The sequence below is a fragment of the Saimiri boliviensis genome, chromosome 1, assembly GCF_048565385.1.
Source record: "Saimiri boliviensis isolate mSaiBol1 chromosome 1, mSaiBol1.pri, whole genome shotgun sequence".
Classification (NCBI taxonomy): domain Eukaryota; kingdom Metazoa; phylum Chordata; class Mammalia; order Primates; family Cebidae; genus Saimiri; species Saimiri boliviensis.
Window position 1 is genome coordinate 256,246,412 of NC_133449.1, and position 72,089 is coordinate 256,318,500.

Consider the following 72,089-nt stretch of genomic DNA (forward strand, 5'->3'; position numbering starts at 1 on the left):
CGTGCACGCGTGCGTGCGCATTTTTACAATTTTAAAATATTTTAAATATTTAAAAATATTAAATACTTTTAAGTATATACATGTATTATTTAATTAAAATCAATTTTATTAAAATGGATATATTAGTAAAATAGGTCTACGAAGGTATTCTATTTACATGGATCATCTACATATTTGTTTATGAACCACAGTTCTCAATTTTGGCTTTCATTTGTGCTATATTGTAGCTGCACATCAAACATGATTTTTTACACCTAGAGGGTACTCATTAATTATTTGTATATTGCATGAATGATTGAAAAATAAATGAATGAAGCAAAAAAGACAATTTTAAATATTCTTATCCTTTCTTTAGTGCTCTAATTCCTGCACTGATGAGAGGACAAGGCAGACATAGACTGTTTTTTTTTTTTCCCCCACTGCCTTACCAATGATTCATTTTTTAAAACGAAGTGAAACATTATCTCTAATTACAACAGCAATCTGCCGCTCTGAGGCTCTGAGGTTTTTCAAGTTCCGTTTAAACACCAAATTGGATTCTTCCAATGACTGTATTCTTCCATCCATCCCTCTAACTTTTATTTCAAGGCCATCAAATCCCTGAGCGATTGAGTCCATTTTTACATCTATTACATTCAGTCATTTTTTTTTCAGTGGTTGCCTCTCCGATTTATATAATCTATGGAATTTTCTCTGTTGCTTTAGATTCGGTTTTGAACTGCTCATTCACTGAAGTAAATCTTAGCAAAGTTTCCCAATCCTCCCTTTACATATCGCAGCTCAGCCTTATCTTCTGCTTTGCCCTTTAACAATTAAAATATAGATATAAATAATAGAGGTTTAAGTATTAGCGTAGGTATAGGTATAAGTATGCTTACATTTGGACTCTGGTCTAAAAGAGTGCTTTGCATTTTGATTCCCTATAATGCTGTTTGAATTTCTGTATGGAGGAAATGACTGTGGATAATTGTCCCCAAATACGTCTTTCTCATTGGTCATGGGAATCCCTATGCTGTGTGTTCCTATTAATAGCAGTGGGAATATGCTTCACTTTCTAGGCTGATTCACAATCTGCTTACATTTATCCGGTTGTAAGATTCTCTTTTGTCCTCCTGTAATCAGCTTACATTCTTATGAGGAGGTTGGGTCTCCGACTCTTGGGGATTTGGGGTAGTGACTCTGTTTAAAGGCAGAGTTTCAAAGATAAGTACCCGGAAGTCGTGCACTTTTTGCCGTTATCTCACTGATATATGAAGGCAAGATTTAGCAATTGCCAGTATTAAGTTTTTCCTCATAATAATCTAAACATTTTACAGCAACATAGTATTGTTTAGTGCTCAAAGTCATTTTTAGACTCATTATATGTTCCCCTTTATACTCACTATAACTCATTTAATCATCATAATGATCCTGTGATGAAGGCAAATAAGGTATGATTATTTCCTCTTTTTTTAAAAAATAAGTTACTAACTAGCTATAGTGACTAGCTAAGGTCACATGATTCTTGCATGGCACTACACATACTAAATGACAGATTATCCGACTCTTCACCGTGTGAGAATTCATTCATATTAACTAAGAATTCAAAATATTTTAAAATTGCTTGAGAAAATTAAAACGTAGCTTTATAGAAGATTGGCTTTTGGAAAGTTTATGGGTAAGCCTTATTTGCTCTAAATAACATAAATTAGCTCATATGTGATAATAGGCAGGGTAATGATGTCAGTATAAGGTAGACATATAGCCTTTAACTTTGTAAATAAGGTGCGTTAAGCTTTATTTACATTTCCTTTTAAGCTGCACTCTCCTTTTTAAGGTAAATAAATCTTACATTTACTCTTATCTTTCTTTAATAGGAAATTTAGCATGTCTGCTTAACTGTGCTAGTATTTTCATTAGAATTGTTATTCGTTTGTTAAGCTAGAGTTACAAGTTTAATAGGATCTAAATGATTGATGGTTGTTTAGCCAAAGGTGACACAAGGAGAGAAAGAGAATGAAACATATGAAGATATGTTTTTGACATAACCTATGGACTTGTGGATGGATTAAATGGGCAGAGGAATCACTGAATTATAGGAATAAGGAAGAGTGATGCCCAGGTCCACAGTAGAATGTCCAAACTCTAGATTTGTGTTATGTTGACATTTTGATGATACCATATAAATTAAGGTATGAGCAAGAGTGGGCAGCTCAAAGGGAAAAGAAGACCGGGAAATTAGAGAGGAGGAATTCAAGGAAGAATAGATACTGAAGTCAAGAAGAATGAAGATAGTAGTACAGATGGACAAGAAGGCTGTGAGCCAGTAGCTAAAATTTCTCTCACCTTTTAGAGGAGAGGCCAAAATCTCCTATACCGTTTAAATGGCCTCCTTAATTACCAATAGGACAGAAAGTTGAATTTGTTGTTTAAGGAGCATGAAGATCTTGTCGTTCCATTTTCTTGACATAGAATAATATTACATGATGCAGTCTGGATCTTTGTCTCCTCCAGATCTCATGTTGAAATGTAATCCCCAGTGTTGGAAGTGGGGCTTTGTGGGAAGTGTTTGGATCATGGGGGTGGATCCCTCATGAATATCTTGGTGCCGTTCTCATGGAAATCAACGAGTTTTCGCTCTATGAGTTCATGTAAGATCTGGTTGTTTAAAAGAGCCTACAACTACCTCCTCTTTCTTTTACTCTCTATCTCGCCATATGATACACTGGCTCCCATTCTCCTTCCACCATAGTTGTAAGCTTTCTGAGGCCTCACCAGGAACAGATTCTGGCACCATACTTCCTATACAGTCTGCAGAGCCATGAGCCAAAATAAAATTCTTTTATTTATAAATTTCCCAGCCTCTAGAATTTCTTTATAGGAACACAATGTATTAACACATTACCTAAGATTTAAAACTGCAAATGCATTAATACTGTGTGAATGTGCAAACCTGTTGGTATGATCAAAGAGTTTTGTTCTAAGCACTGTCTAATTTTTGATTCAATTGAGCACCATATTTGGGATCGAGTGCATAACTAAAATTGTCTCTAACCCTTAGATATATTTTATATTTATTTTCTCAATTGCTTCATAGACCAGGTATGAGATGGCTTTTCCCATTTTCTCCTGATAATGTATAGTATATTCTTAGACATTTAATGAAATAATATGTCAGGCTTTTAATCTCTGCACTCTTGTAATATCCATCACTTGAGTACTCATACTCATAACCTTGTATTGCTCTACAAATATTTTCATAGAAGTAACTACTCAGATTTAGACAAGGTGACGTGTTCTATCCATGAGTCTCCCACAGCACTTGTTCATGCTTTGTTGTACTATTTGTCAACATTGTGTCATATTCATCTCATCATTCTACATATAAATTTCTCTCTGGATTGTTTGCTTGTCAATGGAATGGTCTGTTTCTAGTTTGCCTTTTTCCCCAGTCTAACAGAGTGCCTGTTGTGTAATACTTTCTCAATAAATGTTTGAGGAAGGAGGAAAGGTACTACAGGGACCATGTCTTGCACTTTGATGTACCCCCAACATAGCAAACACAAGGTTGTTAGTTTAATCAAAGATAGATGCTGGGATAAAGTGCTAGCTTCCATAAAGCTTATTGTCTCATGTCAGATTTATCACAAGTGCTTAATAGATTCATTTTAGTGTTTAATAAATACAAATTAATTCACTTAGATATAATCACCTAAAGTTATTTGAAAAACATCACCATTTCTTTTTTTTATCATTTAATGTCATTAGATCTTGTTTGAATATTAGGGTCTTCAGAACTTCCAGTTAAATTGTTTGAGGTAACGCTGCTAAACCTTCACTTCTGCCTATATATGTGGCCCCATGGATCCTAGCTCAGCACCACCTCCTGATAATAACAAGGACAGTAAATAATGTACACAACTCATTGTCATTTACATGGTGCTTACAAAGTCATCGTATTTCATAATCATGAGTGTATAAAGGAAGTAGGGCAGGTGCTACTATTTCTCCAGTGTCACAAATGAGAACACCGAGGTGGTGAAAGCAATTAAATGACATGCTGTTTTTTTAAATGTTTTGTGAACTGCAAAATACTAGGCATCTGAAAAGTATTGCCTAAATTCACACAAAGCGTGAACTTGTGCCAAAGACTTTTGGTCCTGAATAATGGGTACATTTCATCCTAATATACTGACTCTCTGCAATATCCACTAATAACTAATACTTATTTTTATCAAATATGTAGAAAGCACATAATAAGTGCTAGACATTGTACAAATAACTTAACATATTTCACCAATTATTTCCACCTTTACCCTATAGGAACTAAATCCTCTTTTTAAAAAACAACACCAAAGCGCCCACTGAAGGATTGATTTACCTGCAGTTTCACAACTGCAGTGATGTACTTGCTGACCTCAACCTGTTATCCACAGTTGTAGATGTGTTGCAATGAATTCAAATGTTATAATTTTCTTCATAACATTCATTGTTCTCTAGTGCATACAGCACAGCAAATGCAAAGCATATCTCATGCCAAAATTCACAGTCATCCATGAATGCACGTGGCTCTGTGTTGAACTTGAGTCACCAGTCTACTTGTGGAGGGCACCTTGAAACCCTTGGTGCTCCTTCCTGCCAATATACCTTAGCTAGGGCCTCCCTGGCTAACCAAGTACATTGTTCTAACTGTGAATCTTGCAATGGCCAGGATCTCATTAAGCTTCTTTCCTTCCCAGAAACCAAAACTAACCCCACTGCCACCCTCCAATTCTGCAAACTAAAGTGACAAGCAGTATTGCTAAGCTACATGAAACTACAAAAATAAAATTTGTTTTCATACCCTTTCTAAAGGACAAAGAATACATAAATTCAAACTATATTTACATAATTGATGGAAGTGAATTAAGTGGCTCGGAAGAGAGCAGAAACTAACCCTAGGTAACTTTCTAGCTCAGACTGAATTACTGAATTTTGGCATAATTTAAAAATATATTACACACTCATCGCCCTAATATATGGAGGAATCATCAATGTCCTCCACAACCCTGCAGATTGCTCCAGTTATGCAGGGGTTGCTACCTGCTTATCCTTCACATCTCCCATGGCAACAGTAAAGGTCTTGGCCAAAACCGAATGTGAGAATCGAGTTTAGAAAGACTGCCATAGCTGAAATAATGTTCCAATGGTGGCAGAAAATTCTTTTTTCATAATTTGACTCTATTTTTACTAAAACAAGCCATGGATGTGTCCCTGATTTATTTGCACAATCCTTATGCAATATGTATCTATGTGTGTGTGTGTTTGTGTGTGTATGTCAGTGTGTGTATCTATCTAGAATGGTCTTTTTTAATCTATCAAAAGAATTTTCATTTTTGAAAGTCTAAGTGAAGAGCTGCCTTCAGGTGAGACACATTTGTCTTTCTGACAAGTATAAGGATTCTAATCCCCAAGGACTAACACTTTTCTTTTCAGAGCCATTGCCTATCTTTGTGACCCTCTGGGAGGAACCAGCCATACTCTGCATTTGCTATGAATAAAGTAACCCAGAAGTGTCTACTCATTTGCTTTCTAATAGAGTAGAGATGGACTGGTAATAAATGAGATATGTTTCTCTTCTTTGGAAGTACAGAATGTTGGTAAGTGATCTGAGAGGTATTCTAGATGAATCTTTATAAACTAGAGATAAAGAGTCACATCAGATATTTTAGGAAAAAAAAATACCTTTTCCACTTTTTTATATGACCTATAAAGGGTGTTTTCTTTTAATACTGTTAAAATAATTTAGTAAGTAAATATATGTGTTCATTTATAATCCCTACATGAAAACAGAAAATAATTAAAATAATGAAATAATAAATATTATATTAATTTTATGTATAAGAATTACATTCAGTTACATGATAGATATTAAGAAATATTTTATTCAGTCTGTGTATAATAGTATTGGCGGAGGAAAATCGATGAGCAAACTAAGAAATCATAAAGAACACATGTATTAAGTTAATGTCAATTTTACTGTCTTAGAATTTTAAAGAAAAATTGTTCAAATGGATTGGGAATTCAACAAGCACAATAAATTAATTGAAATTTTTAATACTAGTGTGACTGGGTCCCAGACCTGGGGGAGGCTCAGCTTGCTCCCCAGTGAGCTGTTTCCTTCCATGCTCTTGGTCCCTCACTCACCCAAGAATGGGAGAGAGGACCGTGCCAGGCGTGGTGTGCTCATAAGTAAATATCGGACCTCAAAGAGTTTTGCAGAAAGTGATTTATTTAGGCAGAAAGAGAAGAAAAAGAGAAAGAAATGGAGAGAGAGAAAAGTAGCTTCCACGAGGTCATGGAAGGGGATCCAGATATGGAGTTCGCCTAGATGTGGGGGATGGGTACTTTTAACCTAAGAGATCTTCCCTCCCCATTCAATTTTCCCAACCTATGAAAGGAGTTCCTTTAAACTTCTGCTGGAGTGACTGACCTTTGATATTATTCTGGAGCATGTGAAAGTTTAAACAAAGACCTCCAAGTCCCCAGCAGGAGACATGGGTGAAGGTATGCTGCTGGGAAGTCACTGCCTTTGAAATTATGCCCCCTGTGGACCCAGGAAAAGAACACATTCCCCCACTAGCATACTGCATGAAGAAATCATGTATTAAATATTCTTAATTGAAAGTAATAGTTTAGTGAATGTTAAGTTTTAATTTGTGAGACAGTGTTATGTTATTTCTTTTAATAAGAAAACCATATTTTAGATTAGCTAGGGGGTCAAATCAGCAAGATAGTAGAATAGGAATTTCCAGAGTGATATGGTTTGGCTGTGTCCCCACCCAAATCTCATCTTAAATTGTGGCTCCCACAATTCCCACATGTTGTGGGAGGTAATTGAATCATGGGGATGGGGCTTTCCCATGCTGTTCTTTTGAAACTGAATAAGCCTCATGAGATCTGATGGTTTCATAAAGGGGAGTTTCCCTGCACAACCTTTAGTCTTTTGTTTGTTGCCATGTGAAACGTGTCTTTCACCTTCTGTCATGATTGTGAGGCCTCCCCAGCCACATGGAACCATGAGTCCATTAAATCTCTTTCTTTTGTAAATTGCCTGGTCTTGGGTATGAATTTATTAGCAGCATGAAAATGAACTAAGATACAGAGCTTATCTTGTCACAGAAACATCAATCTGAACAACCATCTATGCACACACACACAAAAAAAAAACCTTCACAAGAGTAAAAGAATTCAGGTGGGAGATCATAGCACCAAGGTAGAGAACCAAAACAAGAAAGGATGCATTGAATTGGATAAGAAGGACAGTTTCACATTACCCATATTGCCCACCCCCCCAAGCTCAGCATGAGGAGAAATACCTTCCATGTGGAGGAAAGAGAGGGAAGTGAGCACCAGACTTTACCATGGACCCCAGAACCAGGCCCACCCTAGTGGACCCTGGGCAAGTACAACCCATGCAGCTCCAGGCTTTGAGCTTGTCCCTTGTTTTAGGCCCCAGGGCAACATCCACAGACATAGGCTCCAGGTCTGCCCTAATACAAGGTCAGCACCTGAAACGTCCAGCCCTAAACCAGCACACATGAACCAAGGCTCTGAGCTGGTCCCCATGGTTTTAAGACAGAGGCCAGCCTCCACAGACCCAGGCTTACCCATGCAGACTCAGACTTCAGCCCACTGCAGTACATGCCAGGTCCATGGACCAAGGCTCCAGGCCCACTCCATGGTTCCAGGCACCAGACTTGCTCCCATGAACCCAGATACCAGTACTACCCAGTGAAAACACATGTTAGGTCAACCATCACAGACTTAGGACCAGGCCCATCTCCATGGACTCAGGTACCAAGCCATCATCAGTGCCAGGCCAGTCCCTGAAGACTCATGCTCAAAGATCACCCAGAATCTCTAAACAGGCTTACTGCAAGAGGACTTTTCTGCCAAAACTAGCTTGTTAAGATGAGAAAAGTTAACTACTTCTTCAAATGTACATATACAACTCTAAGGCTGCAAGAATCCCAAATAATCAGGGAAACATGAACCACCAAAGAAAAAAAAGCACCAGTAACTCACCCTAAAGAAATGGAATCTGTAGAAAAAGAATCCAAATAGTCATCTTAAGGAATACAGTGAACAATCAAACAAAATCAGAAAAACAATACATTTAAAAAAATGAGAATTTAAGAAAAAAGAAAGTAAAAAGAACCAAATAGAAATTTTGGGGCTGAAGAACACAATGACTGATTTGACAAATTCTATAGAGAGCTTCAATAGCACACTTAATGTAGTAGAAGAAAGAATCAGTGAGCTCAACAACAAATCATTTGAAATTGCCTAGTCAGGGGAACAAATAGATAAAGTAATTTTTAAAATGTGAAGAAAGCCCATGCTACTTATGGGACACAATCAAGTGAACTAATTTGCACACTACTAATGGAAATTCTAGAAGTAGCAGAGGAAGAGAATTGGATAGAATGTTTATTTAAGAAATAATGACAGAAAACATCCCAAATTTTGAGAGGGAAATGAACATTCAGATCCAAGAAGCCCGAAGATGCTCAAATATATTATACATAAAAGAGATCTTCAATGAAACACAATATAATTGAATTCTCATAAGTCAAAGACAAAGAGACATTTTGAAAGCAGCCAGAAAAAGTAACTCATCATTTAAAAAGGGAAGCTCTATGACACTATCAGTGGATTTCTCAGAAGAAACTCTGTAGGCCAGGAGAAAGTGGGATAATATATTCAAAGTGCTGAGGAAACAAAGACTACCAAAAATACCATGTCCATCAGTGTGATCCCAAATAGTGATAAAGGCCTTCCCAGACAAACAAAAGTTGAGGATTTTATCACCACTAGACTTGACTTACAAGAAATGCTGAAAAGAGTTCATTAAGTTGAAACAAAAAGACTCTAAAACATAAGATTCACTGTAAAGATAAGAATATAGTCAAATTCAGCATAGGCTAAAACTGTGACTTTGGTGTACAAATTATGTTTAATATAAAAGTTAAAATTAAAATGTATTGAAAAAGGCTACAAATTTTCAGTTATAAAATAAATTTTGGAGGATATAGTGTACAATATTGTTTCTATAGTTAATAATACTGTATTGTTTACTTAACATTTAATAAGAAAGTAGATTAAACTTTCCTTATTACCCAGACACCCCCCTGCCCCCCACATACACACGGTTACTGTGGGTATAATAAATGTGTTAATTAATTTGACTGGGGTAATCAGTACACAATTATACATACATCAAATTATCACACTGCACACCTTAAATATATAAAATATTTATTGGTCAATTAATTATTTTAAAATTAAAAATACCTACAATAATTTGTTAATGAATACACAATGTAAAAAATGTTAATTGTGGCATCAATAACATAAAATGTGGGAGAAGGAGAAATTAAAGTTTACAGTTTTATATATAACTGAAGTTATGTTGTTAGCAATTTAAAATAAGCAGTTATAAGATGTTTTTTGTAAGCCACTAGTATCAACGAAGAAAAAAGTCTGTTAGATATATAAAAGATAAAGAGAAAGAAATTGAAGTGTAACATAACAAAATATCATTTCACAAAGTAGGACAGCAAGAGATAAACAAAGATACAACAAACAGTTTGAAAATAATTATTAGAATAGCAATCTAAATATTTACCTATTAATTGCTGCAAATGTAAATCAAAAGATATAAAGTGACTGTATAAACAATAGAAAACATATTCAAGAATATGCTGCTTACAAGAAACTCACGTTAGCTTTAGAGACACACATAGCTAAAAATAAATGAATGAAAAGAAATATTCTGTGCAAACGATAACCAAAGGAGAGCAGGGATGGCTATCTTTATATCAGACAAAATAAACTTTAAGTCAGAGACAAGAAAAGACAAAGAGACAAAAAGGTCATAATAATAAAAGGGTAATTCGTCAAGAAGATATCACATTTGTAAATAAACATGCAGCCATTGTTGGAAAACACCTAAATGTAAAAATCAAATATTAAGAGAAATGAAGAAAGAAATGCAAAAGAAAATTGTAGGGGGACTTTATACACTACTTTCAACAAGAAATAGATCATATGGACAGAAAGTCAATAAGGAAACAGTCCACTTGAACAGAAATATAGACCAAATAGAACCAACAGACATATGCAGGCTGTTCCTTCCAACCACAGCAGAATACACATTCTTCTGTAGCACTCATGGAGTATTCTTCAAAATACATTATATGTTAGACCATAAAACAAATCTTAATAAATTTAAGAAGACTGAAATCACACCAAGTATCTTTTCTCAGTATAAAACTAGAAATCAATGAATGGGGGAAAAAATGATAAAATTAACAAATATATGGAAATTTAACAACACGTTCCTTAACAATAGGTGAGTCAAAGAAGAAATCAAAAAGAGAGCGAAATAATGTCTTGAGGCAAATAAAAATAGACATTGCATATGAAAACTTGTGGAGTACAGCAGCTGGTTCATTCTAATGATTGTTTCTTTTACTGTGCAGAAGCTCTTAAGATAGATCCCATTTTTTCTATCTGGCTGTTGTTGCCATTGCTTTTGGTCATGAAGTCCTTACCTATGCCTATGTCCTAAATTGTACTGCCTAGGTTGTCTTCTAAGGTTTTTATCGTGTTAGGCCTTATATTTAAATCTTTTTTTTTTGGGGGGGGGAAGTTTTTTTTTATTGCATTTTAGGTTTGGGGGTACATGTGATGAACATGCAAGATTGTTGCATAGGTACACACTTGGCAGTGTGGTTTGCTGCCTTCCGTCCCCTCACCTGTATCTGTCATTTCTCCCCATGCTATCTCTTCCCACCTCCCAACCCCCCCGCCTCTCCCCCATTTCCCCCCAACGGACCCCAGTGTGTAGTGCTCCCCTCCGTGTCCATGTGTTCTCATTGTTCAACACCCACCTATGAGTGAGAATATATGGTGTTTGATTTTCTGTTCTTGTGTCAGTTTGCTGAGAATGATGGTTTCCAGGTTCATCCATGTCCCTACAAAGGACATGAACTCATCGTTTTTGATGGCTGCGTAATATTCCATGGTGTATATGTACCACATTTTCCCTATCCAGTCTATCATCGTTGGGCATTTGGGTTGGTTCCAGGTCTTTGCTATTGTAAACAGTGCTGCAATGAACCTTCGTGTGCACGTGTCCTTGTAGTAGAATGATTTATAATCCTTTGGATATATACCCAGTAATGGGATTGCTGGGTCAAATGGGATTTCTATTTTTAGGTCCTTGAGGAATCGCCACACTGTCTTCCACAATGGTTGAATTAATTTACATTCCCACCAACAGTGTAAAAGTGTTCCTATTTCTCCACATCCTCTCCAGCATCTGTTGTTTCCCAATTTTTTAATGATTGCCATTCTAATTGGTGTGAGATGGTATCTCAATGTGGTTTTGATTTGCATTTCTCTGATGACCAGTGATGATGAGCATTTTTTCATATGTTTGTTGGCCTCCTGTATGTCTTCTTTTGTAAAGTATCTGTTCATATCCTTTGCCCATTTTTGAATGGGCTTGTTTGTTTTTTTCTTGTAGATCTGCTTTAGTTCTTTGTAAATTCTGGATATCAGCCCCTTGTCAGATGGGTAGGCTGCAAAAATTTTTTCCCATTCTGTTGGTTGCCGATTCACTCTACTGACTGTTTCTTTTGCCGTGCAGAAGCTGTGGAGTTTGATTAGGTCCCATTTGTCTATTTTGGCTTTTGTTGCCATTGCTTTTGGCATTTTGGTCATGAAGTCCTTGCCTACACCTATGTCCTGAATGGTTTTGCCTAGATTTTCTTCTAAGGTTTTTATGGTATTAGGTCTGATGTTTAAGTCTTTAATCCATCTGGAGTTAATTTTGGTGTAAGGTGTCAGGAAGGGGTCCTGTTTCTGCTTTCTGCACATGGCTAGCCAGTTTTCCCAACACCATTTATTAAACAGGGAGTCCTTTCCCCATTGCTTGTTTTTGTCAGGTTTGTCGAAGATCAGATGGTTGTGGGTATGTTGTATTTCCTCTGAGGCCTCTGTTCTGTTCCATTGGTCTATATCTCTGTTTTGGTACCAGTACCATGCTGTTTTGATTACTGTAGCCTTGTAGTATAGTTTGAAGTCCGGTAGTGTGATGCCTCCTGCTTTGTTCTTTTTGCTTAGAATTGACTTGGCTATGCGGGCTCTCTTTTGGTTCCATATGAAGTTTAAGGTGTTTTTTTCCAGTTCTGTGAAGAACGTCATTGGTAGCTTGATGGGAATAGCGTTGAATCTGTAAATTACTTTGGGCAGTATGGTCATTTTCACGATGTTGATTCTTCCTAACCATGAACATGGAATGTTTCTCCATCTGTTTGTATCCTCTCTTATTTCATTGAGCAATGGCTTGTAGTTCTCCTTGAAGAGGTCCTTTACGTACCTTGTTAGTTGTATTCCTAGGTACTTTATTCTCTTTGTAGCAATTGTGAATGGCAGTTCGTTCTTGATTTGGCTCTCTTGAAGTCTATTACTGGTGTATAGGAATGCTTGTGATTTTTGCACGTTGATTTTGTATCCTGAGACTTTGCTGAAGTTGTTTATCAGTTTCAGGAGATTTTGGGCTGAGATGATGGGGTCTTCCAGATATACAATCATGTCATCTGCAAATAGAGACAATTTGATTTCCACCTTTCCAATTTGGATACCCTTTATTTCTTTTTCTTGCCTGATTGCTCTGGCTAGAACTTCCAGTACTATATTGAATAGGAGTGGTGAGAGAGGGCACCCTTGTCTAGTGCCTGATTTCAAAGGGAATGCTTCCAGTTTTTGCCCATTCAGTATGATATTGGCTGTTGGTTTGTCGTAAATAGCTTTTATTGTTTTGAGATACGTTACGTCAATACCTAGTTTATTGATGGTTTTTAGCATAAAGGGTTGTTGAATTTTGTCAAAAGCCTTCTCTGCATCAATTGATATAATCATGTGGTTTTTGTCTTTGGTTCTGTTTATGTGGTGAATTACGTTTATGGACTTGCGTATGTTGAACCAGCCTTGCATCCCCGGGATGAATCCTACTTGATCATGGTGGATGAGCTTTTTGATATGCTGTTGCAATCGGTTTGCCAGTATTTTATTGAAGATTTTTGCATCTATGTTCATCATGGATATTGGCCTGAAATTTTCTTTTCTTGTTGAGTCTCTGCCGGGTTTTGGTATCAGGATGATGTTTGTCTCGTAAAATGATTTGAGAAGAATTCCCTCTTTTTGGATTGTCTGGAATAGTTTCAGAAGGAATGGTATCAGCTCCTCTTTGTATGTCTGGTAGAATTCAGCTGTGAACCCATCTGGACCTGGGCTTTTTTTGGGTGGTAGGCTCTTTATTGCTGCCTCGACTTCAGACCATGTTATTGGTCTATTCAGCGTTTCGGCTTCTTCCAGGTTTAGGCTTGGGAGGATGCAGGTGTCCAGGAATTTATCCATTTCTTCCAGGTTTACTAGTTTATGTGCATAGAGTTGTTTGTAATAATCTCTGATGATGGTTTGAATTTCTGTGGAATCTGTGGTGATATCCCCTTTATCGTTTTTTATTGCATCAATTTGGTTATTCTCTCTTTTCTTTTTTATTAATCTGGCTAGTGGTCTGTCTATTTTGTTGATCTTTTCAAAAAACCAGCTCCTGGATTTATTGATTTTTTGAAGAGTTTTTTGTGTCTCTATTTCCTTCAGTTCTGCTCTGATCTTAGTTATTTCCTGTCTTCTGCTAGGTTTTGAGTTTTTTTGATCTTGCTCCTCTAGCTCTTTCAATTTTGATGATAGGGTGTCAATTTTCGATCTCTCCTTTCTTCTCATGTGGGCACTCATTGCTATGTATTTTCCTGTAGAGACTGCTTTAAATGTGTCCCAGAGATTCTGGTATGTTGTGTCTTCGTTCTCATTGGTTTCGAAGAACAACTTTATTTCTGCCTTCATTTTATTGTTTATACAGTCAACATTCAAGAGCAAGTTGTTCAGTTTCCATGACGCTGTGCGGTTCTGAGTTAGTTTCTGCATTCTGAGTTCTAACTCGATTGCACTGTGGTCTGAGAGACTGTTTGTTATGATTTCTGTTCTTTTGCATTTGCTGAGGAGTGATTTATTGCCAATTATGTGGTCAATTTTATAGTAGGTGTGATGTGGTGCTGAGAAGAATGTATATTCTGTGGATTTGGGGTGAAGAGTTCTGTAAATGTCTATTAGGTTTGCTTGTTCCAGGTCTGTATTCAGGTCCTGGATATCCTTGTTGATTTTCTGTCTGGATGATCTGTCTAATATTGACAATGGGGTGTTAAAGTCTCCCACTATTATTGTGTGGGAGTCTAAGTCTCTTTGTAAGTCATTAAGAACTTGCCTTATGTATCTGGGTGCTCCTGTATTGTGTGCGTATATATTTAGGATCGTTAGCTCTTCTTGTTGCAGTGATCCTTTTATCATTATGTAATGTCCTTCTTTGTCTCTTTTGATCTTTGTTGCTTTAAAGTCTATTTTATCAGAGATGAGAATTGCAACTCCTGCCTTTTTTTGCTCTCCATTTGCTTGGTAGATCTTCCTCCATCCCTTTATTTTGAGACTTTGTGTATCCTTGCATGTAAGATGGGTTTCCTGGATACAGTACACTGATGGGTTTTGGCTTTTTATCCAATTTGCCAGTCTGTGTCTTTTGATTGGGGCATTTAGTCCATTGACATTTAGGGATAGTATTGTTATGTGTGAATTTGATACTGTCATTTTGATGCTACCTGACTGTTTTGTTGGTTAGTTGATGCAGATTCTTGATTGTGTTGATGCTCTTTTACCATTTGGTGTGCTTTTGGAGTGGCTGGTACTGGTTGTTCCTTTATATGCGTAGAGCCTCTTTCAGGAGTTCTTGTAGAGCAGGTTTGGTGGTGATGAAATCTCTGAGTGCTTGCTTGTTCACAAAGGATTTTATTTTTCCTTCACTTATGAAGCTTAGTTTGGCTGGATAGGAGATTCTGGGTTGAAAGTTCTTTTCTTTAAGGATGTTGAATATTGGCCCCCAATCTCTTCTGGCTTGTAGGGTTTCTGCTGAGAGATCTGCTGTGAGTCTAATGGGCTTCCCTTTGTGGGTAACCCGACCTTTCTCTCTGGCTGCCCTTAGCATTTTCTCTTTCATTTCAACCTTGGTGAATCTGACGATTATGTGCCTTGGGGTTGCTCTTCTTGAGGAATATCTTTGTGGTGTTCTCTGTATTTCCTGGATTTGAATATTGGTCTGCCTTGCTAGGTTGGGGAAGTTTTCCTGGATAATATCCTGAAGAGTATTTTCCAGCTTGGATTCATTCTCTTCATCACATTCAGGTACACCTATCAGACGTAGATTAGGTCTTTTCACATAGTCCCACATTTCTTGAAGATTTTGTTCATTCCTTTTTGTGCTTTTTTCTCTGTTCTTGCCTTCTCTTTTTATTTCATTGAGTTGATCTTCGACCTCTGATATCCTTTCTTCTGCTTGGTCAATTCGGCTGTTGAAGCTTGTGCATGCTTCACGAAGTTCTCGTGTTGCGTTTTTCAGCTCCATCAATTCACTTATACTCCTCTCTATGCTGTCCATTCTCGTCAGCAGTTCATCCAATCTTTTTTCAAGGTTCCTATTTTCTTTGCGTTGGGTTAGAACATGTTCTTTTAGCTTATTGTAGTTTCTTACTACCCACCTTCTGAAGTCTGATTCTGTCATTTCATCACCCTCCTTCTCCATCCGGTCTGGTTCCCTTGCTGGTGAGGAGTTGTGATCCCTTTTAGGAGGAGAGGTGTTCTGGTTTCGGGAGTTTTCATCCTTTTTGCGCTGGCTTCTTCCCATTTTTGTGGGTTTATTCACCTGTTGTCTGTCTCTGTCCCAGGGAGTTGGAGCTTTATGAGTTTCCGATGCACTACTGCCTTTTTTGATTTTTCTTTCAGGTCTGACCCGCCCAGCTAGCAGCACGCCTAGCCACTGCCTGCCCGCAGGGGCTTTGCTGAGCTGCTGTGGGCTCCGCCCAGCTGCCCTGAGCTCTTCCCTGTAGTCCTTTTTATATGGGCGTAGTTAGAACTGTCTCGGCAACGGTGGCCCCGCCTCTGTTATGGCGAACTCTCTCTGTTGTGGCAGGTTGCCTCGGCAATGGCAGCCTGCCTCCGTAGCGGTGGAGAGTCTCAGTAATGGCGGAAGCCCCTCCCCCACGGAGCCGGACGTCCCGGTTCAGCTGTGCTTGGTTTGGAGGGCTCAACCCAGAGGGTTTCCAATTACTGTTTTTGTTTTCGTTGTTGTTGGGGGTGGAGGGGTGGGACCAACCGAGCCTGATCACCTGGCTCCCTGACTCAGAGTCTTTTCTTTTAAATTGAACGACCCCGCGTTTGGGTCGCCTGCTGAAAAGGCACCGGGATCTCCCGTGCTGCGACTCACGGAGTCGGCTCGAACTGCGGCGCCGGCTCCTGGCGGATTTTTTGCCTAGGAATCTCCTGGCCTGACTCGCTATTTCAGATGAATGGGCTATTCTGCCGTCTCAAGGCTCTGCTCGCCAGCTAAGAGGGCTCCCAGACCAGTGGTTTTTTTACAGAGAACCGCAGCAACAGGGAGTGGTCACGCCCCGCGGGGGCCAAAACAGCCGCACCGGCTGGGACTGCGACGCTGGCGACCCCTCTGCCTGGGTATCTCCTGGTCTGTGGGCAATAAGAGTTCATCTGGAAATGCGGCGTCCACTCACCCTCTGCACTTTCACTGGGAGCTGAAGTCCTGAGCTGTTCTTAGGCGGCCATCTTCCCAGCATTCCCCATATTTAAATCTTTAATCCATCTGGAGTTAATTTTCATATAAGATGTGAGGAAGGGATCCAGTTTCTGCTTTCTGCATATGGCTAGCCAGTTTTCCCAATATCATTTGTTAAATAGGGAATCCTTTCCCCATTGCTTGTTTTTGTTAGGTTTGTCAAAGATCAGATGGTTGTAGACGTGTGGCATTCTTTCTGAGGACTCTGTTCTAATCCTGGTCTACGTGTCTGTTTTGGTACCAGTACCATGCTGTTTTAATTAGAGTAGCCATGTAGTATAGTTTGAAGTCAGGTAGCATCATACCTTCAGCTTTGTTTTGTTTTGTTTTGTTCTTAGGATTATCTTGGCTATGTGGGTTCTTTTTTAGTTCCATATGAAATTTAAGGTTTTTTTCCTAATTCTGTAAAGAACATCAATGATGGGGATAGCATTGAATCTATGAATTACTTTGGGCAGTTATGGCCATTTTCACAATATTGATTCTTCCTAACCATGAGCATGGAATGTTTTCCATTTGTTTATGTCCTCTCTTATTTCCTTGAGCAGTGGTTTGTAGTTCTCCTTTAAGAGGTCTTTCACATCCCTTGTTAGTTGTATTCCTAGGTATTTTTTTCCCTTTGTAGCAATTGTGAATGGGAGTTCACTGATGATTTGGCTCTCCGTTTGTCTGTTATTTGTGTATGGGAATGCTTGTGATTTCTGCACATTGATTTTGTATCCTGAGACTTTGCTGAGTTGCTTATAAGCTTAAGGAGATTTTGGGCTGAGTTGATGGGTCTTATACATCATATCATCTACAAATAGAGACAATTTGACTTCCTCTTTTCCTAATTGAATACCCTTTATTTCTTTTTCTTGCCTGATTGCTCTGACCAGAAATTCCAATACTACGTTGACTAGAAATTGTGAGAGAGGCTATCCTTGTCTTGTATCAGTTTTCAAAGGGAATGCTTCCAGTTTTTGCCCATTCAGTATGATATTGGCTGTGGGTTTGTCATAAATAGCTCTTATTATTTTGAGATAGGTTCCATCGATACCTAGTTTATTGAAAGTTTTTAGCATAAAGGGCTATTGAATTTTGTTGAAGACCTCTGTCTGCATCTATTGAGATAATCATGTGATTATTGTCATTGGTTCTGTTTATGTGATGGATTATGCTTATAGATTTGCATATGTTGAACCAGCCTGCATCTCAGGAATAAAGCTAACTTGATTGTGATGGATACGCTTTTTGATGTGCTGTTGGTTTTGGTTTGCCAATGTTTTATTGAAGATTTTCAGATCTCTGTGAATATTGGCCTGGTTTAGGGCTGGACTGTTCTTCTCTACGTTGGTTATTCTGGTTAGCATTTCATCTAACCTTTTTTCAAGATTCTTAGTTTCCTTGCATTGGGTTAGAACATGATCCTTTAGCTCGGAAAAGTTTGTTATTACCCACATTCTGAAGCCTGCTTCCGTCAATTCATGAAACTTATTCTTCATCCAGTTTTGTTTCCTTGCTGGTGAGGAGTTATGATCCTTGGTGGAGAAGAGGCATTCTGGATTTTGGCGATTTCAGCCTTTTTGCACTGGATTCTTCCCATTTTCATGGATTTATCTACCTTTGGTCTTTGAAATTGGTGATTTTTAGATGGGGTTTCTGAGTGGACAGCCTTTCTGTTGATGTTGAAGCTATTTTGTTTGTCTGTTTGTTTGTTTGTTTGTTTGTTTGTTTTCCTTCTAACAGGCCCCTCTGCGGCAGGTCTGCTGGAGTTTGCTGGAGGTCCACTCCAGACCCTGTTTGCCTTGGAATCACCCACGGGGGCTGCAGAACAGCAAAGATTGCTGCCTGTTCCTTCCTTTGGTGGCTTTGCCACAGAAGGGTACCCACCAGAGGTCAGCCAGAGCTATTCTGCATGAGGTGTCTCCCAGTGAGGATACACAGGGGTCAGGGAGCCACTTGAGGAGACAGTCTGTCCCTTATCAGAGCTCAAGAACTGTGCTGGGAGATCCACTGCTTCCTTTAGAGCTACCAGGCAGGGATGTGTAAGTCTGCTGAAGCAGAATACACAACCACCCCTTTTTCCAGGTACTCTGTACCAGGAAGGTGTGGCTTTATGTATAAGTCCCTGACAGTCTACTGCCTTTTTTCAGAGATGCCCTGCCCAGCAAGAAGGGAGCCTAGTTGACAGTCTTCCTGGAGAGGCCTTACTGAGCAGCCATGGGTTTCATCTGATTGCTATGTAAACTTCCCAGTGACTTTGTTTACACAGATGAGGTTAAAAACACTTACTGGAGCCTCAGCAATGGTGGACGCCCTTCTCCCCACTTAGCTTGAATGCCCAGATCAAGCTCAAACTGCTGTGCTGGTTGCAAGAATTTCAAGCCAGTGTATCTTGCACCCACCCAGCCAGATCATTTGGCTCCCTGGCTTCAGCCCCCTTTTTCAGGTTAATGATCAATTCTGTCTCACTGTTGTCCCAGGTGCCACTGGGATATGAGAAGAAAAAACTGCTGCTGCTAAAATACCCACCCAGTTTTGTGCTGGAAACCTGGGATGCTGGTATTGTAGGCATCAGAGAGAATCTCCTGTTTTGCAGGTTGTGAAGATCGTGGGAAAAGTGCAGTATCTGAGCCAGAGTACCAAAGTGTTGGGAAATGTCCCTAATGGCTTCCTTTGGCTAGGAGAGTGAGTTCTCTGGCCCCCTGCCTTTCCTGGGTGAGGCAACACCCCACCCTGCTTTGGCTTGCCCTTCTTGGACTACACTCACTCTCTAACCAATCCCAGTGAGATAAACCTGGTACCTTGGTTGGAAATGCAGAGATCACTCACCTTCTGGATCACTCTCACTGGGAACTGCAGACCAGAGCTGTTCCTATTTGGCCATGTTGGCAGAATTCCCTGGAGTCACTGATTTTTTTGAAAGTTTTTTTTTGTGTCTCTATCTCTTTCAGTTCCACTCCAATCTTAGTGATTTCTTGTCTTCTGCTAGCTTTTGGGTTTTTTTGCTCTTGCTTCTCTGGTTCTTTTAATTGTGATGTTAGGGTGTCAATTTAAGATCTTTCTATCTTTCTGATGTGGGCATTTAGTGCTATAAATTTCCCTTTTAACACTGCTCTAGCTGCATCCCAGAGATGTTGGTACATTGTCTCTTTGTTCTCACTGGTTTCATAGAACTTCTTGATTACTGCCTTAATTTCATTATATACCCAGGAGTCAATCAGGAGTAAATTGTTCAATTTCCACTTAGTTGTGTGGTTTTGAGTGAGTTACTTAATCCTGAGTTCCAATTTGATTGCACTGTGGTCTGAGAAATTCTGCTCTGTTGCATTTACTGAGGAGTGTTTTACTTGTAATTATGCGGTCAGTTTTAGAATAAGTGCCATATGGAACTGAAGAGAATATATAATCTGTTGTTTTGGCTTGAGGGTTCCATAGATATCTATTAGATCCGCTTGATCCAGAGCTGAATTCGAGTCCTGAATATCTTGTTAATTTTCCGTCTTGTTGATCTGTCTAATATTGACAGTGGGGTGTTAAAGTCTCCCACTATGATAGTGCAGAAGTCTAAGACTCTGTAAGTCTCTAAGAACTTGTTTCATCAATCTGGTCACTCCTGTATTAATGCATATATATTTAGGATAGTTAGCTCTTCTTGTTGAATTTATCCCTTTGCTATTATATAATGTCTTTCATTGTCTTTTTAAAATCTTTGTTGGAAGTCTGTTTTGTCAGAGACTAGGATTGCAACCCCTGCTTTTTTTTCCTCTCTCTCATTTGCTTGGTAAATCTTCCTCCATTCCTTTATTTTGAGCCTATGTATGTCTTTGCATGTGAGATGGGTCTCCTGCATACAGCACACCGATGGGTCTTAACTCTTTGTCCAGTTTGCCAGTCTGTGTCTTTTGATTGGGGCATTTAGCTCACTTACATTTAAGGTTAATATTATGATGTGTGTTTCTTCCTGTTATCATGATGCTAGCTGGTTATTTTGTACACTCAATGATGTCATTTCTTCATAGTGTCATTGATCTTTAACTTGTGTATACTTCACAAAGTTCTTGCGCTGTATTTTTCAGCTCCATCAGGTCATTTGTGTTCCTCTCTAAAGTGATTATTCTAGTTAGCAGCTCCTCGAACCTTTTATCAAGGTTCTTAGCTTCTTTGCATTGAGTTACAAAATGCTCTTTTACCTCAGCTAAGTTTGTCATTACCCAGCTTCTGAAACTTACCTCCATCAATTTGTTCATGTCACCCTCTGTCCAGTTCTGCACCCTTACTGAAGACATGATGATTTGGAGGAGAAAAGGCACTCTGATCTTTAGTGTTTTCAGTGGTGTTTTTGTTGATTCTTTCTCCTCTTCATGAGTTTGTCTGGTTTTGATCTTTGAGCCTGCTGACACTTGGGTGAGGTTTTTATTGGGACTCTTTTTGTTGATGCTGTTGTTATTGCTTTCTGTCTGTTTTTCTTTCAGTAGTCAGGTCCCTTTCCTCTAGGGGTGCTGTGGTTTGCTGGGGGCTCACTTTAGGCCCTATACATCTAGTTCACTCCCGTACCTAGAGGTGTCACTTAAGGAGGCTGGAAAACAATGAAGATAGATGCCTGCTCCTTCCTTTGGGACCTCTGACCTCGAGGGGCACTGACCTGATGCTAGTAGGAACACTTCTGTTTAGGATATCTGACAACCGTGTTGGGGGATCTCATCTAGTTGAGTGGCAGAGGAAACAGGACCCATTTAATGAGGCACTGTGGCTGTCCCTTGGTGGAGGAAGTGTGATGCACTGGGGAGAAACCCCGGCACACTCATCTGGGCTGCCTGGATTCCTCAGAGCTGGCAGGAAGAAAGACTAAATCTGCTGTTTTGTGGAGACTATGACCACTCCACCCACTAGGGGCTCAGGCCCAGAGAGATCAGTATTCTGTCCCTGAGCCCCTGCCTGGAATTGGAGTTCCTGCAGGGAGGCTCTTCAGCCACAGTGTAGGCTGCCACTTCTCCCTCAAGGAGCTCGACAGTTTACAGCACAGGCAGCCACCAAAGTGGTGATGGCAGCCTCCCTACCACCACCACCACCACCGGAAACTCATCAGGCTTTGGGCAATTCTAGCAGAGTGGAATTTGAGAATCTGCAGAGCTCCATGGTTGGGGCCCAAGGGCTGGGCAGTGTGGTCTCCCAAGTGGACTCTTCTGATCCATGGGTTGCCCAGTTCTGTGGAAAAAGCATGATTTCCCAGGCTGGGTAACAAGTGGTCTCACCACCTCCCTTGGGTGGGACTGGGGGCTCCCGTGTGCCTTGTGGCTCTCAGGTGTGCCACCACATTATACTTCTCTTCTTTCTTCTCCTTAGGTAATAACAGCTGCCTAGTCAGTCCTAATGACAACACCTGGATACCTCAGTTGCCAGTGTAGGATTTACATGCTGTTTTGGATCTTTGCAATGGGAGCCTCTGACCACCACTGCTTTTAGTTGGCCATCTTGGTCCTGCCTTCTATAATCGTATTTTAACTAAATACCAAGTTAAGATGATGCTGGCAAATTAAGGGGGATCTTGAAGGGTAAAGGTTCTAAAAACCATTTCACACGGTCAATAGCTACCAGAGATTAGTGGGTGGCAAGAGTATTTGTTCACTGAGAGCTTTAAAAAGTAATTACCTGAGGCCTGAATCCCTGGCTGGACTTCCCTGACAAAATTCTTCTCATGATAAATTCTCAAAAATTTGTTATAAAATTTGTCATAAATGAAATATAGCTCAAAATCATAAAGGTCATTTATGACAAGCTCACAGGTATCAGCAGAGCCAACAATGAAATGCTGAAAAGTTTTCTTCTAAGATCAGAAACAAGACAAGGAAGCCACGTCTTACCAATTCTATTTAACGTAGTTCTGAAAGTTCTGTTCAGAGCAATTAGACAAGGGAAAAAAAAAAAAGGCCTCCAAGCCAAAATGGGAGCAGTAAAATTATCTCTGCAGATGACATAATCTTATATATAGAAAACCTGAAGACACTACCAAAAAAAAAAAAACAAAAAAACAAAAAAACAAAACAAAACAAACAAAAAAAAAAACTGTGAGAACTAATCAAATTCAGTGAAGTTACAAGATCAAAATTTAACATACAAAATTGTTGCATTTTAATACAATAGCAATGAACTATCCCCCCAAAAAATAAATAAAACAATTTGATTTACAATAACACTAAAATACCTAAGAATAAATCTAACCAAGAAAGTGACTGACCTATACACTGCAAACTATAAAATATTGATAAAAGAAATTAAAGAAGGCACAAATTAGTGAAAAGATTATATATTTATATATTAGAAGAATAAATATTTTTAAAATGTCCACAGTAACCAAAGCAATCTGCAGAATCAATGCAATTCCTATTATAATTCCAATGACACTTTTCACAATAATAGAAAAAATCCTAAACTTCACATAGAAAAGACTCTAAATAAGCAAAGCAATCTTGTGCAAAAAGAAAGCTGGAGTCATCACACCACCTGATTTCAAAACATACTACAAAGCTACAGTAATCAAAACAGTATGGTACTAGCATAAATACACACATATAGAGCAACAGAACAGAACAGAACATCCAAAATTAAGTCTTTACTATAAATAAACATTTACTATAAATTGATCTTTAATCTTATTTAAATTTAAATAAGCATTTACTATAAATTGATCTTCACCAGGGTGCCAGGAATACATAATGGGGGAAGGATAGTGTCTTCAAGAAATGGTGATAGGAAAACTTGGTATCTATAAACAGAAGAATGAAATTGGACTCATATGTCAAACCATATACAAAAATCAACTCAAAATGTATTCAAAGACTAAAATGTAAAACCTGAAACTGTGAAATTACTTGAAGAAAACACAGGAAAAGCATCTTGGTATCATTTATGTCATTTATAAGTGTAAACTAAATCTATTCAAAAAGAGAAGTAATGCTGATATAATTTAATTTAGAAGTTTCTTTTAAAAATAACTGCTATGATATGTCTCAACATAAATAGATATGCATAAATTGGCATTTTTCTCTATTTAGACATAGACATATTTAACATAACTTAAAAATTGCTTTCATTTTTACCTAATTGTATTGTCTAGTCTAGTATTTTGATAATTGGGATAAAGTTAAATAATAATAGTTATAAAAATAACATAATTTTTGTCCTCTTTCTCTGACTATAATTGTAATTGTAAGTTTGCATTTTTCCTATTCGAAGTTATTACCTATTCCTATCCAAAATCATTACTTTTAATGACAAAACCCGCAATTACTTTTGCACCAACCTAATAATATTCCCATTACTCCATTTCTTGGTTCACTCATAATATTAGACTACGTAATTTACTAGGCTCATAATTTTAATATATTTAATTTTGTTTGAAAATGAGTCACAATACTATATTTGCTATGCAACCATAGACATAGAAACTGCTTTTGAATAGGAAAAATGCAGACTATAGCAGTTGACATGGTTTGGCTCTGTTTTCCCACCCACATCTCATCTTGAATTGTAATCTGAATTGCAGTATCCAGGTGTCAAGGGAGGGACCTGGTGGGAAATGATTGGATTGTGGTGGCGTTTTCTCTCATGCCGTTCTGATGAGAATGAGGGACTTCTCAGGAGAGCTGACAGTTTTAAAAGTGTTTGGAAGTTCCCCCTTCATAGCACTTCTTTCTCTCCCGCTGCCATGTAAGAAGCTGCCTGCTTTCCCTTCATTTTCCAGCATGACTCTAAGTTTCCCGAGGTCTCCCCAGCCATGAAAAACTGTGAGTCAATCAAACTTCTTTGTTTATAAATTACCCAGTCTTAGGTAATATCTTTATAACAGTGTGAAATCAGACTAATACATCAATATATGAATTATCAATCATACAATCAGTTTTAATAATCTCTGAGTTTCAGAAAGGCAGTGAAAGTGTTAAATTTACTTTTAGTTCTCTATGTGTGTGAGAAAAAGTGAGAGGAAGAGAGAGAATAGACAGAGATCGAAAATTGGGGTAACATTAATGCACTCATAAATGTACATAGATTATTTAAAATATCTGTATCAGAAAAATGTGATGAACTCTCTTTATAAGTTATTATATCACTAAGATTTTATTATTTTGATGAAATGCACTATGTTAATTCGAATGCAATATACTCATAAGTAACACTTGAGTATATGAACCACACTTGTCAAAGTAAATGAACAAAACATTATTTTGATGTAGGGCCCTTGAACTCCTTTATGGCATTGGTTTTGTTTACATTGTAATTTTCAAAATTAAGTAATCTACATGGTTCCCTAGTGTGAATTAACAAGTAGCTCTCAATCAGTGTTTCACATTTTCTTCAGCAAGTCCATGGAGGAAAACAGCGCCTGCTTTCTTTCTTGTGGTATAAAATTATTGTAGACTATAACTATGCATGCTTCAGTATGAAAATTATATTTTTATAATTTATATTATATCACAATTGTAGAGCTTTCTCTTCGTGTATTCAACAAGAAAAAACAAAACTACATTCAAAATAATTTCATAATCATGAACCACAGGTTTATATATTTCTAACATATAAATCCTAAAGTCTTTCTGCTGAAAGTATTTCAGATTATCTTCAATCAACTACTTGCTATTATAGTCATGCGAGCAAACTGAAGCTATTTCAATGAGCTGCCTGAAGTTCCCTTCTTACCCTCACCAGAAAATGAAAAAAACAAATGCTATGTTGTCAGAAGTCTTCATCTCTCACACTTGACAAACCGAAAATACGTTCTTTTCATTTAAGGGTTTTTTTTCTTCACGATGTAAGGCTTGCCCCTTTGATTTTATAAAGGAAAGAAAGAGATTTAAGAATAACACCAATTGACAAAGGCAAACTAGTAAATAAAACATTTAAAAAAATAATTAAAAGGTAGCAGTGATTTCAAAGACAAGTGTTTCATGGTTGGTTGTCATCATTTATTGGAAAAGCCAAGTGTGTATCGATGTAGCATTTCACTGATTACTATGACTTGAGAGAATGTGAGAATAAACCAAGAGAGTAATCAGTAAAATATGTAAGACTGGGAGCAGAGGGCACCTGTTGCCATAGATTTTAAAAACCGTGTCTTCAAAGACATGAAAGAACAAACACAAAAATACTACGCTATTGCTCTGGTCTCAAAGTCACCAGAGAGAGGCTAGAACTAAAAGGAATGATGATCCTGAACTAATTGGATTTTAAATAAGATCAAAAGGCAGCGTGCATTATCCAGAAATGGAACAGTCTAATTTAGTAATTACGGGATCCACTGCCATTGATTCCATCACAGCTCTCATTGTTTCAGGCATCATCAGATCCACCCCCACTTCCCCTGGGATGGCACAGCCTTCTCGTTTTTTGCTGTTAGGAAACTTCCATCAATGCTTTGTTTCAATTTCTCATTCTCTCTTATTTCCTTTCTATGATCCCCTTTGCTGAGTACAGTTCCAATCGATAGAATAAAATGGTATCCGTAAATATAATTTGGAAATTATTACACATATCTTCATTTCTGGTAAATTCTGCTTTGGGCCTGTAAACTTTAACCCTTTTATTCTTCTCCATAAGCTAAATCACAAGAATAAATAAAATAAAAGGAAAACAATTTATCATTCATCACAACATGTACAGAGAAATAAATAGAATGGAAGCAGACTGCCACTGGACTTCCAATATTGAATAGAACACTTGAACGGACTCTAAAAATCTAGCCTGGCAGGGTGGCTCATACCTATAATTCTAGCATTTGGGAAGTGCATGAGCATCATTTGAGCTCAGGAGTTGGAAGCCAGCCTGGGCAACATTGAGACCTTGTTTCTACTAAAATTTAAAAAAAAAATAAATTAAAATTCACAGTGAGTTTTATATTTTAACATCTGGAAGGATTTTCTGTACATTTCATATTGACAGGCTCCTTTATATTTTGTCCCTGTGTACAGAGACTCGGTAAAGACCTGTAGTTAAAACTGGTGGCACTAGGGCCAGATTGTAGATTTACAACCTGTATCTGACACTAACTTGCTCCGTCACCATGCTCAAGTCACTCATTATCCTTATACCTTAGTCTCTGTAACTATAAAAATGGGACAGTAGTATCCATTTCATAGTCTGGTAATGGATCAATGAGGTAAACATTGTAAGTGCATGGAACAGCATTTGATGCATAGAAGGTACACAAGAATAATTCACTATCATTATTTGCTATCATGATTATTCATTGTTATTACTGCATCATTATTGTACCATTCCTTATTTATTATTATTATTATTGCAGTCTACGGAATTCTCATGAGAAATATATCCATCCATCTGTCTGATGCTAAAACTAATTATTCATGGCCTTAGACACTTTCTCAGAACTCACTACTTCAAGGAAGTAACGAGAAACACCTTCCTTCTAAGAAATAATTTTTACTGCATCCTAACACCTCACCTTTTCTTGTCATCTTTCTTTCATTCATCCAGTATTCACGTAATATCTATTGGGTGACTTAATATGCTCTAGGCACCAGGATATTGCAACATGACAAACTACAGATTATATTTTGGTCCTTTCATAACAAGTTTTAAGGTTATTATTTAATGTCACAATTAGTACCAGGAGATACTTGATATTCCAATGTATCAAGTTAGCTTACCAAGAAACGTGATGTATAATAAAATTATTGCTACTTTTCTAGATTAGGTTTGTGCTACTTCCTTGATAATATATTTTAGTTTCTATTTGACTTCAAGACAAATATTTCTAGAAACTGAATATTTTTACTGTGTATTGATACTTCAGGAAAAAATAATTTGGTTGCCTTAGAAATGGTCTCTTTGCTTACATATCTCGACAGTTACTTAGGTCAGCATATACTTTTCCCATTGGCTCCAGGGGTTACATTTCAGAAAACTGGAAGTATAGTATTTGGAGTTTCTCATGTTTATAGCTTTCTGTTCTCCCAGGGAAAAAACAAGAAATCCATTTTGTTGACATTCAAGACATGATGCTTTGCCATGCTGAAAAACAAAGTATTTATAAAACAAGGGCTAAATTTAGATTTAGGAAACTCAAGTTTCCAGCCATGAGGGAATAACAGGGTTTGAAATTAGCCTCCTGCCATAAACAACTAGAAAACTGAACAAAATGTAGGAAATAACTATTTTTACACTTTGAGCAGCAGACAGCACAGCACTACGATCCTAGACAGAAAAGAGCTGAAGAAATGAGACTTATTGCTGCCCAGGCTTTCTGCCTAGAGAAAATTTCTTTACTGCAATGCAGGGATGGGAAAGATCCAAGTAGAGCCTACTGGTCTCCCTGAGTGAAGAGGTGGGTAGAACTTGCAGGGCATTTACAGGAGGGAGCTATACAGAGGAAGAGTTCCAAAAACACGCATTGCAATTCCTTGAATCTTCGGCTTAATATCAACCTCTGCATGCATGGAGTGAATCCCCAGAAGTCTAGGCAACAGGAACTTCTGCAGAAACGACGATTACTGGAGAGTGGGTGCTGAATACTATTCAGAGTTTACACATGGCCAAGAATTGTTGAAATTTCCCCTAACCAGAATAGAGACACCTTGAATCATCAAAATATTCAATAGAGACCATGAAAGGAGAGTCATGCCTCAGAAACAGTGCTGAATTAGCATTAGGGAAAAAGGATACTCTAGGCCTATCCAAAATGAACTTGAAGTCTCAAAAAGACAAAGCTTATCCACAAGTAACCTATTGCCCACCAGAATAAAGTCTTACTGGAATATCACAAAAGCCAGCAGTCAGCAACATAAAATTTATAAAATCTAGAATTTATTAGATTTAATATAGCCATGAGGTTATTTCGGGAGGTAAATATGGATTCATTAGTGCTTTCACCAATAACTGCTTTTTCAAGCACAAATTAAGCATATACTTCTAAAGGCACTTCAAATTAGGTCACAGTAGCCTCTCTTTTTTATGCCAGAGTGACGAATCATGCCCTAGACTGTAGTTGCACCCTGTTGGAAAATGCAGGGAGAAAACTGTGGAACAAAGGCTAGAGCCTTACTAATGCACATGTTGCATAAGTAAGGAATAAGTTTTATTGTTTTCAGTGTTTGAGATTTTCACGTGGTTGTCAATCTCCGCATAATTAGGTAATCGTTATGGATACAGTAGAATGGAACTAACAATGAAAAAGAACACTTATCAAATTTCTTAACTGTAAGAATATTAGCATTTGATTTATTTCAGTGTTTCCTGAGTTTCTTCTAATATGTTTAGGAATTTTTGAGTTAAAAAAACCTTATTGCTAAATGGCTTCCTTTTATTCTACTTCCTGTTATTATACTACCTCCTCAGTTTCTTTAACCTGCTGAAATGCCTTTGGACTGTTTAGTTAGAGGCCATCTGATGTGTGATGCTTCCAAATTTAATTGTCCACTCTTGATTTTCAAAGTGTTTCCAGCACAAGTGGTCCGTGGAATGTTGTGCTCCTTTTGAAAATATTGAAATAGTTTCATGCCCTCATTTCACAATTGAAAAAACTGAAGTTAATAATTAATATGTAAATCATACAACTAGAACCCAAGTTTCTTAGTTCTCACTCTTATGCTGTCTGCCACACACTGCGTTGCATTACAGTAAAGGAAAAAGGTTACATTTTTTTTCTTCCGGGATAAGTGCTTTCATAGAGAAGTGTGAAGATTTAAGAAAGTTAAATTCCTCAAGATCTTAGATTTGCAGTCTTTCTTGGATAAAATAAAAGACAAGATAATTATATTTTACATTATGTATTTCATGAGAGTTAATCTATATTGATAAAAGTAAAAAAAAAAGTCAAACAAAATTTAACTAAGTTTCATTGACAGTGGGGTCATCTGAGCTTCAAGTTGTGGCTTAAATGCCACCTTCTCAGAGCACCTATCTTAGAATTTTCTAGATGACATTGCACATCTTCACTCCATCGACCAGGCTTGGAAGTCCATAGGCCCCCTTCCTGCTTTGTTTTCCACCATAAACTTCTGATATTCTTACATAGCGCATGTTTTCCATGTTTACCATCTGTCTCCTTCCCCAGTAGAATAAAATCAGCACTATGTGCAGTTGTTCTCAATGTATACTTGGCAGCCAGAATGGTACCTGGCATATTGTAGTCACTCAATAAATATGTTTAAATTGATGAATGTATTTTTTATTTATCTCATGTAGCTTATAGGAATTTGAGTACAATAGTTGACTTCCAATGAAATGCAGCTTTACTGTGTCATTTGGGAAGCATCGTATAACAGGATATGTAACTTGTTTACTAAATCTGATCAAATACCTGGTATTCAGAGAATACAGAATAAAGTCTGGTGCTTGTTTCAGCAGCACATACACCAAAATGGAACAATACAGAGAAGATTAGCATAGCACCTGCACAAGGATGACACACAAATCAGTGAAGCGTTCCATATTTTTCTGCACATGTATCCCAGCACTGAAAGTAAAATAAAATAAAATAAACCAAAATCACAAGTCTGGCTACTCAAGAGAGTTTTCAGAGCATGATCTCAAAACAGATGTGAAATAGGTAAATAGATCTCTAAGCTCCTTTTTAGGTAAAATATTCCCAGTAACTTCCTACTTTCATCTAGTTGCCCAATTCTCTTACTTCTAAAAGTGATTCCATATACCTTTTTTATAAATATCCTGAGCTTTTTTTAGTGCATTTTAAAACTTCGATCTGCTTTACATTTTGCCTAACTGGTCCTGGTCCTGGCCCTTCAGAGTCGTCTTGTCTCCTAAATAAAGCTAGAAATCCCCATCATCCTAATCACATGGTTTGCTCAGATGTGCTTGCTGAATTTCATAACCTCACTCCCCCTTGTAAACTGGTGAGGATGTATTCATGAGCATGGAGTCCATTTTTACTTTTAAAACCATATTCATGACAGAAAACACACACCAAAGCAAGACTTTTCTTAAACTCTTGCTCAATTCAATATTTTAGAAAATGTTGTAAAAATAGAGGAAGGTGATTTCATTACAAGATTGGAAAAAGCATCTCTATCTATGACCATCTTCTATCCCTACATCTTGTTTCTAGTCAAATAAAAATGTGATTATCCCAAAGTGGCTGGACAGGAAAAGGTTTCTATTTCAAGTTAATTCGGATAGATATTCTGTTTACTCTCCCTGGTTTTAATACATGTTCTGTAAACACCTATCTATATCCAGCGAACAGTGTACATACAAGTATAAACCATGGAAATTCTGAGAGTGGAAGAAACTGGAGGCAAGGTGTAGATCCCTCAGAATCTGTGGTTCTCCAGTGTATTCTCAAACGTGTGTCAGCCAACTGTTGGATATGTGGCTGCAGTGATACATCAAAATTCATGATTTCCTTTCTCTATATTTTCGGAGGATTTTCTCTTCCCAAGAGAACCTCTTGTCTTAAATTGGAGAAATTATTTATTGGATATAAATTTATGCTTCCAGTGTCAAAGTTAGCGAATTTTAACTAATTCATGTTGCTTACTGCACCGTTTTGAGAGGACTGTTTCCTTTTTTTAATGTAAGCAGTAACCAGAAAGATGACACATTTTGTCTTCTTTCTACACCCAAATGTAAATAATTATGATAACCTCTTGCTATGTGGGAGGCGGCTGTCTAGTGTGATCATTAAATTACAGCTGTTGTATTGTATTCGCCTTGGTTACTGTTCATCCTAATTCGATAGACTGAATTGTATGTGATGCAGAAAATTCCTATTTGTACTCACAAAATATAGTTTAGCAAATTGCTCTGTGACACTGCTCATTTTATTTCCTGAACATTTGTGGTGGGAAATGACTACAGTCCTTATTATTACTATTGCTATTATTACAGAGTTCTTCCTTATAAAGAGACTGAAACCTTTTATAAATGTTAGTCTTATGAAGAAACACATACAAGTGAGGAAAGTCGAGTGTTATTTCACTAGTTCACTCTGGAGAAGTTGATATATAAAGGTTGATAACCTTCTTCAACATCACTCATCCTGTTAAGGATGGAATCAAAGACAGAAATTGCTTCCCTCAATTTGTCGATGCTATTTTATCTGCTGGATTATACCTGGATCCAACTACAACTCTTCCAAATGGTAACTTTTTGAGCCAGACTGGCTCTAAGACATACAGAAATTCTTTCACGTTATTTTCCCCTTCTATAACTCAATGTCTGCTCAGTCCTAGGTTAACGCAGGCCTCCCCCCTGGAGAACACAACAATTGTTAGTGTCATACTCAGTGATATGTACATTCTGACAATGCTACTGATCCTGGGAACCATGATTCATATTTTATTGCCACCTTACTGGTTTGCTTTTATGACTGGTTTTATTGCTGCCATATATTTATTCAGAATGCATCATTTTGAAAATATAAACCTTAAAACAAGAAAGCAGTTGAGGAGAAAAATAGAATGTTTGCTTCTTTGGAATGAGTTTAACAAACTGTGTATTTCAGAACATTTCTACTCTTCCAAATTTATTTCTTTGAATGAGCTCTCCCACCCCCACCCCAAGAAATAAAGACGTTATAAATAGAAGCAGAGATCATGAGAGCTAGACAGAATCTTAGAATTAGTGTTTCAAATACTATCACTTTGCAGATGAGCAAAAGGAGGTCTAGAGCAGGTGGAAAGTGATGTGACCAAATTCATACTGCCAGTTAAGTTGTAAAGAAATGCCAGCTATCCTTCCTCAGCCCCTCCCAGTCTAGACCTATTCTCCACCTTTCTCTGCCTCGTAGAAGGGGCGCTCATTGATTGATAGCAAACCCATGGATTGTTTGCAGTTCATTGAGCAGGGTGTCATGGGGACAGAGAAGGGGTTCAGAGAAACAAAAAGATATTTTTACCTAGGGGGAGGTTTGCTGATATCGCCATTGCTGGGTTTAAATCCTGGAAAGATAGAAAAAGCACAGAAAGCTTCCAAAAAATAGGAGATGTTCATTCTGTATTCTTAGATGCTGTTGTAGGGATCTCACAGGATGAGAACCTTAATTAAGTTTTAATCAATCAATAAATAAAGCATAAAGTATACAGTAAGTGTGTAATATCCATGCAGCACTATACTCCAGAAAGTAGGTGAGTCAAGAAAAGTAGAGACTGAAATAAATGGCTTTTGTTTTAGTATTCCCATTCACCATCATGTACAGAGGATTCTTGTGTACAAAATGGGAAAATAATCTCACAACATGATTGAAAGAAACAATGAGAAAATTGAGGTTATGTGACTTAGGAAAATATCAAAGAGTAATTGTTCTATAATGTTATTAAAAATTTACATTAAAAGAAATGTATATTTATAAAAATACAATCTACGAAAGTGCCTAAGGCAAAAGGTATCTTTGATTATAATCTTACATATGCAGTTGAATTGTTTTACCTACTTAGCTGTATCTGGGCTACCTTAGAAAGTGACTTGTCCCAGACACTTTCTAGAGAAACTTTGCAATATTATAAATGACTCATATTCCACTTAGAAACTTTAGCTCTGAGATATTTTCTATACCTATCTTATCTTTCATGTCCTATAAAACCCATTAAAAATGTATGTGTACATTTTTGCCCTAGTTAAATATGACCACTTTTGTTCATTGACCCTGATTTGTTTATTCCATGATGCTTACTAAAAAAAAAAAACAAACAAAAAAGTAACATTTAAGTTTTAGTTCATTGTGAATTTCTGCCTACATTGTCTTAGGTAGAAATTGTTTCCCAATTTAACAATAGACAATAAACATCAAGAAAACCCTGAGAATTTTTAAATAAACTGCCTATTTTTGTATCATTGAGTTAAAAATTGATGGCATTAAAATGAAAACAGGCTCTGCTATTTTTGTACTAGAAAATTGTTTTTAAAATCACATGATACTGAGTTTAAAATTATTATCTTGAATGAACTTTTGTACACTGTTGATCAATGTAAGCATTTAAACTAGATAAAAATTAAATAATTTTCCTTTCAAATTTTAAAAGGTGAATTCTAACTTATTTTTTAAAACAATATAAAATATTTTGTGTTTTTAAATTATCTTAAGGCTTTTTTCCATTCTTCAGAAGGTCCCATTTAGGAGATCATAAATATATATACACATTTATAAACACAGAGAAAACCCCCAGAGGACCACCTTGAATGCTAGAAAGAGATTGCAGAACATAACATCCAATTTCACAGATAAAATGTAAATGAAGTCAGCTGTAATTGATATATAATTAGATTTTGTTATTATTTAAAAATTTCACTAAAAATTATTGTATATTCTGTATGTAAATATTTTCCATTTTTGTTGGTTTCATATTTGTCCTTTTTTTAAAAGAACTGTATTTGTTTATTCCATTTCATTTAATTTGGCAACCAGTATACTGTCTCCACTACATAGGGCAATACCCTGTATTTTATCTTACAACTAACAAACTCGCTTTACAATGTTAATAAGAAACGCATGTCTCTTTTTATCATATCTATTTTACACTCACACATACACACACACTTTGCCATAGTTTACTTCTTACTTATTTTCTTGTCACTTTGCCTCTTTAGGTCTACTGCCACTCTGCTTTGTTTGGAGATATGCCCTCTTTGGACCCTGCCCTGATGTTTCTGGATCTCACAGCCCCCAGTGCCATGCTCCTTTCTTTCAGAATAGTTCACTGAACTGTAGCTGTGTGGGAATTGATTGGGAGTGCATCTGTAGCTTGGCACTCAGCGGGGAAGTGCTGCCAACCCAGTCATCAATATGTGCTCCCACGCAGCTGGCTCCTCTTAAGTCCACTCTAAGATTCTATATCAGAAACATCAGAGTGAGAATATGCTTTCTGGAATTGAGAGATGTGCTCTCTATACCTCACTGATTTTTTTTTTCTTTTCTTTTGATGGTACTGGAACAAGACACACAAAGAATAAATTCGAGTCATAAGCAAGAAGACCAAAAAAATTAACTCATGTTCTATCATTGCCAGTTGATGTGACTATAAAAACCTGGGACAATTACTCTGTTAATGACTTCACTGAGGGTAAGCCTCTCAGAAACTTTGGTCATAGGATCACAGTGGCTGCAGCTGCCTGAGGCTGGCTGGTTTCAACTTTCAGGCAACTCTTTGAATGTGGGATTTTTATTTCAGTTTATATCTCCCAAGTTTCAATATGAATAAGCTCTAAGACTCAAAGCAAATCTCAGCATACTGAAGTTTAGTAATGGTTCCATCTGAAACCAGACATCATCCATAATGTGTGCAAGAGGTGACCCAGGTTGATGGAAAGACGTTTAGAACTCTACAAGACATTTAATGAACCTGAGTTGCATATCAAACTGTGTTTTATTTTTTAAGAAAAAGTGGTGAGTTTTGCCTGGTTTTTGGTTTTGCTGTCATGATTGTGCACAAATGAAACTATGACTACATATTTTATTAAGGGAATATGTTTGCCATTTGCCAGTTTTGATCATATCCACCTTAGTGTTCAACTTAAGGGAATAAAAAGCCATCATGTTGAAAAAAAAAAAAAAAAAAAAAAAAAAGCTTTGGGAACAAAGTCAGTGTATGCGTTAAGAAGGAAAAATGGTCTGGTGGCCTTTTCAGCAACTAAATTCTCTGAGGAAATCATGCACAAAAGTTGGAAAAGAGTCACACAGCCTGGGTTTGTATTTCTGCACATAAAATATTAGAAATTACAAGCAGAAATTAAGCCCTAAGTTCCCCTCAGTTTGAATTCCTATTTATTGAAGAACATAATAAAATCAAGATAAAAGGATCAATTTGAGCATTTTACTGGGGTTAGTCTAATGACATTATAAACGCGAAATTTTAGGGAAGAAAGAGAAAGCTTTACTACTTAAATATATTTCTTCAGGTATTGTGTTGTTGTTATCTTGTTGATGCTCATGATGCCAGTTTCCAAAGCGCCATATTGGAGTCTGGGATGTGTAACCCAAGAGTCTTGCAAAACTCAGTGTTTATCCAAACACTTTGTAAGAGCATATTTACGAATCTTATTTTGATCTGAATCTCTGGATGTTTTAAGTTACTCTAGTTCTATTAGCTAAGAGATATTTAGGGTAGCACATAAATCAGTTTTGCTGCATGCAATAAGGGAAACTGTTAAAATATGAAATAGAAATTTATCTGATTTACAATTTGAAATATTTTTAAAAGGAAATTATTGACTCCAATCCAAGTTTTTTTCAAAGCCTATTGGTTCTTGAAAGTTGAAATACACATGGTTTAGTTTCAAATATAGCAGCGAGACATTAAATGAAGAAGATGGAATCACTAAATTAAAAATGATTGCTAATGCTTAAGCATTCTAGAAAGTTGTGACTAAGGGGGGAAAATGTAGCTATTTTAGAGAATATTTACAGTTAGTCTCACAAAACCCTATATCAACTGAAAGTATTATCTAAAGCTAAGCATGTTGTTTTTGGACATAAACACACTTTGAAAATTTTACGTGTCTTCTATGGAAGACAAACAAATTGATTCGGATTTGTAAGGATTATGTTTGCAGTAAGACTAAACAGTGCACTGAAGGATAAAAGTAATTCATAAGGAAACACTTTAGAATATAAATACTATCTCCAGTTTTAAAACATGCATTATGCACTGTACTTGTGATTCCATGATAATCATATTCACTTGCAGCTCTGATTCTTTCTTCACCTTCCATTCTCCTAATCACACTGCCATAGAATGAGAGGAACATAGCTTAACCCCTTCACTTTACAGACAATAAGATGGAGCTAAAATAAAATTTTAAGTACAATAGGGCAAACCAGTGGGAAAATTCCCTAAGCAGTTAAGAATAATCTGCTTAACATGGAGAACTTGATTTCTGTCATTCTCTTTTGTGATAAAAGTAACTCTGCTCTGCTGGAGATAAATCTGAACGTACACTCAGAAAGTACAGAGACAAGGAAATAAGGAATTGTACACCCGGTGATGCAAAGATATGCAATAGTTTTGCTTTTGCTTGCATTAATTGAGACTGCCACAGAATTAAAGAGCAACAAGTTTGCTTTTGGGAAACTAAAATTCCAGCCCCAGTTCTATTACATGTGTGTACTCTCTTGGTATCTGCTTTCTCTAAAATGGGCATATTAATAGCTACCCTGCCTGTGTCACAGGGCCTATGTGAAGATCAAATAAGACAATTGATTGGAAAGGCTATGTAAACTCTAAGGCACTACATGGTGCGTGTTTATGGAGTGTGGTGTCACTTATAAATCTTTATATTGCATTGCTTTAGGACAGATTTTATGCCAAATGACACCAAATTAAGGTTCTGAAGAGCAGCCAGTTAATAAACACTAAAACTAAGATATGCTTTCAATAAGTCACACCTATAGCCATTTCTCACTGTTCAACTGACCACTGGGCTCTGCTTCATTACTTGGCAAACGTTCATCTACAAAACCCTCTCGAGAATAATGTATTGCTGCCAAAGCTACTGTGCATTCTCAGCATGAATACCCATCCTCTATTGGCCTTTCTGGTTTTTTGGAGCTCTTTACTTACTCATTTATATACTAGATTTTTAAAATTGTACTTAGCCTTACATCCTTGTGCTATACTGCACTGAAATTTTTAAAACACATCATCAACAACAAAAGAGTAAAGGCAACAATTTCAATACCAAAAAAGCTGCCACAGAATGAAGGACAAAGACTGCAAGAGAAAAAGCAGATAGCCAATGCCTGTCAGAATGACAGGGAGGAGACACTAATATAACTGGACTCCTGACTTACAAAGGAGTTAAAAATGAAACAGCACCAGCTTAAAATCAATATGAAATTCTATAGGCAGACGTTACAAAGAAATCAAGAGAGGCATAATATGATCTCAGCTGCTCACTCTGGGGAAGACAGGATCACTCCAATGTGCAGTACTAGCTAAATGCAGAAGCCAAGTCCTCCTGAAAGCCCCACTAAAATGGAATTACTGCAATCAGGCACTGTGGTCAGGAGCGCATGGATGAGATTGATGAGGTTATCAAGAGACAAACAGGGAGTGTGCCTATGCAAATTGTTAAGCAGAAAAGGAAAACATGTTCACATCGCATATTATCAACAGATTTCTTTCAAAGGACAGAATCAGATTTCTACCTAACCTATCGAGAGACTTTCAAATATGAATCCTCAATTAAATGAGCAGGAAACAGCACCAACATCCCACTCAGAATGTCTCCCAGCAGCCAGATTTTGCCTTCCAAATGATGGACAACGGCTGCCTTGCCTGTCTCACTTCATTGCACTACTATAGACTCTCACGATTCTATCTGGCAAAGACCTCAGTACATAAAAACAAGGAAAGAAAATATGCACTTCATCTAGTGACATCTGCATGTATTTTTAAAAATACCTCAAGGTAAATTAGAAACATTGAGAAGTCAAAGAATTACCAGGTTTATAATATTTTATCAGAGTTTCCTTGAATAGTTGAGGTTGCTATTTTTGACAAAACTTTCCAACATAGACTCTTAATGCTGGGAGGGACCCCAGAGAGTACTTTAGTTCTAACTCCTCATTTTACAGATGGGGAAACTGAGGTCCATTGAGACTGTGTGTCTGACTTCAAAAAGTCAGCATTGGAGTCCAGCCAAGAACTCATCTTTCCCAAATTTCTTGATTCTCAACCCAAAGTTTTCTTCGTCTCTTGCCTCTCATCCATAGTTAACATATTCTTAGGCTGATAAAAGCAACAAATGATGACCACAAGGGCTTTTAGGAATTAATACAACTCTAGACTATGTTCATAAAAGTTTCTGACCAAAACCATATTTCCGATCAGTAAAATTGGTGAAATGACATCAAATATTGCTGTTATTTGTTTTTGAGGAGAGATGAGTAGAAATTTTCACATGCTAAAATTTATCTCGAAGGAGGAGCAATTTTAAATTTATTTTAGAGGTGACCCAAGCTTTATTTCATTTCTTAAAAATGTATGTTCTTGTCAAATTTTTACTGTTTCAAAATATTTATTTGAGAACAATCCTGGGATTTCAAGGCTGGACTGCCAATACTGTGTATCTTTAGATACTCTTACCAGTATAGACATCAAAAAGACCTAGATCTTTAGCTTATGTCTGTATTAAGAATGCAGTTTCTTTTGTTACTAGTAGTTACCCTAGAGAAATGCTATCACAAAGGAAATTGTAAGAGACAAGTTACCTTAGTCTGTTACGTTTATAAATTAGTCGGGGTCAAACTCAGTATTTCTGCCACCCTTTACTCCTGAAGAAAGGGGGAAGAAATGTGGTCAATCCAATTTATTGTCTCTGTCCTTATCACAGAAGAGCAAAAAATAAAAATAAAAATAAAAATAAAAATAAATTCCTTTTCTTCTAAGTTTCTTTGTATGATCGCTGAGGTTTTTTGGAAAAGTAAGATTGAAAGACTTGTCCAAAAAAGGGATCACATATATGCTGATACCAAATGAGCCTAGAAAGATAAACAAAGGTCTTCTCAATAAACCAGCCCCCCAGTCAGACATTGGCAATTCATTTATAGGGCATTTCCCACGGCCTCTCTTACTTTCTTTCTTCTTCCTTGATTTACAATGTTATTTTCACCCATACCACAAGTTTTGGGTATGGTGCCTCCACTACTTTGGGAATCATGTATTGTAATTTATCAGTGGAGTAAAAATGAAAATCAAATTAACTTAAATTGAAAAGGAAAGAGTATTTACTTTTATACGCTTTCTAGAACTGGAGAACATGTATTTATTTTAAGTCTTTATTCAAAAGAATGTTTATATCATAGTTAACAATACTTATGATATATGACTTGGGATAGATGAGCATTTTTTTCTCTTTTTTTTTTTAATTGCAGCTTCATTTTTTTCCTGTAAAGATGATTTTGATAAGTGTTCTTCTTTGAAAGTTGGGAACCTAGGGAAAGATTAATCTAGCCTAGCAGAGGAACTAAAGTGGCGAAAATTGATTAAGGCATTAAAATACCTACAGTATGTCTAGAAAATATGAGCTGTCTCTAAATGGTCCCAGTAAATCACAAACCAAACTTCAAGGAAGCAGTTAAGAAGAGCTTCCCCAAGTAATAGAAAAGTTTTCAGGGTAAAGTATTTTGAAAGTGTCATTTTATTTTTATATATAGTGCAATCAGAGAGAAATATTTATACAGGCCAGCTCAATCTTTTCTCTCTCGGTTTTAGGAAAGAATAGCCCTAATGCATAGGCAATATTTATATATAATCATATAGATATTGCATATACATATATAAACACAAATATATTTTATATTAACTGTGGCCAGTTATATTATGTGATATGATATAAGAAATCTTTCAAAACTCACTGCCTACATAGATTGCCTTCTAAATCTCCCCATCTTGCCTGAAACTCTCCAACTTTGTCTTTTTCTTCTGGGGTATAGAATTATTTTCTAAATTACCCTATTGAAAAATATTGTCACTTGGGAGGGAATGACAAAAATTTTGTAGGAATAGGTGAAGTAATTAGGATCTATTTTTATATGATTACATTTACCACATTAGTTTGATATGGTTGGTGCAAGAAACAAACGAATTTTGTTTTTGGAAGTGGAAAAGTTTAAAACATGTTTTCTTCCTGAGTTAAGCAGGTCATGTAAGACCATGGTGGTCCAGGGACAAAGCAGAAAAGTTGTGACCGTTTGGGAAATTTCAAAGTAGGTCAAAGCAGCCTAAAGATAGAATCACAATCAGAGTTTTCTCACTTGAACTGGGCTCACAGTGGCTCTCCCAAATCTCCTTATTTAACTCTTCCTTGGTCTCATGAATCTTCTCACATATTCTCCACAAAAACAATTGTCTGATTGTCTTAGCATGCACTCCTGATCCCCAATCTACCCTCCTCTAGTTTTGAACAGAAAAACCCATCATTACTTTCCTTAGAAGAACAAAACCATCCCAGTGAACTTCTCCTCTATACTCAGGGCCTAGTCCCACTGCAGAAACCCAGTATGTCCCTTTACAATGATCCCTCTACTGCCTCTGCAAAATATGAACATGAGAACTTCTCCCTTTTTCCCATTGCCCCCAATATCACATTTTGGAAAAACAGTTTTGCTTCTATTCAATCCTGAAGTTACTCTCTTTTCTACCATCTTACTTTTCTCTCTCCTTTCACTGACAGACTTTAAAAACAGCTGTCTCCACTGCATCCACCTCCTATCAAGTTTTTTGACTCTGGCTCTGAAGTCTTTCTTTACTTGCTAGCCCAAGAAATCTAAATAATATCTTTGATATATAAGCCAATACTATTGGCTATTTAATAATTAGCTTTTATGTAAACAAATTTCTGCATAAAGTGAATATGCTAGAATTTTCTCATTAAATGTATTCTATAGCTTAACAATGGTACTCACAATTCTAAACATTTAATTGGAATGGTGAGCTCAGAGGTTCAGTTAGGCTGAGATGGAATGAGTTTTTTCTCTAATACTATAAGTAATCTTCTATTACAGTGCAAAGAATTCAAAGCACTCTGCTTCAACTGTCTTCTAGAAGGAGTTTTCCCACTAATGGCACTTCAGCGGATCTAGGCGGGCCCACACATGCCCTGATGCTCTTTTTGTAGGGTTCAGATAGCAGACTGGTCATCCCTCCTCTTGATAATAGCTGCCAAGAAGCCAGAAATGCCATGGTAAAGTAAGCAGAATACAATCAGGTAAGGCAGAAAAGGCATTACTTGGTTATATGACAATGTATTTTATTATGTAGATTGAAGTAAACTTCAGTAGAAAGTCCAGGGATTCAAAATTATTCACCACAGTAATTGAGATATGGGGCTGTAGTTTCCTAAGGAATAATTTTAAGTGTGATGCATGGAGGGTTTAGAGAGTCACAAATGTTCCTGGATGACTCAGTAACTGACTTCTCCTGAATCCATGGCCATATGACAATCTCTGTATTATATTACATTTTAAAAAATTATCCCTAATTAGAATCAGGGAGGCATGTGCTATTTAAAAAAGAAAAATGTAAAAAGACAGCTAAGAGAAAGTTCTTTTCCTCCTGAACTATTTAAATTCTCTACTGAGTGATAAACACCTATTTCAGCAATAATAATTACACTTTCTCCCTAGGAATAATTTGCAAAAATAGGAATAATACATAAACTGATCAATTAATAACAAGGGAATTTTTTCATATGTCATGCTACATACATATATACATACATAAGAGCTCCCTGGATTCAGCATCAAAGCACTTTACCCACTTTCTTCCCACTAACCAACAATTCTAGGCTCTCAGACTAATTGCCTGCAGGAGCAGCAGCCTGGCTTCAGGCACAGATAATGTACTGACCATTCAAACTCCTTACTCAGAAAATATGTAAGAACAATAAGGATGCTTATTTCTCCATCATGATTCTTCATTTCTCTTTTTAAATCTATGTGTTAGCCAAAGAAGTGATAAAGTTCCCATTGAATTGCTTTTCCTAATTTTTTTGTCGTAATGCCAACATTGTAATTAAAATAGCTAGAAATTGGCTATCAAAATTAGGTTAAATTTATCTAATAAGAATATGTGTTGAACTTTTCTGTAAATAGCTTAGTAACATATTTTTGAACAATTTGATGCAAGCTTCCCTATCATAATAAATACGAAGATCAATATTCTCCTCTGCATTGATAATAGCATAGAGGGATATATCTCATGATCTAACTCCCACAATTCAGAATCCTCTTTTAAAGTCAGTTCACTTGTGAGTTATTTACAGCAGGAAAAATTTTTCAATATTAAAGATGCCAAAATTATACTGACTTTATCTTTCTGGTCTGTACCGCTCTCATCATCATTATCATGATTGTCATCATCTTTTGTGTGTGTGTGTATGATGGTACATTTGTCAAGAACATGATGCTATTTTGGTTTTGTTTACACTTTAAGTTTGACCCATTTACCAAACTGATCTATTACTAATTTAGTTAAAATGCCCAAAGCAGATGTGTTTTGAGAACTGGAAAAGCACATATCATATTTTAGATAATGTAATCTTAAAAATTTGTTGTGTGATATTTTAATTATATTTCTTAATTATCTTAATTTTGAAGGATGAAAGCCAATCTTCTGATAGAATATTCTATAAAAATAGAAAAATATTTGTAAAAATCATTAGTTCCACATTTTCTCAAATAATTCTCATTTTTTGTAAGAGAATACACAGTGATCTTCAATTGTCATATGAGATAATTCTAGTAAGAATGTAGGAGGAAGTAGCAAGAGCTTCTTTAACGGTGGTAATCTGAATTAACCTTCTTTATAAAAATAACCTACTTATTTTATTATACTCAATGTTTTAGCCAGTGTTTCCTGATATGGATTTTAATTTCAATACCCTGACTCTTTAAGAAGTATTTTCTGTAATTCACCTCAAATACCTTTTAGATCAAGAGATATAAGTAAATCAACATAAAAATGATCTCTGTATTATCTGAAATATGTTCCAAACCAGTTCTAGGAAGCTTAGAGTTTCTTGACAATAAATAAATATCTGATTTGGTATTTATTTATTGTCAAGAAACTCTAAACTTCCATACTCTAAATATTTCAATAATAAATGTGAAGAAAAAATATGCTTTTCTAGCTGAAGCACTTATCTGTAGAATACATACATGCTGCTCATTAGTAAATACTAAAAATTTCAATAGTAAGCTCTGATTTGTTTGATTAAAACACAATTCATTATTCCCTTGAACATTCATAGTCTAATAACATAGATATCAAGTAGTTGATGCTGTCATTATCGTATTTTAGCATTGCCACATACTTTCAGAATTTTTTCTTGTTAAGGATGATAAATTGAAGGAATGCACACTCCAAAACTGGAGCATCATAGAAGTCTGTGATGCACATTGGGTGAGCTTGCCAATGGGAGTTTTCCTTTATATATCCAGGATGTGTGTGTGTTTTTTTTATTAGAACACGTGTTTTATTACCAATGAGGGTCTTGATAAACCTCATCATGGACAAACAAATCAGCACTGTCACACTGTGAATTCCTAGAGAAAGGTGATTATCCCCCGCCTCTCTCAAAAAGACTATCTAGTACACTAAGAGAAAATGCTGTACCAAAGGCTTTATGCTTCCTATCAAGTAGGTACCCTTCATGGGGGCTTGCGGAGGGCGTGAGCTCACAGGGTACTGCTGTTATATTTGGTTGTGTCTCCATCTTCATCTCTGGGATGGTTCCAGAAGGGCCCTGCACAGGTCACCATATGCAGAACATATCATATGTCATCAAAACAACAATTAGTAATGGTTAACCAGACAAAGAGACTTATTTAGACTGCTGAAGCTTTTCCATCTTTTTGTTTTTGGGTTTAGACTGGCCAGCATTTTATTATATAAGCAGAGTAATAAATAAGCAAGATCTGCTCCTCCACCTTCCCACAACCCACACCCCGACTCTATCTCTCCACCCATCCCCACCCCCTCTCCCAGTGACATGAATGACTTTCACTATTTTTCTGTAACAAATCATTTGCTTTTGGTCCCTCTCACAGCCAAAGGCTTTCACTTCTTAGATGTCTCTGCAAATAGCTAGTTTTATTAAAACACATTAGAACAAGATAGCTGAAAAATTAAGAATGTCACTGATGAGTGTTTTTATAGTGTTCACTTCGTAAGTTTGACTTAGATGGCAAATGTGTCTGCAGTCTTACTTTTCCCAATGACTAAATCCCCAAAGTGAACCAAAGAGGTCTTCTGGTTCAGTATAGTCCTTTATTTTCGTCACTAATGAAGAAGACATACGGAGATACTGAGATTTAAGATACTCTTTGGGTTTTGCTATTGTTGTTGTTATTTTTGGTTTTGGGTTTTTTAGGTTTTTTTGTTTGCTTGTTTTTTGTTTTTTGTCATCTGTTTTTGGCTTTAGTTTGGCCTTTTTGTTGTTGTTTTCATTTTTGTTTCTGCCACCGAGTTGCCTGTACTATAAACTACTGTAGCGCAGAGGGAAAAAACAACACAGTAAAGCTTTGAGAGTGAAAATTACCCAATGCTTCACTAGAGGTTCAGGCTGGTAATGACAAGAAGACACAAACCAATTGTTTATTTTTTCCTGCCTCCAGCAATATTTTTAGCTTACCACATATCTTTTTCATATAGATGTGATTTTTCCCCAATGAAAAATATATGCTAAAAAGAAGAATGTCTGCAATTAACTAAAATAAAAGAGCAAACTACAGCCTGTGCTCCATGGTGTAATAAAGGCAAAAGGGCTCTTTGTGAAGAGACATTGCTCCAGGAAAATTCCTTTCTCTAACTGTGATGCATTTGCTTCTATTCTGCATTGTGAACCTCCCGAAAATAGAAACTTTATGTTTAATTGATTTATTTGTAATGAATCTGGCTCGGGGTAAAGAGTCTTTGAAGCTGATTGATTACTGCAACAAGCTTAAGATTTCATACCACAACAAACCTTTTTGTACTAATAAACAGTGGGACAATAAAGCTCTGGGGCATGGTGTTTCCCTTCACATTAAAGTGAGGATTTGCAACTTAAGTATGTGAGGGACATAGTTTATGTGCTCCCAAGAAGCAGACATAATGAACTATTTCTTTTAATGGCAGATTATCCCTGTTTCTATTTCCTGGAGTGAAGACCTCGCAAATTGATGTATCTGTCCTCTGAGGTTTTCAGAGAGGCATTATGGCATTTTAAAATATTAATATGAGAGTACATTTAGCTGAAAGTAGCTAGTCTAGGAGTCTCTTGTGGCTGCAATGCGGGTCACCAGAGACCTCCTGTCTCTCAAGGCAAATGATTTACTCTAAGTGTATCATTAAGATACACTTTTTGGGAATTTATGATGGTGCTTTTTCACCAAGTTATACCTTTTCCATAAAAATTTAAGTATTTTATGCTATTTTCCCTCACTCTTATTCCTTAAAAACCTGGTCAGTGTCACGGGCAAATTGTAAGTACCACCTCCTTCACTGCCACTGTGGGTTTGGGCTGAACACTGATTAAGTAGGACTGGATGTCACATCTTGTTACAACTTTGCAGAACGAAGACTATCCTAGGAGATTTGGAAAGAACAGCAATTATTCCTCCAATGGGGAAAGTGGGGAGGGGGTGGAAAGAAGTCCACATTCAATGCATGAGTTAGATAATAGTCACGGAAAAATACTTAATCAAATGGACGCCAAATAAACTATGCAGGGAACTTCTTGGGACTATTAATTTCAGAAATAACCTCCATATACTTTTAAAGTGTGCTTTTACATAACAGATGACTTGGGGCAGCATCTGGCTTTTCAGATTTTTAAGAAATTAGGAGATGATTAAGCATATTTGAGATGGAAAAAGTGACTCAAGCTAGGCTCTCCTGCATTGTTTAATATTCTAAATGATCACTAGCTATCAAGGCCTTGAAATTTGACTTGATATCAAAGAGTAACCTCTTCTCTACTACGGTGAGACAGATTGGGACTGTAGTCCTTCTGTAATTTAGTCACTCCTTAAATAACTGTTTTAAGTTGTCTAAATGGCTCAAGCAAATATGATGGCTTTTATTGTTTGTGTGTTGATAAAGGCTGTTCATGAATACTTCTCAATTTCCTCCTTCAGTCTGACTCTGAAGTTACCACTTTAGTGTAAAGACACCTCAGTTCTAGCACACTGTTTTCCCAGGCATTCCAATGTTGTAATGACAGGCTAGAATAGAAGCATCCATGGTGCATTTGTCTTTGTGTGATCACGGAGTTTATTTTAAAACTTCTATGTATGAAGACATAAGTTGATGTGTAAAAACTAGAACCGAAAGAAGAAATCTTGAAAACGGTAATGAAGACTCCAACTTGCAATCAAAGTTTTGATTTTTTTTTCTTTCTGGCAGACGACCAATTATTTAATTAATTAATTTAGGATAGAAATCCACTGTGAGTTTGAATAAAGCAAATATCACATCACAGCAGTAAATGTTAAACTCCTTAAATGTCACTCCAAGATTCCCAGTGGAAGAGGATCGTTTTGCTAATGATAACTAGCAACAGCAGAGGAACTAGTGAAAGCAACAGCAAATTACTTTTCAAGCAAGATTTCTTAAAATAATCTGTGTGGTTTTATTAGAGGTACTCTAAATGCTGTTTTCAAAGGAGTATTGCAAACTTCCTTGAGTAAGGAGATTATGACTACTGTATATGTATTCTGAAAATGTATTTTAGCTTACTTGTAAATTGATGCAAGATCACAAGAACGATGAATGGCGAAGTAAATAATCTCATTAAGTGACCAAACCCTATATGTTCTAGCTGCAAACTTAATGAACCCAGCTGACTCTTTTTATGAGATATATGCAAATGCCATCAAGGAAAAATACAAAAAATTAACTAAGAGACACAGTGCATTAAAATGACAATAGCCCTTTCTTTATACAGAAATTGGCTTTCTTTTATAAGTATATAATATAATGATGAAAATTGTGTTTTTAAGATGAAATTGTTAAACATAAACTTACTCTGGTTAAAGTGTTTAAAAGACTCATTTAAAATTTTAATTTATGCTAATATGATCTTAGGAAAACAAAAATTTATACTTCAAAATTCAACTAGTAATACCAAATCATCAGCATTATTTGCAAAAAGCTGTCAGCATCTACTTAACTACCCAATTTTTATTACTTTTTGTCTAGGCCAGATCCACCTAATACTTTATTGATAAAAACATTTTGTATTTACATCTTAATTCTCATTTAGAAAACTCGTAAGATTTCACAGACATTACCTCATTCAAATGTCCATAATGCATCTCTGAAATAGAGGTGACAAGCTTTATAAATGTTAATAATAATACCAATACCAACAATTATATAGTGCCTTTTTCCTGTGAAGTTTAGAGGATTTCTGTTATATATATTATTTCACACAAAGCCAAAATGATGTAGCTTAGGAGCAAGAATTATTGACCTAAAGTGGATATGATTTTCTTGATACATGTTTCTTCATGAAAATGATAGGAAGTTACAAGGTACATTGAGCTTATGAAACTGACAAAACCAGCATTCAGCTGGATTTGTTTTGATACTGTTTATAAATATCTTTATGGGTATTTCCTTAATATTTCCACTACCCACAATAGTTACTTGTTTAACGAATCCTTTGCCTGAATTAGTCAGCTTCCTTGAGTGCCTGTTCTCTTCCTACCCAGCACTTTACATTATTAAGGCCAGACCACTCAACAGTAAGTACCTGCTAGCGTAGCTTACTCTCCTGTATATTTTTGTTTTTGCAATATATCAGCCCTTCATCTTCCATTTTTTAATCAACTACATCTGATTGCTGGGTGGATAAATCATCTAATCTCTTCTCTACAGTTTCTTTTTGCAAAAAAATATGTCTTTAAAGGGTAGGTTCATTTGTGTTTTATTTTCCCAAAACACTATAAATATTTTCCCATGGTAGAAAGTCATATCAAAACTTGTCTAGTTTTATATTTTATAACAATCAACATTGAATTTTGTCAAAGTTCACTAATAAAAAGGGCAAACTTCAGGGGATTTGGAGAGGATTTGCTTGAATATTTCTTACTACTGCCCAACATGATAGAAAACTTTAATACATTTTTTAAAAGACAGAATCTTTCTCTGTTGCTCAGGCTAGAATGCAGTGGTACAATCATAGCTCATTGTGATCTTGAACTCTTGGGCTCAAGCGATCCTCCTGCCTTGGCCCTCCAAAGTGCTGGGCATGAGCCACCATGCCTGGCCCTATAGAAAATCTTTAAAAGACTGTCAGCATCAATTTTTTTTAAATTGGTGTTCCCCTGTTAGGTAACTCAGTGAGAACCTAATGTAAATCAAAGGTAACAAGAAAAAAACATCTAAGGAAAAGTGACTTTCATAATTACAGTATTTTATCCAAAATGTTCAAAAATGTAAATAAGTGGCCAATTTTAAAGTTGAATAAAATGTTCTTTCTCTTATATTCTTCCATGTTTTTCTAATGGGATATAGGAAACATCTTGAAATCTCTGAGGGTACTCAGCTTTACATTAGGAGACACTGTGAAATAAATATGGTTTAAGCATAGCTTACTCTCCTGTATATTTCTGTTGCAGTGTAACAGTCAACTTTTTTTTAAATCAACTACATCTGATTGCTGGGTGGATAAATCATCTAATCTCTTCTCTATAGTTTCTTTTGCAAAAAAAAAAAAATGCTAATGTCATTTTGTGATCTATAAAATTACTATTTATAAAGTTTAAAATGCCCAAATTTAAACGTTATAGGCTTATAAGAAAGTATAGAACAAATTTTAAATGATGGGTTTTTACAATCAATGTAAGCTCAAAGTTTCCTACTGCACTTTAAATGATTTGAATACCAGAGTTTATTTAATTGTAACATTTTTGGTGTTTCAATAATTCTTTCATCATTGCAAAATTTATAAAACAGTTCAATTTCCTCCATTGTTAGCATACTTTTAATCATTAATTAGCATATTCTATGAGAATATTTTAGAGTACTGAAAGTAGCAGAGTGGGAGAATCTCAAAATTGAATCAAAACATAAAGTGCTACAATTACAAAAGAATGAAAATTTCTGATCTAGGCTTGTATTTTAGCATATTAATACTTTTTGTGACACTACTGTCTATGGAAAACTCTGCCATAAGTAGAATTTCGGTGTACCTTATAGTGATTATTGTCCTACTAAGCCAAAGGTTGACTGTTCAACCCCTACTTGGGGATTTAGAAGTTGCTGTGTTTACATTTGAAGCATCTAAATCTATTGCTTGTCTGCTGACCAAAAATCTACGTGATTCATGTCCCTTTTAGAGAGCAACCTAAAAGTAAAACAAAGAAAAGCAATTATAATCATTATTGGTAAATGGGTTCTCATGAATTAAACCTGAACTTCCTGGAATTAAATTGTTAAACAAGAATGATTTAAGATAATTCCAAATCAAATGAGACAAATGGTGGATTCAACTGATGAATTTCTCACTAGGCTGCCACACCGGGTAGCTACTCTGAGTGCAAATCAGAAAAAGCATATACGAGTCATTTTCCTCATACTGAACAGAGAGCTCAGGTTAAAAAAAAAAAAAAAAATTGGGATTAGTTTCTGTTTAGATCTGAGCCAGCTAAATTAATGTTAACCAAAGAGTACCCTGGCCATGGCAATCTGTCATCCTGGTTTTAAAAAGAATACCAAAGATAAATGTGCAAGTGGACAAAAATACCTTCTTCATTCATAAGAAAGGGATGGGGGTGGGGCCAGCCATCAACAGATCAAAGTGGAGTTGACATCTAGAGCTTATTCATAAATCTTATAATTTGGAGAAATATTTTTTCACAAGGACTCCAGACACTAATTCCAGAATCATTACATGATAGATAAAGACCCTTGGAAGTACTGAGTAGCCAGGGAATAAATATAGAAGAGTGACAATATTTAAGTAATGTATTCATCAAATACTCTAAAATACCACTGGTAAAAGAAGTCCTATGGTACGAATTCTCCAATATCTACCCTTAGGCAAGTTGACTTGAGAGCACAGTAACTAGGTCACATTTTAATGTTTATTTTTAACAAATGGATAGGATTGCATTAGCATAGGACAAAGTAAATATTGATTTGAGAACCTAGAGCATACAATAAAACAGCAACCTTCCTAACCCTTTTAAAGAAAGCCAGTCATAAATAAAGTTCATCACTATATTTCTTTTTCAAGAAAACAATTGATACATAATTTATCCATAAAGTATCGTCCTCATTATCTTTACTGATTGCTACCCAAATGTCCTAGTCATACTAACATTAGAGCATACAGACTGCATCTGTCTACCCTTCTAAAAGGGTATGTTGCACCATATACTGCAACCCTGTTTTATTTATAGCACAATCTATAAGGGCAATTTTTAATAGTTCCACATGAGCTGAGTGCTAAAAGACAGAGATGACAAATGTTAGTATTATTCTAACCATGATAAAAATAAAATCAATAATTGCACTTTTGGAATCAGGAAAAATAACATTGAACTATTCCAGGTCATGTCTTATTCATTTTTCTCCTATATTTCTGTACCAAAAAAAAAAACCCTATAATCAAGCTAAGAAATTAATGTTTGACAACCATAAATAATTATCAAGTATTAAATTAAGTAATCTTTATTTAATGAGTAAAATACGTCACAATATTTACAGTGGCAATACTTCAGACATATATTTGTATTAAAATGTCCTCAGCACTTTCTCTGAGGCCCTGCTATGCACCAGGCACTAAATAAGGTCTACAAAACTTAAGATAAATAAGACATGATTGCTGCTCTCTATGAATTTACTGTCTTGTTCCTGGAGGTGATACTTAAACAACTATTTAAACTAATAGTCTATGATAGGTAACTCTGTTGTCCTTCTGGGCTCATCTCATTCTCTTATAAGTCACATCCAACTAGTCAGAAAATCCTGTTAGCTCCACCTTCAAAATACATTCAGTTCCTTCTTACCATTTTTACTTATACTATCTTGGTCCAAACTACCACCAAGTACTACCTCAATTATTACAATAGTCTCTGTCTCAGCCAGGATGTTGCTAATGTCAGGTTAAAGGTCCCCTTTGGAAGGGCCACTTGAAATGCAGCCTGAGCCTGTAGCAGAAGCCTTTTCTTTTATGAGTCCCACTCAACATGTGTAGTTTTTCTTGTACACAGGAAATGGACTGGAGCAATATTTTTAAGAATAAAATATGCTGTCTTGAAAACCTGTAGCACCTGCCAGGTACTCAGCTTCCTTCTGAGTGATGGAGGCGGCAGCCTCAGTTGGGAATATCCCTAAAAGGCCATGCCAGCTCCTGAGCTTCCTTTGTCATTGTATGACACCTTGGGTGCAACTCCACTGCAGTCTATCTCGTCTGTGTTACCAGTGCTACAGCCCTATCTCTCTCCAAGGTGTTCTCAGAATCACTTTCCCATAATCTTTCTGCTCCACCAATCACACTCTATTTACCAAGGAACCCAACTTAAGGCAGTAACTCCATAAAAGACTATGCAGTCAAAGAAAGTGATGTTATACCCTGTATTTATTGACAAATTGAGATCATTACATTCTCTTGTTTCCTGAGAAAAGAAATATATAGATAATAGGTTGTAATTTATTTAATTTTATAAAATATACATGTATGTTTTTGTGTTTAAAATAAGAGCACTGCCGGGCACGGTGGCTCACGCCTGTAATCCCAGCACTTTGTGAGGCTGAGGTAGACGGATCACAAGGTCAGGAGATGGAGACCATCCTGGCTAACACGGTGAAACCCCCGTCTCTACTAAAAATACCACAAATTAGCTGGGCATGGTGGTGCACGCCTGTAGTCCCAGCTACTCAGGAGGCTGAGGCAGGAGAATTGCTTGAATCCAGGAGGCAGAGGTTGCAGTGGGCCCACATTGTGCCACTGCACTCCAGCTTGGACAATAGAGCAAGACTCAATCTCAAAAAAATATATATGTATATATATATATATTTATATATATATATATATACACACACATATGCACACACTCAAGTATAACCATTCTCACAAGGAGATATCTGAAAGAGAATGTGCCCAAATATTACATAGTGCTGTTCTCATGTTGGCAGGAAACATACTAACTTTTCTCTGTTTTGTCCCCTGAACATAGATATCTATTAGGTCAAAAATGCAATTTATTAATTAAACCTAGACAATGGGATTTCAGATGATTATTTTCATCTTCATATTTCTCAGAATTCTTTCAAGTTATTACAATGATTATGTAACAAAACGTCCATCAACATTTTGCACTTTATATGAATATATATGTGCATCTATATATCTCGTTTGGTCATTTAAGTCTTCCTGATCAAAAAGAGATTGTCTTGAGGAATACGATAGTATCCTCATTTATTAACCAAAAAGTCTCATTTATTAACAAAGCATTTTAACTTTTAATGCACAACAAATGCCCTGAGAACCCATATATGGTCATACTGAATATTCTTCTAATCAGGCAAGAAGATAGTCAAAACAGATGTGAATAACCAGATGTTTTGGAGAATGTGTTTGATTTTATAATGGAAAATGACATCAATTAGTTATCTTTCAGCTATATTTGAGAATTTATCTAGTCTTTGCATCAAAGTTTCGTGACATTCTACTTCTCTACCCCTACCTCCCACAGTAACAGGTAGTGGTTGAGGTTTGCAAGATACCAATCTGCTGTCACTAACTTAAGGAGGACATTTTCTTACCATGGACATTTAACTCGTTTTATGACTGCCTGTTCTTGTGCATTTTTTACATAATCAAAACTATGAAATGAGGAAGAACAGTTAAGCCAATATGAAGAGGTGTCAGCAATTTACCATTCTGAAGGAGTTCTTTTGTAATGATATAAAAATAGCTGGAAAAAAGCAGTTAGAAGATTATAAATAACCTTAGTACTCTGAACAAAAATAGAAACTGAATCATTATGAAATAACTTCAAAAACATTTCTGAAAGGTTTCCAACCTTCCAGTATCTCCTATAGAGAGATCACTGGGAAATCACCTAATAGGAAAATAAAAGAATTCCAGCCCAAGCCACAGTCTGCATTATTTAAGCAGTCTTCCTCTTTACTGGACACGTCCTTCACTGGCATCCCTTGGGCTGACTTGAGCCCTTCCCTGCACTTCCCCAAGAAGTCAGACTACCTGGTAAATGGTCATTATGCTCAACACAGTAAAGAACATTTTTGGAAAACCTCTATGTCTGTCTTACTCTATTTTCCAGTGATGGTAAGAAATATCTATAACTCACCCTTAATAATCACTTTGAAGCTTTCACCTATTATTTTACTTAAACTCATCTTGGCTAGAAAACATTCTAAATCCATCCAGTCCAAATTAAGCAAAATAATGCTTATGAAAAGTTGGCTCTAAGCTATTAGTTTGCAAATCAAGAATGGAAATTAGCATCTTTGTTCAACCTTCAGAAGCCCAGTATCTCATATCTCTCCTTCTTTCTCTTACTTTTCTGAAAATATATGTACCCCTCTCCTGTTGAATGTTAATTCCTCTTCCTAATTCTAGATATTCATGATCCCTTTGGTAACTCGATTTGTCAGTTATCTCCTCGGCTTTTGTATATTCTAATTCTCCTCTCTATTAATTCTTTACCTTAAGCCTAGTCTTCCACCTGAATCCAAAAAAAAAAAATCTACAAAATCTTCTCACCCCTAAATAGTACTTTACTTGCTTCCATTCCCAGGAGACCAGGTATACTTGCTTTTTCTTATTTGTTAACTCTCATTTACTTCTTAGGCCAATAAGCTTGTCATTTTACTTCCGTCATAATATTAAATTTAAATTGGTTGTTCCAATGGTTATCCAATCATTGACACTAAAGTGAACTGATACATTTAAACTCTCTTTCCATCCTAGGCAGTGTTTTTTCCCTTAGCATCTCTGACACCATTTCAATCCCTCTTCTATGTTTCTGCCAGATCAATTGTGTTAACTCACATATTTGATCGCTAATAATGCTAAAAGGCTATGGGAAGGTGACATTCATTCACAGTATAAAGTATACATTCCTTAACATGCCACTTGTCTAACTTCTTTACCCCAGGCTACTCTTGCAGCTGGTTCAATGAATGAACCTCATTTTAGATTACCTCATACTTTAGGGTGAGAATACTGGCCTCTTGAATTTTATGGGCATCAGTGTGAGGCTCATGGTAAAAGATTAATAAACTCTGATATTAGACCTCTCTATGGTTGGTGTGGAAGCAGGAAAGACTCTCTCCTCTTGGATTAACTATTCCATTTCTCTTGTCAACATTAGAGTTTGAGGTATCAGAGAACAAATGTTAGGATTTGGGCTTGGGGAGATCAAAGGCAACACCTTGCTAGCATTGAGCCCAATTTTTTTTTCAGTGTAATTATTTTTGTTAATTTTACTTTTACTTATGATAAAGAACACCAAGCATAAAATTTATCATCTCCACTATTTTAAAATTTGCAGTTCAGTAGCATTAACTGTATCACATTGTTGTGTAACAAACCTCTAGAATATTTTCATCTTACAAAACTGAAACTCTATACCATTGAAGAACTCTCCATTTTTCCTCTCCCTCAGCCTTTGGCAACTACCATTCTACTCTTTGTTCTATGAGTTTCACTACTTAAATACCTCATGTAAGTGGAATCATATTTTTTTTTTCAAATAACTGGCTTATTTCAATTAGCATATTCTCAAGGTTTATTCATATTGCAGCATGTGACAGGATTTTCTCCTTTCTAAAGACTGAATAACACAATATTTTATGCACATACTACATTTTCTTTACCCATTCATCCATAGATAGGCATGTAAGTTGTTTCTACTTGTTGGCTATTATGACTAATGCTGCAAATAAATGTGGATGTGTTATCTAGCCCAATGTCTGATGCTCAATGGACAAAAGTTATTTTGGCTCATAGGTGATCCAACCAATTCCCTAAGGAGAATTGGGCTTGAAGATCAAAATGTGGATAGCAATAAAAATATACATTCTACAACTATTTCTCTGTCTCCCAACACAAACTGTCACCAACTCTTTGTTTGGCCTTTGCAGGGATAGTAGAGGAAACCAGTCTACCTGTTCATAAATATACAGTAATATACAACATCCCATTTTATCTTGCCTTGATTTTTTTCTTAATCAAAATAAGTACATTGCTTTACTATTTTATATTGAGGTTATTAAGAATCTAAATGAATTGACCACATGCTAAAATATTCTATATTTTGCTATTTTTGTACATTATTCCATTCAAATGAATGTTCTGATTGCCTACTCTAGGCTTAAAGACTAAAAACACAAAGAAGAATGAGATACTTTTACCTTCAAAAACCCAGTGATAGAAATTGAGAGATGAACAAGTAATTATATATTATATACAATTTAACAAGGGCATGGGTAGAGTAACATATTAAATTTAGAAGATTACTGAAGGGAGGCACTTTGCCCAGCCCAGGAGGTTGGGAGAGGGTGACACAAAGATTTACTGAAGAAGCTGACCCTTGAGCCAAAGATTATAGGATGAGTAAGAAATAGTGATGTGCAGAGGTACACCTGCAAACCAAGTGCATCAGGGACCTCCAGCCATTTAAAGGCTATATAGTGAACACTGAACAATTAATTGATCAGCTTAGGAAGAGCCAGTTCTCAAGCATGAGAATGAGACAAAAATGTGACTCCAAGAATTTAATTGGAAGAGAGTCACATGAGGACAACTAGAGGAAACCATCTTAAACCAGATTTTCAAAGATGTTTTTAGTACATACAATTTTGGTCAAAACTGTATCAGAGAGATGACCAAATCGATCTGACATATGAAGAACATTTTTTTCCAATAACAAGAAATTCCCGCTCACTACAAATTAGTAAATGTCATATTCACATTAACCAAAAATAATCCATTATTTGCAGTGACACCTTGAAAATACATTAAAAGAGAACTCATGTTTATATGTCTTTAGTAAAATATAGTCACTTAAATCAAGATTTTGCTGACTTGAGTAAAACAAAATAAAAGACAATTAAACCAAATGTTAAGGGGTTTTGTTAAAGACTATCAGAATACTTAAGACTATTCTAAGTAGCTAAGTCATGTTGCTGAAGTTATTTAAAAGCATGGTGGATAAAACACTCAGGAATATGTAAGTAAAGATAGTCTTTATAGATTGGAAATGGATTTGGTAACCTGACAGGTCTTTCAATTTGGCAGTCAGCAAAGCTCCATTCCCACTGTGGCCATGCTGAGGTGTGTGATTGTTGACTGGATGGGAAATGGATGACATCATCCAACACCATGACAGCAAGGTGATCATTTTCAGTTATTCTAAATGTTGCAGAATTGCTGCCTGACAATTATTCCCATGGGGTGGAGTAGTCTTGGGAAGAGAACTGAGAGAAAAGATAGTAGTACTCATGAAATGTGCTGGTCATGCAGCTAAAAAGTCCTGTATTAAACAGGGAATTTTAAATTTTCAGAATTTACAAAATAATGTCCACAGTCTAGAAACTAAAACTGAACAAATAGTAAGTCAATAATAGAGTTGGAGGCCTGACACGTAAATCTAATCAAGAATGTTTCTACAGACATCAAATAAAGAACCTTCTTTATATTTTTCTTTGACATTTTATTATTCACAAAAAGAGAACTAATCACTGCTTTTTGATGGCAAAATACAGCAAAAGCATCTTAAATATATACATATATCTCATTTAAGGAGAATCTGCACTTAAGAGCAATTTTTGTTTTTCTTTAAATGTTTTTTTCCAGTGCAATAAAAATTTACAGGAAGTATTTATCTCTTTTTATTCTCTCATCTTCCATCTTTCCACACAGGTAGTGCATGGCTGAACAGGATTTGAGGATAATAATCCAGTTTGATAAGACTTTCATGCTAGGCCTTTCTAACCTCTCACAATGGCCATTTTTCATCTTCCTTTTTCAACATCCTAGACTTTCAATTACTTCCCTTTCCCATTAGAATGACCTTTTTCTTTATTCTACTCTGGAAGCAACACGTAGGAAGCATATATTACATCCTATCTCACCTGAACATTTTCTTTTTTTGCCACCAGGTTCACAGATGCTGAAGATCCCTCTAAAAGCAATGCCCAGACCCTCTACCATGTCAGCTCTTTCTCACACCTCCTGACATTTGTTAATTGTCCTTTAGACTCAGGTTTGTCTCTGGACCCTTCCTTCCACACCTCTCTCCTTTGTTCCTTAGTCAGCTTCTGGCCCAGGTTGGATCATTTGTTTCTCTGCCTTGCCTGAACACCCTGGGCACTCTCTCACTAGTAATCATGACCCTTTAGCCCATCTCAAGCTCCCTCTGCAGCTGTTCTGCCAATCCCCAGTGTCGGGCAAATCCAAACACATATTTTCTTTCCTTTTGTTATCTCACTGCCAAGTATTACTGTAGAAAGTCAAGAAGCTGCCAGTTGGCTCCACTGCAAATTGATGACATCTAATCTCATTTAACCCCTCAGGACTGCTTGGAAATCCTCTTATTCATTTGACTCTCAATCAAATTCTCCACAGTGATGCTTCCAAATTTCCTCCATTTTCCTCAAACCCTTAAGCACACTCCCTACCCTTGCTATTTGCAAATGACTTCACCTTTTGCTTCCCTGAGAACTGAAGTCATCCAACATGCACTCTTTAAAGTTATCTTCATATCTTACTACACTCCCTTGATGTGGAGCCTAAGACCAGAGGAAGATCCAGCCAGTGTGTCCTACCACGGATAGGGGAGGGAATGGGAGCAGTGCTTCTTACATGGGGTTGTGGGACACAGACACAGAGACTGAATATAGAGAGTCCATTCAAGGAGGGAGGGCAAACCCAAATGGAGCCTCAGTACAAGGATGTCAAGGGACTGAGAATCCTGAGAAGGAATTGCACCTCCCATTTGGAGGTGGTCTGGATGAATCCCACAGATGATGTAGCAAAGGCCTGAAACAGTTTTTTAATATCACTACAGTGATATAAAAAACTCTCAGATGAATATTCTGAGATTATTTAAAACTTCATTTAAGTTCATTTAAATGGATTAGAGTAGGTTCTACAACTTCTCAAAAATTCCTAATCTTTCATAGAAGGATGTGTTCATCTTTCTTTTAAATATACTTTTTTTTTGAGACAGAGTCTTACCGTTTCACCTAGGCTGGAGTGCAGCGGAAGGATCTTAGCTCACTGCAACCTCTGCCTCCCGGGTTCAAGTCATTCTCCTGCCTCAGCCTCCTGAGTAGCTGGGATTACAGGCATGCGCCACCATGCCTGGCTAATTTTTTTGTTTTCTTTAGTAGAGACGGGGTTTCACCATGTTGGCCAGGCTGGTCTTGAATTCCTGAGCACTCATCTCGGCCTCCCAAAGTGCTGGGATTACAGGCATGAGCCATTGCACCTGGCCCATTTTAATCTTTAATCTGTATGCCAGAACCAGTCTCCACCACCCAAAAAGTTATTCCTTTTTTTTTTCTTACAATTTCTTTCTTTTGTGCCTTCATCTTCACTATTTATAGCTCCTTGTTGGCCTACTATATTAATTGCCCCAATACCACTAAAATAAATAAATAAATAAAATGTTAAAACCTCCCTTAACTCTTGGTTCTCCCCAACTGCTTACCTACTTTTCCTTCCAGCTGTTCAATGGGTATAAAGTTTTGGTTATGAAAATTTCTAGAGGTCTGCTCTACAACATTGTACTTGTAGTTAACAATATTGTATTTTACACTTAAAAATTTTTAGAGGGTAGATTGCATGTATTTCTTACCACAAAATAAGCAAAGTCTATGCTTACTACCTTCCTTCCTCACTTGCAGAAGGTGACCCCACCCATTGACCTCTAGCTTTTCTCCCTTCTCAAAACATATAAACACCCTCAGATGCCAAATCTCATGACCTTCTATCAGTCTTTGACTATCTTGGTCTCAGTGCTGGAGAACACATCTTTCTTATTGGCAGTATCCCTCTCCTGGGTTCTAACACATCGCTCATATTCCTCTCTTCCTATGTCTCTGATCACACCTGAGTCTCACCTTGACTCACGTACAACTTCCAAACACTAGTTAGAAACATTTTGTAAAGTTCTGTTCTCAGTCCTTTTCCTTTTTCACTCTGTTTTACCTATTACACTATTATTTTCACATCTCTACCTTTCACCTCTCTCCCACCCTTCAGAATTTTAACTCCCAACCAATAAAAAAAAATTCCATACATCCTAAGTCATATACAAGGGTAGGCAAAAGTTACTTTAAAAACCATAAAAACATGGAACCAACCCAAATGTCCATCAATGATAGACTGGATAAAGAAAATGTGGCACATATATACCATGTAATACTATGCAGCCATAAAAAGATGAGTTCATATCCTTTGCAGGATCATGGAAGAAGCTGGAAACAATTATTGTCAGCAAACTAATACAAGAATAGAAAACCAAACACCACATGTTCTCAATTATAAGTGGGAGTTGACCAATGAGGACACACGGGCAAAGAGAAGGGAACATCACACACTGGGGCCTGTCAGGGGAAGAGGGGGCTACAGGAGGGATAGCGTTAGGAGAAATACCTGATGTAGACGACAAGTTGATGGGTGCAACAAACCACCACGGCAGGTGTATACCTAGGTAACAAACCCACACATTCTGCATATGCATCCCAGAACTTAAAATACAATGATTAAAAACAAAAAATTTTAAAAATTATTGTATAGGTTCCAATTCTGGCTCGCTATCTTACTTGCTGTGAAACCTTAGACAAGTTGAACTCTCTATCCTTGATTTCTTCATCTGTAAAATGGAGCTAATGAGAGTGCTTGTTTCATATTGCTTTTGTGTAGATTAAACAATTAATTCAAAGTGCCAGAATGAGCCCACTACATAAACGCTCAGTAAATATTAACCATTATGATTATCACTGACCCTTTGTTGCATAAATCCTGTTCTTCAAGCTGAATATTCTTTCTCAACCAATAACAAGAGTGTCAGCTCAATCATGTATACTAAACTTTTCAGTCACCTTCTAACCTCTTTCCAAATTCTGTTCAGTTTGTTAATAGACAAACTGGGTAAATTAATCCAGATTCTGCCAACAGCATAAATATTTAATCTTTCTTTCTTTCCCTTTGCTAGTGCCCAAGTCCAGAGCTTCATTACCTTATTGGAATTAATGCAACAACTTTCTAATGAATTCCCTGTCTTCAACCTTTGCCCCAAGTTCATCTTCAGCTTAATGTTACCTTTCTAAACACAGACGTCGTTTAAAAACCCTCTCATGTTTTATGATCACCTTTAGAAGAAATTGAAATGCTGAGTGGAGTCTAGTTAATTTTTCTTTCTTGCTCCCTACCAGGTTCTTCCACTACTTTCCCTATCTGTTCAGGGACACTAGGAACACACCATGTACTTTTTATTTATTTGTGTGTTTGCAAAAGTTCTCTCTGCCTCAGTATCCCATCTACTCCATATTATTTATCAAATTTCTATTTATCTTTAAAGAACTAGTTCCAATGGCATGTTATTAGGACCTATCTTTCATATCTCTGTGCCCTCAGGAAAAAAGATAGATAGATAGATGCTAGATAGATAGATAGATAGATTACTGATCTTAATTACATTGTGTGGTATTTGTTTATATTCATGTATTTAACTAGATTGTGAAGTTTTTCAATTCCAGACTATACTTTTCATTTCTGTGTTTCTAGCTCATAAGAGAGTTCCTGACAAATATTGTGTCTTATGAAATCTTATTGAACAAATTAATGTTCCTCCCAAATGCCCAATATTTATCTTCTGTCCCTTTCCAAGCTTACAGAATCTATTGTAGAAATGCCTTGCCTACTAACCCTTCCTTTCTGGTCTCACTGCTTTCTCTGGGTCAGGCGTTCATTACCATTGGCATATCTGATCACTAGTTTTAGATTCTCATTGCTGCAAGAGAGATCTTCACTAAGCGCAGATTCTATCATTTTATTCCATTGCTCGGAACCTTCCGAAGTCTCCCCTTGACTAGACAGCAAAACACAAACCCTTTAGCACTGTTCCCTCTAACTCTCCAGCCTTATCTCAAATTAGCTTCTCTCCACCCACCACAGACATACAGGCTATACTCCCACAACCCGAACCATTGGCTACACCTCTAACCCAGAATGCCCGTACTCTGAAACATCAGAATCTTATCCATCAATCAAAGCCCAACTCACATGGCCCTGCCTCCATAAAGTCTTTCACAAAACTCCAGACAGAAATAATTTTGTCTTATCCTGTTTTACCAAAACTTATGTAAAGGCATTTGCATTAGCCCATCACATTCTCCCTTCCATATCAATGTATATTCTTCACATTATAAAGCTCTATATAGTACTTGGTTTCCTTCAGTAAACTGCAAGTCACAAGTCCCTTCTGGCAGAATTTTGCCTCATGAATCTCCCATAACGTAATATAGTGAGTAATGGTTAAAAAAAAAAATACATTGCTGGTTGAATTAAGAAAGTATGTCAAAATTAGTAGGATTAGAATGTACAGGAAGGCCAGAAGGGAGAAGGCATTGAAATGATAGCAAAATGATGAGGATATGTAAATGTGGCTGGGCCTGTGGATTACCACCAGGAAGTAATGAGAAGTAGAAAACAAATCTGTAAAGTTGTTCTTGGAGACTTTGAATGTCAAGCTGAGAAGTTCAGGCTTTATCCTACTGTTACTTGAGATATATTGTAGATTTTTGAACAGAAGTGTTAGGTATTAATAGCACAGTTTTAAGATTAATCTGATAGTTGGTTTCAGAATAAATTGGAAGGAAAAAAAACCTGAGGACAGAGATTCCAGTTAGAAGCTTTTTTCACTGATCCAGTTTGAAGTGCCCTTAACTGCTAAAAATAAGGAGAAATACTCTAAAGGTATGTAAGTGTAGAAAATATAAGACTTGGCCAGGTGCGGTGGCTCACGTCTATAATCCCAGCACTTTGGGAGACCAAGGTGGGTGGATCACGAGTTCAGGAGTTCGAGACCAACCTGACCAACATGGTGAAACCCCATCTCTACTAAAAATACAAAAAGTAGCCGGGTGTGGTGGCACACACCTATAAGTCCAGCTACTCGGGAGGCTGAGGCAGGAGAATCTCTTGAACCTGGAGGTGGAGGTTGCAGTGAATCGAGATAACACCACTGCACTCCAGACTGGACAACAGAGTGATCCTCTGTCTCAAAAAAAAAGAAAATATAAGACTTGGTAAATGCAAGAAACAAGGCAAAGGGGCATGGGTTTGGATAGTTCAGACGCTTGTTAGACAGTTCCTTCAACTAAAAGAAGGATATCTAGCTGTTTCTCAACGTGTCTTGGTGACAATTTACTACCCTGAGATGTAGAAAAAGTGGCAGGAGATACTGCCACCATTTTGCTGTGCTAGGAGGACAGTGGTAGTGAAGCAAAAGGGACAGTAATATTTGTTGAAAGGAGTCTTACTCTCAAATCTTTTTAAAAAATAGTAATAGACAAACTGGCTATATTAAAAACTCATAACAATGAAATTTCATTGTTTATCACCATTAGTAGCAGTATAACTTCAGAACTTGTGATAGACAAGAAGTCAGACATGCATTATAGACTCTAGGAAATCAGATTTCAAATGCTGCAAAAGTAAAAATAATCTCTGATCTTGAGAAGAATTCCTTACGTGAGTATCTTAAACAGTAACAATAATTCCGACTTACCTAGAAGAAGATGGTGAACAAGCACCTAAGAAGCTAGTGTAGCAGAACAGGGAGCTCCTCATCAGGTGCAGGTATAAAGGGCCCGTATAAAAACAGGAAAACGAGTATCTAACCACAGATGAGAACACAAGAGGGCAGGAATGCCTAGGAAGGGATCACAACAAAGAACGTTGAGATATGGAGAAGGAAATGCGTTTCATCCGCATAAATAGGCTTAAGCACATTTAGTCCAGCCAGGATTCTCTGATTATCTCCTCCGCTGGACTGTTTGGTGCCTTTTGCCAGCATTTTCCCTTGGCTTTTTAATCCAAACGTCGTGTCTTGGGTAGAGAATGTGAGGACAGAGTGCCATTCTTCTGCATCCCGAAGGCCAAGCTGAATGATCGTGTGCTGAATCAGGAAGCGAATGAGAAAGTGGACACGAAATGGAGGTTTCTGCTTTTTCTTTCATCCCACGTAGTGCGTCTATCGTTTCCTTATGCTTTTTCCTACCTTAGCACATTCCAGGGTCAAATTTGCAGAAGGGAATGGTATATATTTCCTACTAAGTTCAAATTCAGGAACAGCAGAAGAGATGCTAGTAATTGGAGCGTATATACACAAGACTGCAGGGATATTGTTTTTTCACTGTGAGTGATTTTGAGCCAACGATGTGGCATGATTGATTAGCTAAAGTCAAGAAAAGCCTACATTATCTTACCCGAACTGATGGTCTCGGTCCACTGTGATTTGCTCAGGCCATCCTTCCAGAGTATTGTAAGCATGCCAGCCCTGCCTTAAATACTGTTGAGACAAAGCAGAAGAAAACTTAGCTGAGGCCAAAGACTAAACAATGATGACCAAAGGGGTTGTATGGAGGAAACTAGCCAGAAAAGAATGCCAGGGACTGTCAGGAAGATAGAAAGGGAAAAGGAGAGCTTTATGCCCTTTGGGGGAGAAAGGCAGAAGAGTTTCTAGGAGTGTGCAGTGTGAGCTCTTGTATACCAATATTTTAAAAGCTGCCTCTGGCCAGACAAATTATAAGCAGGTGGCTTTACAAACAGACTCTACCAGAGGTGCACCTGCCTAACAGGTAGAAAATGATGCCCCTTCCTCTGAGTGGCTACATTCCTAAGGGCCAGCTCCACAGAAGCCAGAATTCAGCCTCCCACTCTTCCCTCAGCCAGGTGCCTTCGGCAAAAGAGCAATGTGCCCACCACATGCAGTCAACACTTCAGAGAAGTGCACGAAAAAGACAGTAGAGGCAGGCACCCAATGGAGATTTGGCATTTGTGCTGCGCAATTACGCAGTTCCGTTTCATCGGGTACTGGGGTGATATTCTTTCCACCCGTTCTCCTGCAGAATTGCTTCCATGTGCAAATCACTTTAGGTCTCCTTCTGGCCCCTCACTTGCACCTCCAGGGGTAAGAGTGGGAGTGATTTATTTTCTTACCCCAAAATGAGTAAGAATGAGTATGCTCAGCTTAGCTACTTGTAGATTATTTCTGGTCTTTCATTTGTCTACAGAGAGTGCCCCATCTGGTATGCGCAGCTAGGTTGCAAGCAATATAGGATGTAGGATAGGTACTGTCACCTTCCCGTGACACACACACTCCTAAGGTCTGCATTCTGGGGGAGTAACTTTATTTCAATATTGCTATCAAGCTTAGTAAAGTTCCTAGGTAAGCATATACCCCAGTCTATTTTTTACTGATAAAACTGATAATTTGATCTCCTTCACTCTTCACAAAGAAATTGCTATTCCTTTCCCTTAATTTGCACCAAATTTAAGGAAGGGGAGCGAAGGGAGCTATTGGTTAGCACTGCAAAATGCCAACAGAAGAAACTAAGAAGTGAATCGACTGTCAAGAAGTGAAGAACATGAGAATGAATAATTTTTCAAGATATTTTGACTGTAAGAAGAAAAGAAATCGTTCTTTTAAAAATCACAGGAAGGCCCTTACAGTGCAGTGGCCTGTTAAGGAGATAAAAGACTTTGTCACTGAGTGGACAAGCGTTTAAAAGTAAAGGTGAGAAACAGTGATTGATGCACAGCATAGTGGAAATAAGCAGGAGAATGTTCTACTATAAAGACATAGGCACACATGTTTCTGTGGCACTGTTCACATCAGCAAAGACTTGGAACCAACCCAAATGCCCTTTAATGCTAGACTGGATAAAGAAAATGTGGTACATATATGCTATGAAATACCATGCAGCCATAAAAATGTATGAGATCATGTCCTTTGCAGGGACATGGATGAAGCTGGAAACCATCGTTCTCAGCAAAATGACCTGAAACCAGAAGACCAAATACTGCATGTTCTCACTCATAAGTGGGAGCTGAACAATGAGAACACATGGGCACCAGGAGGGGAACATCACATACCAGGGCCTGTTGGGGGTTCAGGGGGCCAGGAGAAGGATAGCATTAGGGGAAATACCTAATGTAGATGACGGGTTGATGGGTGCAGCAGACGACCATGGCACATGTATACCTGTGTAATAAACCTGCATGTTCTGTACATGTATCCCAGAACTTAAAGTATAATTTAAAAAAAAAGAAAGAAAGAAAATAAATGGCTTCCAATGCCATTGAAAATAAGAATGAGAAAATGAAGACAGACAATAATTAGCCCCATTAAGTACCAGGCAATTTCAATTAGCATAATTAAGCCCATTTTGCAAATGAGGAAACTGAGTCATATAGAGGGTAGGGAGCTTTCATTGTTTTTAATAGTGCATCTTAGATTGTATGCTAAGATAAAGAAGAGGCAGATGAGTGATTTCATGATAGAGAGAGTAAATGAAATTACAGTGTGAAAAACATTGGGGGAAGCCTAGAAGTCAATATGATTGGGAAGTTAATCCTTGCTCAATTTGCAAACCACTAAATCTGGCTGGATATTTAAATCTCCACAGGTACTTGTTGAAAATAAAGATTATTCATTGCCCCACCCAGCAATTCTGATTCAACGGATCTGAAGCAGTAGCAGAAATCTGTATTTTTATCAAACACTTAAGGCAGTTTAATGCAGACCAGCTTTGAGGATTCAGCAATCCTAAATCACTGCTTTCACCATATCATTCCTTGATTACTAAATTAGAATTGCTCCCTTCTTCAAACTCCATAAGGCATAAAATCCTCTACTTATCTTAAAGACTTTTTTATAGTCTAGTTTCACATGACCTAACTAACTTTATCACATAACACTTTCAACACAGTCTCTTTTTAGGTGGAAGAACTCCTCAGCATCCAGCTCGGGAACTTTAACCTCTCTACAACTATAGAAATTCTGTCTTTTCTTAAAATTTCAGTTTAATTAACACCTGTTGTTCAAAGGTGCTTTTAACTAACAGCACCTTGATGGTCTCTGCCATCTTCAGACTGAACTACATTTATCATCTGGGTCTTTGCACTTAAGATTTAAATATATTCTGTTTGCTGGTTTCTGCATCATGGGCATTGGTCTCATCTCGGAAACTAACTTGTGATGCATTTCTTTGTGTTGCATCCCACTTCATTCTACACTTGTGGGTCCATAGCAGGTACTCACAAATGAATGTAGGGAGAGAGATGAGGAAAGAGAGATATGTTTTGGCTAATAGAACTAAAAAGTCAGTCACATTAACTCTGCTTCCCTTGGTATGAGCTTCATTCTTGGGCAGACCCTTCCAGGTTGTGGCCCTCAGCACCTCCAGTCATACCTCTTACACGCTAAGTCACCTTAGCAGAAATAGCTTTTCTTTCACTCAGAAGCAAATCTATAAACGATCACAATTTTAGAATCGCCATGCAGCTGCGATAATATGTGATAATAGTCACTTCCAAAAATGGATGAAGACTAAAAGCCAGTTCTAAACAAGCATTCATCACCCTCTTGGGCTATTTTTAGCCTCAATTTTGCTCTCAGAAAAACAGGCAAATAACTTTGTTGTCCCTTTCCCCCTTCTAAGTGTGCAACTGACTTTTCTCTCTTTACTTACTCATTGCATTGGCATTTTTAGTTTCTAATCCCTTTCAGCTATTCTGACCACCTTAAAGAGTCTTAATAATTCAAGGACACTTCCTCAATGAAATACTGTGTATGCGCCTGTACCCGCCTGCCTACAAAGAGGTTGTATTGTCGGCGCTGTATGATAAGGTTGGTCAGGCCATGTGAAACTAAACCATGACAGGATTTTATACCTTGTGGAGTGTGAAGATGGGAGAATCTGGGAGCAGAATTCTGCATTATAGAATGCATATTAAATAGAATAAGGCACAATGGCTAGTCCCTCTTTTGTGGATTGTCTCTTTCTTTTGCAATTTTGTGGGAGTTTTTGTGAAGTAAACTGGGTATTTTTGTGGACTCCAAACTTCTATGGCATGGTTTTATTTACTTGTCAATCAAAAGTTTGTCTGATAAATGCCATGTCATGATTGAAGTTTTTTAAAAAACAAGAGAAAAACAAAGAGCACATTTCTTTCCCAGCTGTTGCAGCTGAAGTCCCAGGTCACAATTTCATTGGCTAAGGTTGGGCACATGTTTATTACTGGAGCAAAGAATAAAATGAACTCCACCCAGATGACTGATGTGAAGAAGGGTGATTGCTTAAAGGGAAACTGATTGACTGTTACCAAGAGTGACGGTAGAAGAGTACAGGGCAGGGAAAAATAAATGATATTCATGTCTCCAGATTAGATCTCTAGTGTTCCCACAGGAAAGGTAAAATTGGAAGCAGATGAAGTCGACATTTCAAAAGACAGTCAGTAGGAAGCAAAAGAAAATGAGAAAGCTGTAGAGAACTTGAATTTGAAACCACAAATATTTGGCGAACAGTGTGAGTAGAGAAACATTTCTTAGGTATACTCCTTAGGTTAGTGAATGGACATCTAGTTAAGGAAAATTTGGGAGAATGAATATGAGAAAGCTATCAAAAGTAGGCTGGAATTGCTAGCACTGGGCTCCACGTAAAAATAACTGTATACATACCTTATTCAGAGAGGCAACTAGAAAGGTTTGAGACAGAGAAATTAGGAATAATTAGGATGTGCAAACTGAAAATGAGCATAAAATCCCTGCTGTGTTAATACAGTCCAACTACAATGTGAAGCATGGCCTAACCAGACAAATCTAACCGACTCTCATGAAATGACTTGGCAACAAAATCTCTATGATGTGCTTAGCTCTTTTCTTCTTCTGTTTTAATTTTTGTAGGTATATAGCAGGTGTATATATTAAGCTTATATATTCATAGAGTATCATATACAATCTAAAAGCATAACACCTTATTCAAGATAATCATTTCCAAAACCCTGAAAAGGCAAAGTCATAGAAGCATACATGTTTGTATTACTTCTTCATTATTAGTAGTATTTTAAGTTCTGGGGTACATGTGCAGAAAGTGAAGGTTTATTACATAGTTATACATGTGCCGTGGTGCTTTGCTGCACCCATCAACCCATCATCTACATTAGGTATTTCTCCTAATGCTATCACTTCCTCAGCCCCACAATCCCAACAGACCCTGGTGCATGATGTTCCCCTACCTGAGTCCATGTGTTCTCATTGTTCAACTCCCACTTATGAGTGAGAACATGCAGTGTTTGGTTTTCTTTCTTGTGTTAGTTTGCTGAGAATGATGGTTTCCAACTTCATCCATATTCCTGCAAAGAACATGAGCTCATCCTTTTTTACAGCTATATTACTTCTTGACTTAGAGCAGAGAACATTATATATGAGAAGCTGCATTTCAGTGAGAATATACTGGGGTCCCCTCTCCAAATGTTTTATGAAGTACATTCACTGGTGTGGGCCTCACCTAAGAAAATTGATGGATGGTTCCTTTTTTGACTTGGTGTGTAACAAAAAGAAATTCCTTTCAAGTTATTGTCAACAATATGTTTCTTTAGCTAAAAATGGAAAAGGGGTCATTTATTTGATCTTCAGTTGTGTGACCATTCTGAACATTCTTCAGAAAAGAAGTATTAAAATAGAAAAGGTGGTAAGGATTCCTTTTATTTAAAAAAAAATCAAGAGAGCTCATTTGACCATGATAATTATATTGAAAGATGAAATTCCTCTATTTAGAGTTTAATGGGTTAAGCCACTAAAATTTCTCCAAAAAAGTATTCTAGTTGGATGCAACTAACATTTGACCAGAACCTTGGACATAAAGTTCACTGGTGTTTAACTACATTGATAGATAGGTACTATGGCCTAAGCACCAGCATTTTCTTTTGTTTGTATATATATTTGTATCCCAAAGCATAAATTTAGTTTAATTGCTAGATAAAAAGTGAAGTCTAGATTTTTTTCAGTTCTTGGCTTCTTTCATGTCAAGCAGGGATATCCAACATTTTGGCTTCCTTGGGCCACACTGGAAGAAGAAGAATTGTATTAGGCCACATGTAAAATACACTAACACTAATGACAGCTGAAAAGATTAAAAAAAAAAAATTAGAAAAAAATTCTAATGTGTTAAGAAAGTTTACAGATTTGTATTGGACACCATCCAAAGCTGTTGGGTGCATGTGGCCCACAGGCCATAGGTTGGACAAGCTTGATGTACAGCATCTTTATAGGATGCTGTAAGTCTGTGAAATAATGAGCCTAATTCTTCAAAGTGGCCTGGAGAATATCTTTCATACAACGCCTAGTCAAGGTGACATGAAAGGCCTCAGATTTAGATTTGAGATGTTATTTTCACATGAGATTACAACAGAGACAAGCTGTTAAGATTGAAAAAAAATTGATGTTCTTCATATCACTTTAAATGTGCATGCCATTACTAGAACATACAACCCAACACATATTATAATTTACTATATTTTATTTAATTTGTTATTTGTTGAGTTGCCTGATTATGTTGTCCTCTATTTGGTTGATTAAAAGTAGTATTAAATGTAAATATTTACTACATACTTTAATTTTTATAATCCTGTTGGCTTTTCTTAATTTTTAAAAAATATTTAAGATCTTCTGACCTAACTCTCTCCAGTGACTTTGCAGAGGTCATACATACACAATGGAGAACAGCTCTTTGCAGACTTATTTGAAGAGGAGAGGACAATGTGCCATCAGATCCTTGGCCCACAGCACAATCAGACACTTGTGTCATTGCTTTGGGGTCCCTTTGCTGTGTCTCCCTTTAGGCACCATGATCTTTCTGGAAAATAATGTTGAAATCTAACCAGGAAAGAAAATGAACAGATGCCGAAGAGAAAATAAGAAAGCTTGAGGATAAACACCTCTGGCTCTTCCTTACCAGCAGCCATGATGCTATCAGCATACATTTCTTAGAAAACCGGTGTATCCAAATCAAACACTTGCAATGGCATTGTATCCTGCATTTTCTGGGACAATCTTAATTTCAAATATTATTTTATGTTTCCTAATCTGAAATTCAAATATACATGTATGCATATATATGTGTAAACATGTGTGTGTATATGTATACATGCCATCTTATGCAGAAATAAGAGAAACATAGGAAAGGAAAAAGGTTTTTCTCCTTTCTGCAGTTTCAGAGGACATATGGAGGTGTGTTCTGGAGTGAAGGGGGAAAAGGACAGATATATGATGCCCATTCCCTCTTACAGATCACAGTATGAAAGGTGGAACATCTCAGTGAACATCGAGGAGCCGGGGGCAGGGGAAATCTCTTATTTATACATATATGAGCTCAAATGGCTTGGCAGTATATACATAGTTTCACTTTGATAGCAGAATAACCTTTCAAGAATTCTGAAATATAAATAAGAAATCAAATAAAAATGATATAGCTCCCATTAAATAAAAGCAGAGTGTGCAGCAATGTAACACAAAGCATTGCTTCTAAGGGCCTGATGACAAATCACTTGAGCCCTGCTCTTAAGAATTATCTGAGATCTGGAGCCCCACACTGGAATTACATATTATATTGCACATTTATTTATCAGTTAGGATAATGTGGGGTTGATCTCTCTGAAACAGCTGTCCATTTTGTGCCTTCATATTTTAATGCATCTTCAAGATACAGCCAACGAACCAACCTCAATCTTCTGTTGGCAGGACAGCGTCATAACTTAGTTTAACATTTCCTCTAGTGATCTTTTTTTCTCAGCAGTTGATGTGCATGTCAAATAAAGTCTGTCAAAGCTGTTTCTCATAACATAAATTCCAGATGTTTTTGGCTTCTCAAAAGGAAAATGAAATAGGTTTGCTTTTACTAATACACTTAGATAATGAAAATAGAAGTATGGCTATAAAGTCCTTTTATATGCTTTTCATGTTGAAGTATGTAAGCCATAATATGTGTTCCTCTTCGTCCTAAATGAGGTCTATATGCAGAAAAAAAAAAAGATTTAAAGTGGGAAGAAAATGGAGTTGGTATTAGGACAAGCTAAAACATAGCTACTTTTGATGAAGAAAAATCAAAAGGATAAAATATACCATAGTTTACACTTTACATTGTCTTCATTCATTCTATATTCAGGAGTCATTTATCAGGAATCTATTGTGTACTCAGCACTATGCGATAAGTGAAAGGCAGAGCAGATATTCTATAGGAGGAGACAAGGTTTTTACCATGAAAAAGTGAGTGACATATTCAGAGGCAACATATAAGCACATGTGCGAAAGACACAATGGCTAAAACCGGAGCAATAAAAATAATTAGCTGAAAGGAATAATGACTTGGCGTAGGGTTAATTCAGGAAGTCACTGAGGCAGATACACTCAGCATGTGGGCTTACACCACAGCATCGGCAGCATCACTTGGGAATTTGTTAGAAATGCACATTTTCAGGTCTCACCCCAAATCTATGAATCAGAAGCCCTGGGTTGGAGCCCAGAGAGCTTTGCTTTAACAAAGCCTCCTCCAGGTGATTCTGATGCACACTGGACTTTGAAAATGACCACAGAGAAAATCTCCATGTCCCGGTACTCACTTACCTGTCCTATGGAATACGCCTCTCTTAAGTATCTGAGCGTCTAAAAAACAGTCTTCATCAAAATGATCGCCAGACTTAGCCTTCGGTGTCACAGTCCCGTCATTTAAATCCTCTGACTCCAGTAAAGCTATGAAGAAAAATCGACTTCAATAAGGTCAGCACAGAATATTTTACTTTTCCCTCACCTGAAAGTCATCAGATTGAGGGGCAT

The 72,089-nt window shown here is 36.8% G+C and overlaps 1 non-coding gene across 1 annotated transcript; it reads left to right on the top strand.

The window, feature by feature from the left end:
* Positions 1–30,093: 30,093 nt before the first annotated feature.
* LOC120365625 (U6 spliceosomal RNA) lies at positions 30,094–30,199 on the top strand. The gene has a single exon (XR_005580517.1). It is a non-coding gene; the product is annotated as a U6 spliceosomal RNA (small nuclear RNA).
* Positions 30,200–72,089: the final 41,890 nt, after the last annotated feature.